This window comes from Phacochoerus africanus, chromosome X, assembly GCF_016906955.1.
Source record: "Phacochoerus africanus isolate WHEZ1 chromosome X, ROS_Pafr_v1, whole genome shotgun sequence".
NCBI classification, from domain to species: domain Eukaryota; kingdom Metazoa; phylum Chordata; class Mammalia; order Artiodactyla; family Suidae; genus Phacochoerus; species Phacochoerus africanus.
The window spans coordinates 592-72,680 of NC_062560.1; the positions used below are offsets into that span (position 1 = coordinate 592).

The following is a 72,089-nucleotide window of genomic DNA, read 5'->3' on the forward strand; positions in this document are numbered from 1 at the left end:
ACATCTTCTTAATCCACTCCTCTGTCAATGGACATTGAGGTTGTTTCCATGTCTTGGCTATGGGGAACAGTGCTGCAAGGAACAGAGGGGTGCATGGATCTTTTTCAAGGAAAGCTTTGTCTGGATAGATGCCCAGGAGCAGAATGGCTGGTTCCTATGGTAGTTTTATATTGAGTGTTCTGAAGAAGCTCCTGACTGGTTTCCATAGTGGTTGTACCAAAGACCATATGATATCCCTTACAGATGGAAGTGAAAATAGGACAGAAATGAACGCATCTACAGAACAGAAACAGACTCACAGACATAAAGAACAGACTTGTGGCTGCCAAGGCGGAGGGAGGAGGAAGTGGGATGGACGGGGAGTTCGGGGTTCGTAGAAGCAAATGATGACACTGAGAATGGATAAGCAATGAGGTCCTACTGTATAGCACAGGAAACAATTTTCTTGGGATAGAACATGATGAAAGATAGTATGAGAAAAAGAATGTATACATATGTATCACTCGAGCAACTTGCTGTATAGCAGAACATAGGCAAAACATTCTCGGACATCAACCTTACAAATGTTTTCTCAGGTCAGTCTCCCAAAGCAACAGAAATAAAAGCAAAAATAAAGCAATGGGACCTAAACAAACGGACAAGCTTTTGCACAGCAAAGGAAACCATAAAAAAAAAAAAAAACACAAAAAGACAACCTACAGAATGGGATAAAATAGTATCAAAGGATGCAACGGACAAGGCCTTCATCTCTAAAATATACAATCAACTTATACAACTTAACAGCAAAAAAGCAATGCAATTAAAAACTGGGCAAAAGACCTGATGAGACATTTCTCCAAAGAAGACATACAGACAGCCAACGGGCACATGAAAAAAGTGCTCAACATCACTGATTATTAGAGAAATGCAAGTCAAAACTACTGTGAGGTACCACCTCACACCAGTCAGAATGGCCATCATGAATAAGTCCACAAATACAAAACCAAACGCTGGAGAGGGTGTGGAGAAAAGGGAACCCTCCTGTACTATTGGTGGGAATGTAAATTGGTACAACCACCATGGAGAACAGCATGGAGGTTCCTCAGAAAACTAAATACAGAACTACCTTATGACCCAGCAATCCCACTCTTGGACATATATCTGGACAAAACTTTCATTGAAAAAGATACACGTACCTCTATGTTCATTGCAGCACTATTCACAAGAGCCAAGACATGGAAACAACCCACATATCCACTGACAGATGAGTGGATTAAGAAGATGTCGTATATATACACAAAGGAATACTACTCAGGCATAAAAAAGAACAGCATAATGCCCTTTGAAGCAACATGGATGGAACCAGAGACTCTCATACTAAGTGAAATAAGTCAGAAAGAGAAAAACAAATACCATATGACATCACTTATATTTGTAGTCTACTATATGGCACAAACGAACCTATCTACAGAAAAAGAAACTCATGGACTTGGAGAACAGACATGTGGTTGCCAAGGGGGAGGTAGTGGGATGGATGACGGGGAGTTTGAGGTTCACAGATGCAAACTATTGCCTTTGGAGTAGCTAAGCAATGAGATCCTGTTGTATAGGACGGGGAACTATATCTAGTCCCTTGTGATGAAATGTGATAGAGGAGAAAAAGAATATATATATGTCTAGGACTGGGTCACTTTGCTGCACAGTAGAAATTGACAGAACACTGTAAATAAGCTGTGATGGGAAAAAATAAAAGACAAAAATAAAGAAATTAGCACAATGGTGTAGATCAACTATAATTAAAATAAAATAAAAACATTAAGGGTCCTGAGATGGGGAGATGGCCCTGGATTATCTGGGTGAGCCCCGTAGAATTACAAGCTATTTAAAAGGAGGAGTCAAGGGTCAGAGTCAGAAGAGGAGATGCAACAACGGAGCAGAGAGAAGGGGATGACCTTTGGGATCCTGAGACGGGGATGTCACAAGGGGGAGACGGCAAGAAAATGGGTTCTCCCCTCGATCTTCCCGAGGGAGCCAGTGCCTCTTAACACTGATTTCTGCCCCAGACACCTGCCTTCCGGAACTGTATTTGGGAATGTGTCCTGTTCAAACCATCCATTTTGGGATCATCTGAGAGAGCAGCAGGAGGACAGGAAAACAGTGCCATAGGAGTGGACAGAGACGAAAATGCATTTTGACAGCTCCTTCCTTCAAGAAGATGGGCTGAGAAATATACAGCAGACTTAGGAGTGAGGTTTCAGGAGGGGGCCCTTCAGATGTGCATTTCCCAAGAGAGGGGCCTCAAGAAAGAAATCAGAAAGAAACCAATGGTCAACCTGCAGGGAGCTGAAAACATGTTTGAGAAAGTGTCTATGATCAGAGCCATGTATATGATCTAGGCCTTGAACAGCCACATCATTTTGAAATGTCTTTTCAAAGCAGTGTGGCCATGTTGATACAGAAGAAGAAAAAAAGAATTATTCCAATATATCCAGAAGATAGATCAACTCATCCATCTTCAGCTGTGCCAAACCAAGATGGCGCCACTCTGGACCAGGAGGTCCACTGCTCTCTGTCTGTTCTGAAAGGCAAGGTTGACTTTCTTCTTAGATCAGCTCCATTCTGGTCAGATATGGCCACTCATTCGGTGCTCCTTTCCTCCTTCCAAAAATAAATTTCTTTCAGCCGTACCTGCCACACAGGGACATGCTCAAGCCAGGGACGGAACCCAAGCCACCATGGCTGCAACCTACACCACAACACAGCTGCAGCAACACACAAGCCTTCACCCACTGTGTGGAGCCAGGGGTCAACCCCACCCCTCCCCAGTGACTCTCCCCACTTTAGAAAAAACACCACGTCCTTCACCTGTTGCACCCTAGCAGAAGCTCACCGCCCCCCCAAAATTTTTAAGTCATTCATGTTACGTCATTGCATAGATGGGGTCTAGGACTTAACCACCGACAGGGTAATGATGGGAAAATTCCACAAGAAGGCTAAGCAGCGGGAAACGGTGGGCACTACGGGCACTGCATTTTCAATGACACGCTTTGGCGACAGTCTCCAGGCATCCGCTGACAACGGAGGATTATTTTGTGCTCTGCTGCCAAGCCCCTCATTCATTGATTTTTGAGCAAGCACGCGGTTTAAATAATTTTTAAAAAATGCAACTTACGTAGCAAAAGAATTAAATTCGTCGAGGCTTTTAATTAAATATTGATTAGAAAAGACGCAATGCGAGTACCAAGAACAAAAGAATACCTGGCAGGAAATGTAAACTCTGCCACTGACGTGTTTCCCATTTTCAAGTTTACTTTCGTGATGAATCCGCAACGTTGGGGCGTGAGAAATTAATGAGGACATGCATCCAGGTCGGAGAGGGCTCTTCATTCATCTGACGCCACTGCCTTATTACCTTGCCAGATTTTATTTGTGAACGTTCTTCCCAGAACAGCATAATATGAACAAGCCCATCCATTACCATTAAAAGGACAATTGAAAGACTCAGGCTTCCCCCAGGAAAGCTTAAATTTTCTAAGCAATTGAGAAGAAAATACGGCAGCTAACATCCTAGTCCATTTAAAAGACTTAATTACAGATAAGTCAATGCTCAATAATTGGTATTCGTCCATGCATAGAGACCAAACCAGAACGAATACCAGGGGGAAGAAACATCTCTGCCATCTACGCTCCATTGCTTCCAAGCTGTACACCCACGTACAAAAAAATGTCACAAGAACCCTGTGTGTATTTTCGATTCACAAAACGCAAGGAATAAAATGATACCGATGCGTTCCTTGGCTGCAAAGACGACGCTCAGTTTCCTAAAACAGAGCTAACACGGGCCAACATGACTTTGTTCTCTCCATCTAATTTTTTTTTTTAATGCAGGAAATTCGAAGAGGTGTTTGGAAACCCAGTTTGCTGAAAACAGTTGCAAGAGGGATGTGCCCTTGAAAATCTTCTCGAAGCCAGAGAAGCTGCAGATGCTTTGTTACAGCATGAATGCAGGCACATCAGGTGCTGAGCGGTCACAAGATACTCTAAAGCCACGTGTGGTCTACATTCCAAAAAACGCTCAGAAGCTACGCACTCCAATGGGTGAGAAAGTAGGTAAGGACCCAGGACTCAATCTGTATCATCATAACCGTCTCAGCAGGGCTGGAATTGAGGGCTGAGCTGTGAAAAGTCTTAACCATGCCCGAGAAATACATGAAAGCACATTCTTTCTGCAATTTCAATATGGGGAAGAAGGTCCTGAGTTTGAATTGTAAAATAGCTTTTCTTTCTTTCTTTCTTTCTTTTTTTTTTTTTTTTTTTTTTGCAGCATATGGAGATTCCCAGGCTAGCGGTCAAATTAGAGCTGTAGCCACCGCCCTATACCACAGCCACAGCAACACCAGATAGGAGTCACATCTGCAACCTATACCACAGCTCACCCCACCGCCGGATCCTTAACCCACTGAGCGAGGCCAGAGATTGAATCCCACATCCTCATGGGTCCTAGTTGGGTTCGTTACCTGCTGAGCCATGAAGGAAATCCCTCTGTTTTGTTTTGTTTTTTTTTTTTTTCCTTTTTTAAAGCTGCCCCCATGCATGTGGAAGTTCCCAGGCCAGGGGTTGAATCGGAGCTGCAGCTGCCAGCCTACAGCACAGAAATAGCAACACCAGATCCAAACTGCATCTGCGACCTATGAAGCATCTTTCAGCAACGCCAGATCCTTTACCCCACTGAACGAGGCCAGGTATCGAATGCACATCTTCACGGATCCTATGTTGGGTTCTTTGCTCGCTGGGCCACAGCAAGAACTTCTTGAACTGTAACGTATCTTCATTAATACGCGCTCCCAACCAGAGAGCATCAACCTGTTCTCCTCATCCCCCCTTCTCTGGGTGAGGCTCTATTTCTGGCTTTCAAATAAACAGAAGAACCCCATGAGAGTTCCCTTGCGGTGCAGCGGGTTAAGGATCCAGCACGGTCCCTGCAGGGGCTCAGATTGCTGCTGTGGCGCAGGTGCGATCCCTGGCCTGGGAATTTCCACACGGCATGGTTGTGGCCAAAAAAGCAAAATAAGCGAGGAAAGGATCCTGTGGCCTCCGTGGACCCACAGCCTGCATGACAAGCCCCTCTAACATTTTGGAACCCCCTCTTCAGAGGCTAGACCAAAAAAGAGAAAATGAAACACTGAGGGCATTCAAAGGCCCCAGGAGTGGGAGGTCCAGTTTCAGCCCAGTGGAAATGAACCCAACTGGTATCCATGAGGATGCAAGTTTGAACCCTAGCCTTGCTCCCTGGGTGAAGGATATGGTGTTGCCATGGGCTGTGGTGTAGGTCACAGATGCGGCTCGGATCTGGCGTGGCTGTGGCTGTGGTGGAGGCCAGCAGCTGCAGCTCCAATGCGATCCCTAGCCTGGGAACCTCCATATGCGCCAGGGGTGGCCCTAAAAAAACAAAAAAAAAATTTTTTTATTTAAAAAATTAAAAAACAAAGGTCCCAGTAGCTCGAGAGGCTTACTATAGGAAAAAGTGGGCTTTCAGCAGCCGAAGGATGAGGGGACATTTCAGAAGATTTACACAAGGTGAATCAGAGGGCTGACTGTCCCATCTAATTAGCGAGATATACGTTGTCCTGTGGCTATTTGGAGAAACAAATAATTATGATGAAATCCTAAATTCACAATGTGTTCCAGGACATGCACTCCAAGGGAGGCTGAAATCACCATTTTGCACTTTTGCAAATTACAGATAGTTTAAAAAAAAAAAAAAGAAAGTAAAGAAAACTATTTTCACCAGCGAGGTAATCTGAGAGCCCTGCTAGGTTTGGACTCACCAGGCTGAAAATGTATCAACAAAATAAGCCAGCGGCGATCAATGATTATTTCTGACACTTACCATTATACTGTCCTTCTAAGACGATGCCTTTAAAAATGCCTCCATGGAAATCTCCGTAATTTCTTTTCCATCTCAGCACATGTTTCTCTGTTAAAACAGAAAGAGAGAAAACAATCCACTCAGTAAAAGAAGTAGTGCCCCTGTTTCAAAACCTATATTACATTCCTCTTAACCTTACTTTTTCTTTTCTTCTCTCTCTCTCTCTCTCTCTCTTTTTTTTTTTTTTTTATGGGCACACCTGTGGCATATGGAAGTTCCCAGGCTACGGGTTGAATCAGAGCTGCAGCTGCAGGCCTAGGCTATGGCCACAGCAGCACAAGATCTGAGCCATTATCTGTGACCTAAGCCACAGCTTCTGGCAACACCAGGTACATAACCCACGGAGCAAGGCCAGGGATCAAACCTGCATCCTCATGGGTACAAGTTGGGTTCTTAAACCCATGGAGCCACAGTGGGAACTCCTAAGCTTTCTTTTGGGTGGTTTTAAGGACTAGCTGGTAGTGAGTTGCATAGGGTAATTCTTAACTGATTCCCTAAGAATTCAAGCAACACACATCAAGAGAGGACACCTACATGGTGGTGGCAAAATGTGGATTTTCTTTTCAATGACATGATTCCACATGTGTTTTGAGAGTTCAGATTAAATTGAGGCAGTTGGAGATTACCAATAAATTTTCATTGAAGAGGAATAATCAATGTAGTCTATGTTTATGCTTGATCTAATTTATTTAAATTAAGATTTTTTTTTTGGTCTTTTTTAGGGCCTCACCCAAGGCATATGGAGGTTCCCAGGCTAGAACCACCAGCCTACACCAAAACTCATGGCAACACCGGATCATTAACCCACTGAGTGAGGCCAGGGATTGAACCTTTGCCCTCATGGATGCCAGTCAGGTTCGTTTCCACTGTGCCACAAGGGAACTTCTACTTAAATTGAGAATTTTATTTGATTTACGTAGATACATGTCTATTCTTTTTCCAATACTTTTCCCATATAGGTTATCTCAGAAGATTGGGTCGCGTTCCCTGTGCTCTACAGTAGGTCTCTGCTGACCAGCCCTAAGAATTTTAAACCCTTGAAGAATTTAATTTGTGACAGCCAATCAACATGGTAGCGGGCACTGGTTTGCAAGCACTGATTCTCAGGCTGTGGAGATCTTTTTTTTTTCCCTTAGAGAAGTGGGTCAGATGGAGAAGATCCAACACTGCCCACTCTCTCAGCTCTCCTGCGACAAAACTAGCCTCTATTTGATGAGTCGTCATCTCAGGACCATTCGGCACTTTTCTTGTCACATCACTATGGAATCTTCTCTTTAAAGGGTGACTCTGAAGGAACTCTGCTTCTTCCCGCTCATAAGGGAAGATCTCAAGAAAGCGAGTGACCCCTTTTGGGACACTGAACAGACTCCCATAGATGCTTCATGTTTTATGTCTCTAGGAAGGACAGTAAGCTGGGAAAGAGTATACATCAGTGAACACATTTCAACCCATGCGGAGTATCAGGATCAAGGACATAAGGTGTTCGGGTTTCATAGCTCACAATTCAGCCCAGAATTCAATTCTTGGAAGGTAGGAACATATTCTAATTATGTTTTTGATTACTCACAACACCTAGCACATTTAGTCATTATTTAATACATCTTTTTTTTTTTTTTTTGGTGTTTAGTGCCAAACCTATAGCATACAGAAGTTCCTGGGCTATGGGCAGAATTGGAACAATGGCTGCCAACTACATCACAGCCATGGCAATGCAGAATCTGAGTCACATCTGCAACCACCACACAGCTCATAGCAACCCCAGACCTTAACCCACCATGTGAGGCCAGATATGGAACCCACATCCTCAGGGATACTAGTCAGATTCATTTCCTCTGAGCCACAGCAGGAACTCCTATATATCGTTGATTAAAATAAATGTGTGGGAGTTCTCTGGTAGGCTCAGTGGGTCAAGGGTCCAGCGTTGTCTCTGCAGTGGTTCTCGTCACTGCTGTGGAGTAAGTTCCATCCCTCGGCCAGGAACTTGTGCGTGCTGCAGATGTGGACATATATATATATATATATATTTGAAAATGAATATAAAAGGACCAACAATCAGGGAGTTCCTGTTGTGGCTCGGTGAGTAATGAACCTGACTAGTATCCATGAAGATGGGGGTTCGATCCCTGGCCTCATTCAGTGGGTTAAGGATCTGGCATTGCTGCAAACTGTGGTGTAGCTCACAGATACTGCACAGATCTGGCATTGTTTGTGGCTGTGGTGTAGGCTGGAGGCTGTGTCTCCAGTTCAACCCCTAGCCTGGGAACTTCCAAATCCCTCAGGTGCAGCCCTAAAAAGCCGGAAATGGGGGATAGGGAGACCAACAATCCAAACTACATTCTTTATAGCTGACCCTACAGTCATGCAGACGAATTAATTACATTTTACATGACATTCCTATTTTTTGGGGGGGGGGGTGGCCACATTTGTGGCATGCCCATGTTTCTGGGCCTGGGATTGAACCTGTCCCAGAGCAATGACAATGCCGGTTCTTTAACTTGTTTTTCCACCAGGGAACTCTGTGTACGTGTGCTTTGTAGGTGCACAAGTTAGGTGGAAATATCAATCAGTATTTGCATGAGTCTCCTTTATTTGCAAATCTGATACTGACGGAACCATATATTGGCCTCTGATGGTATTTAGCAAACACATGTCAGGATTATTTCCACCTGCTCTGCTTGCCCATCTCACCATCTCCAGGTCTCTTCCTGGACCTGCATCACCATCACCATAGATTCTGTAGCCAAACAGGACCCTGTGGGGCGTCCAGGGGAGACACCCTCCCCATATTCTCGGCTGTAGCTTCTCTCTGGAGCCCTAAGATAACAGCATCTCATGCATATTACCTGAGTGGGTTTTTTTTTTTTTTTTTTTTTGGCAGGGGGGTTGTTTGTTTTGTTTGTTTGTTTTTAGGGCTGAACTCACAGCATATGGGAGGTTGCAGGCTAGGAGTCGAATCAGAGCTGTAGCTGCCAGTCTGCACCACAGCCACAGCTACACTGGATCCGAGCCGCATCTGCAACCTACGTCACAGCTCATGGCACCACCAGATCCTTAAGCCACTGAGCAGGGCCAGGGGTCGAACCCACATCCTCATGGATACTAGCCTGGTTCCGTACGGCTAAGGCTTGCGCCACAGCAGGAATTCCTCCTGAGTTTTTCAGATATGAAAAGCACCCCAAAGAGAAGAAATGAACCCCTTGATGACTCTGAGCTCTTAGACCTCAGAGCAACTGGCACCAAAAAATGTGAATCCCTGGGACCTCGCCCCTGTAGCTTATGATCAACCAATCAGAGGACTGCGCACGAGCTGATCTCATACCCTGGGACCCCCTCCCTCATCTGGCCTCTGGAAATGCTTTGCTGGAACCCTTTAGGGAGTCTGGAGTTAGGGGGGCACAAGCCACCTGTCTCTCCACATGGGCCTGCAATCAACCTCTCTCTGCTCCAAACACCAATGTTTGGTTTGTTTGACCTCATTCAGCGCCGGGTACAGGAACTTGTACTCAGTAGCAATTCTATTTCTCCTGCTATGCCCGGTGACATACATTCTAACTTTTTTTTTTTAATGTCTTCTCAAAGCATAGCCATCCACGTGTGACGTCACAACCCAACAGCTGGCTTTTTGTATTAGAAACCCCCAAACACCGGAGTTCCCCTCGTGGCTCAGCGGAAACAAATCTGACTAGTATCCATGAGGACGCAGGTTTGAACCCTGGCCTCGCTCAGTGGGTTAAGAATTTGGTGGTGCTGTGAGCTGTGGTGTAGGTCACAGACACAGCTCAGATGTGGTGTGGCTGTGGCTGTGGCTGTGGTGCAGGCCAGTGGCTACGGCTCTGATTTGACCCCTAGCCTGGGAACCTCCATATAATGCAGATGGGGCCCTAAAAAGACAAAAAAAGAAAAGAGAAAAGAAACTCCCAAGCACTAAAGAGGCACAGAAGGGCAGTGGCTTTTGATTACACTCATATGTGATGTCATTTTGCTGTTAATTATTGATATCAAGAGAGAATGCTAATCACCAATACGCCTATGCTCAAATAATCACATTTTCATTTTTCTCATTTGTTTGTTGCTGCATGGTTCAATGGGGGCCCTCAGGCTATTAATAAGCCTTACTTCATGCATCTGAACCTAGATGATACTTCTTGCAACTAATAAGATATTTCCATGGTAAAAGTCTATTTCTCTAGGAGTTTCCATTGTGGTGCAACAGAAACAAATTCGACTAGTATCCACGAAAATGCAAGACAGCCAGAGCAACCAGAGCAACACAGAATCCGAGCTGCCTCTGCGACCCACACCATGGCTCATGGCAATGCCAGATCCTTAACCCATGGAGCAAGGCCAGGAATCAAACCTGCAACCTCATGGTTCCTAGTCAGATTCGTTTCTGCTGTGCCATGACGGGAACGCCCCCCAAAATTTTTAAAATATATATACCGTACATTAAAAAAAGAAATTACAGTTTCTCATTTGTCTGCACGTAAAACAGTACCCTACTGTATACAGATCATTCGTAAAGACTTACACTCTACTTAATCATTTACTGATTCAACTGTAAAAGCATCTTCTAAAAATAGACATCACTCGTGATGACTGATATGAAATCGTCAAGGCAAACCCGTATTTATGTATTGCCCATATATTAGCAAAGGTTATCCTAAAATTCTGAGGTCATTCTGTTGGAATCTGAGCATCCAGAGACTACATGACTCAAAGCATACAGACCTGAGGAGGGATATCAGATGCGGTTGCTAAGAAGGATCTATTCCACGCTAAGACGATGCATGGGGGAAGCTTCTGCACAGGATTTCATCTTTACGGCACAAGACGTGGGGTGTGACACACACGTTCACAGCCATTCCAGATGCACCCTGGGTACTCGGTCAAGAAGATACCTGGAACATAAGATAAAAGGATTTCACTATTTTCATAAAAGACACCACTGATGGAGCATTGACTTTTTTTTCCCCTTTGTCACGGCCACACCCACGGCACATGGAAGTTCCCAGGCTAGGGGTAGCAAGGGAGCTGCAGCTGCCAGCCGACACCACGGCCACAGCCACACCAGATCTGAGCCACATCTGCGACCGACACCACAGCTCACAGCAACACCAGATCCTTGACCTCCTGAGCAAGGCCAAGGATTGAGCCAGCATCCTCACAAAGACCATGTCGGGTCCTTAACCCCCCAAGGCACAATGGGACCTCCTGACTTTGCAATTCAGTATGAATGTGATCTTATTCCCTGCTCTCCAAACAACTGAGTGTAAATAAACACGGTCTAGAAATTCTAAATTATTTCAGTTCATGCATAGAGGTGGAACCCAGGCTTTGAATGAGAGAGGAGGAGAGGAGAGAAATTCCAGGAGTTCCTTGGTGGTGCAGCACATTAAGGATCCAGCCTGGTCACTGCAGAGCTTGGGTTCCATCTCTGGCCTGAGAATTCCCATATGCCATGGTGCCGGAAGGAAGGAAGGAAGGAAGGAGGAAGAAAAGAAGGAAGGAAAAAAGGAGGAAGGGAGGGAGGGAAGGAGGAAAAAGAGTAATTCCAAAGACGAATGCAGCACAGTCTTTGCCTTCAAGGAGCCTATGGTTCCCCAGGAGGAAAGGGACAGACATCAAAGCCATTTAGATAAAACTGCAGGGTCAGGGATCAAGTCCTCTCTCATGGATCAAGGAGGAGAGGCAGGCGTTGCTCAGAAGAGGTGGAAGGTCAGGGAAACTCTCAGGAGGGGGCTTTGAAGATGGCACCGAGCGAAGGAGAGAAGGCCCCTTGTTGTCAAGGGCACCAAGAGGTGGAAGCTACAGCAGACCCTCCAGGATGCTCAGAATGTCTGTGCCAGGATTACAGCTGAGGGTTCCCAAGGGTTTTCATGTCACTCATGCTTAATGTCTGCAACCAGTCGTGGGCACAGACCTACACACAAACCCAGGAAAACATACACTTATTTTGAAACCTCAAGCTCTTTCCGAGGTATTGCAATTTTTTAAAAACGCTACTCTCGGCCATCATATTTATTGCATTTTCTTCTGAGTCGCTTCTGCTCAATTTCTCAAAGAAAAATGGGTTAAAGGCATTTAACTTTGAGAGAATTTCCATGAGGAGCTAAAAAGAAATAAAACAAAATGCATGCTCAGATAAGAAGAGTACTGATCTCTACGACCTTTATATAGGTCGTATATACATCTGGATATTTCTAGATGTATATACGAAGGTCCCGATTCATATAAATCACCTGACTTTGCACCCTCATTTATCTAATTCAGATTTTATCTCCTTTCTCTCCAACCGAACAATCTTCCAAACCACGTCCATTTTTGAAGAGATGCATATTTCATAAAACATCTTTTTCTGTCTTGGATTTGCTCCCCATTGTATGCAATGATCCGACTGTTTAATGTTCAGCATTAGGAAAATCCATGGAGAAAAAAAATTTCCTTAGAATGAAAAAAGAGTCCCTTAAAGTATGTGTAATCACTTTTACACAATTCTACTCCTCCTGAATCATTCCAGAATTCTAATGAACTCTCAAGAAATTCATTTCTGGTCCACGTGGCTAATTTTGACCCAAATCTCTGCAATAAAATTAAAAAGTGCTAGAATCAACATTCAAGGAGCAGTAGAAACAAACAGTACTGCAGACTTGATTTATGGCTTTTATGTAAGACTTTCAACAATTAAGGGCCAAAATCGTTAAACTTCCTAAAAAAATGCATCCCTCTAGTTTTCTAGGCATGGACTAAAATGGGAAATTTGACCAAGCTTTTCCATGCCACGGTCTTTAAAAAAAAAAATAAAAAATGGTAAAAATCCTAGGGAGGTGAACACAGGCAAAGACGATTTTACAAGATGAAGAAATAAATCACGTAAGTTTGCTGACTGAGCCACATATTTCAGATTGCAAACCTGATCCTGATGGAACGAGGCGTTCACATCCGATGGTGTTTAGCGCACTTGTCAGGAATGTCTACACCTACCCCCCTTGCCTACCTCTCTGTCTCTGGATCTCTTCCTGGTTCTCTTCCTAGGCCCTCGTCAAGATTTTCAACAGAGATTCTATAACCCAGCAGGAGCCTATGGGCCTCCTGGAAGCTTGAAGTGGGGGAGGGGGAGGAACATGCACTGAAGAAGCAAAAGTCTCAGAAAAGTTAACCTAAGGATAAAAAGATGGGAGCAGAAAGCCAGAAGGGAGAGTTTCGGAATTCAAGGAAGGCTAAAGCATTTTTTTTTCCTTATTAAGAGTCCCAGAGTCCTCTCAAGGCATAAATGGGGCAGGGGTTGCCCTTTTTTTTTTTTTTTTTTTCATTTGTGGCCACCCCATGGCATATGGAGTTCCCAGGCCAGGGATCAGATCCAAGCCATGGTCTTCACCTAAGCCATGGCTGTGGCAATGCCAGAGTCTTAAGCCACTGTGCCAGGCAGGGGATCGAACCTGACCCCACTGCATCCCAGTGGGAGCTCCCCCAAACAGGATTTTGCAGAGATGATTGAATGCCTGAGAAGGTCTTGATGATGAATATGTCAGACTGGTTTCAGAAAGAAATTCCCTATCAACAAGAGAGTACAGAAGGTTACAAGAATGCTCATCTTTTAAAGTCTATCCATTGCCTTATAATCACCAGAAAATAACACATTCCTGGGAGTGTCAGAGATATGACGACGTGGCATCTGATAATGGTGACCTACCGCCTCCATGTCTGATTATTCTTTCTTTGATAAAGTACCTAAGATATAACCCCAATGTCTTCTTTTGGCCACACCCAAGGCATGCAGAAGTGCCCAGGTCAGGGATCGAAACCATGCCACCGCAGTGACAATGCCAGGTCCTTAACCACTCAGCCACCAGGGAACTCCTACTGCCCCAACTTCTCACAGTTACTTCCTTGGCTTGCTCTCTTTCCAAAAGGATGCCAGGTCCCATCCAATATCGTATTCCCAGCGCCCCTCAAAGAGTGTCAAACCTTCTCCCTTTCCCCAGTCTCTATCACCACGGGATCTTAATTTACATTCTTAGCTTCACGCCTTCCCTGTCTTCCTCCACTGCAACCTGCCTCCATCACATTCATTACTGCAAAGCTGACATTCCAGGAGGGATCCCATTCTGTGAAAGCCTGGACGTGGCTCTCTGCAGCCTACACAGTAACATCTATTGGCCTGACCCAGCTTGGGTTCCACCACCCAGAATGCCCTGATTTCGATGTAAGTCTCTACACACAGCAACCCACACTTGAGACAGGTCTCAACCCATCCCTCCACACAACAGCAGGTGCACTCATCTTGACCCCCTGTCCCCATTGCGCTTCTAACAAAATCTTCTGCATCCTCTGCTGGAGCTCACAGGCTCCCTCCTTAGGCAAAGCTCTGGGGAGAGTCTTGTTTGCAAGATGCATTAACACCCTCCTTTAGTCCCCTTCCGCAACGCATCAAGAGCACGGAGCAAAAGTGAGGATCCTTCAAGATCGAGGTACCAAAGTCTGTGGTTTGCATCCAAGGATCCCTCTCATCCTCTCCATCTCTCACTTCCTCTCCTCTCTCCTGCTCCAGAAAGCCACCTGTGTGATCAGCCTCAAGAGAAGGTCCATGTGACAAGAAACGGAAGCTCTCTGCTGATGGCCACACGCGGGAAGCTCTCCGACGCCTGCATCAAACTGCATCCACCTGGGGTCAGCATCCTGAGAGGCCCACCCCAGAACCACCCAGCTGGTCAGCTCTTGAATTCCTGACATATAGGAAACGTGTGCGATAATAAATACGTCAGTCCAGGGTGATTCTTTAAGCAGCTGTAGACAACAACGGAAGTGTTGCAAGGGACACGAGGAGGAAAAAAGATTCCAGTAGGGGAAAAAAAAAAAAGAGAGAGTCTAGATTCCCAAAGTCTGTGTGTATCGCCTCCTCATGGAATGTGTGACATGGTAGCCTTGGAGAGTATGTATTTTTAGGGATTATTTTATCTTCTCTACCACGACTAGCAGCATGCTTGGAATCTAATCAATGCTGTTTTTTGGTTTTTGGTTTTTTTTATCTTTTTAGGGCAGCCTATGGATGTTCCCAGGCTAGGGATCGAACTGGAGCTGCAGCTTCCAGCCTACACCACAGCCACAGCAATGTGGAATCCGAGCCTCGTCTGCAACCTACACCACAGTGCACGGCAACGCTGGATCCTTAACCCACTGAGCGAGGCCAGGGATGGAACCCACATCCTCATGGATACTGGTTGGGTTCATAACTCACTGAGCCCCCATGGGAACTCTCAATGTTTCTACGTCCTGCAGCATCTGGCAGGGGGACCTTCTCAAAATAAGATGGGAACACATGGTTATCGAATGGATGAATGAATGCCTGTCCACTCCCAGCTTCTCAGTCTCTACAGGAGGAATACCGCCACTCAGCCTGGAACGCCCAGACCATCACTGAGGTTGAAAGTGTCCTTCAATGCCTGGAATGGGAAACAGTAGGCTGCCTTCAAGTTCCTCTAATGCTTTGAATTACAAGCTCAGCATGTGAGGCCATGGAGGAATAAATAACATTCAGCCTATCGATGCGGTTTTATGATGGTTATTATTCATCTTTACACCCCTCCCAGGCCATAGCACATGGGAGATGCCAAATAAATAGGCATGGGCTTGCATGGACCGGGAACCTGAAAACAGAAACCTAACCCATCCATCACGGGAGCAAGAAAAAACGCCAAAAGCAAATGACGGGACCCCAGAGGTTTTAAGGCCACCTTCTGAACCGGAAAGACCAAAACAGGAGGGGGCGCTCGAAAGGTCAGAGAGGACGTGCGTGGAAATGCAACCTGAAATGGCTGGAAAGGGGTCCCCCAGGTGGGACCCACAGATTAGCAGCCGCAAGTTCATGTGGGAACGTGTTGGGTACCATCTTGGATCTGCTGATTCAGAAACCAGGAAGGGTGGCTGTGTTTCGCAAGCCCCACCCCACTCCACAGGGGACAGGAATGCTCCATTTGAAGATTTAGGACTTAACGTCCCCTTCCAGGAATGGTCGTCCCAATAGTATGATTTGGAAAAGGGCAGAGGCAAAATGGATGGGAACTGACACTCCCCCCCCCCGCCCCCCCCGCCCACGCCATGGCCATAAAGACCAAGCACTGTGGCCACACCAGGAGACCCGAAGCCAGCTCTTTGATGCAGCTGTCACTTTGGGCTGCTCAGCACTGGCTCTGACCTGCACACTTTTGTGTCCCCCAGTGCCTCCTGGCCCCCACCATCCCTTCCAGCTGTTTCACCCCCTCCCCATGGGAAGGTCTAGCTTCCTCTGGAAAATCATCCTTGAACTGAACCTAAGGTAGGTCCCTCTTCAGAAGCCTCCCATTATTCCAGCCCTACAAACAGGGACCGAGCCACCTGTATTAAAGGAATGAGGTCCCACACCCTTACGTCATTCCCTGGAACCGCCTCCAGCCTCCAGCAGACCAGACCTCATCCTCCACGATGGAGATACTGTCTCTTCCTCATCACCCCCCCCATGGGAAGTCCACTGCTCCCCAGGCCACAAGCTCTCAGCACCCTGTGTATTCAACCCTACAATCATGCTTCTAAAGGTTCAGACGTTTGAGCCGACGGGGAGATTTTTATTATTTTACTTTATTTTATTTTTATTATTTTTTGTCTTTTTGCCTTTTCTAGGGCGACACCCACAGCATATGGAGGTTCCCAGGCTAGGGGTCCAATCGCAGCTGTAGCCACCGGCCTACACCAGAGACACAGCAACGCAGGATCTGAGCCGTGCCACGGCTCACAGCAACGCCGGATCCTTAACCCACTGAGCGAGGCCAGGGATCGAACCCGCAACCTCACGGTTCCTAGTCAGATTGGTTAACCACTGCGCCACGATGGGAACACCGACGGGGAAATTTTTAAAAGCTCCCATTCATCCACTTTGATAAAGGTCAAGAGATATACCCCCGTGGGGAAAAGACAGAGGAGCTGAGTGTAAGGGGACAGGGTGTGCCCTTGTCCACTCCAGCAGGGGAAAGACGAAAACATTTGCTCTTTTGCTTAACTGTTTGTGACCCATGAGCTAGAAGTGGAAGAGGAGCGAGGCCAAGACGGAAGGGGGGAAGCGGATGCTACCTCCCGCCACCTCTCCATTCAGCGCAATTTCGACTTTCTAACCTAAACGCTGCGCCCAGTGCTTTACGATCCAGACTGCCGCCGGGCTAGCTGTCCCTGGGGGAAGGGGGCAATCCCTCCAGATTTGTTTTCGGTGACACCGTTCCGTGTGGGAAACACCCCCTTCCCCATTTGTCCCCGACGTTCCTTCAGGTGACGGTGGTGTTTATTCAGAAAATCCACAGAGCACGGGGTAGGGCTAATCAGGGTTTAAAATGAGCGGTATTCACATCGAGAGTCTTAATTACAATGATCACGGTTCTTGAATCATGCAGCCTTTGAGTTTGGAAAGCGCCTGGAGGCTGGTCCAACCCGCTCATTTCACAGCGGAGGGGCAGGCATCTGTTACCCTTCCAAGGATTGTGATTAAAAAGGGGGACCCAGGGAGTTCCCGTCGTGGCTCAAGGGTTACAAACCCAACTAGTATCCATGAAGACATGGATTCCATCCCTGGCCTCACTCAGTGGGTCAGGGATCCGGTGTTGCTGTGAGCTGTGGTGCAGGTGGCAGGCACGGCTCGGATCTGGCATTGCTGTGGCTGTGGTATAGGCTGGCAGCTGTAACTTCAACTCAACCCCTAGCCTGGCAACCTCCATATGCTGCAGGTGCGGCCCTAAAAAGACAAAAAGGTGGGGGGAACCCCAGGAGTTCCCACTGTGGCTCAGGGGGTTAAGAACCCGACTAGTACCCATGAGGATGCAGATTCGATCCCTGGCCTCGCTCAGTGGGTTAAGGATCCAGCGTTGCCGTGAGCTGTGGTGTAGGTCACATATGTAGCTCAGATCTGATGTTTTGTGGCCGTGGTGTAGGCCGGCAGCTGCGGCTCTGATCCGACCCTTAGCCTGAGAACTTCCATATGCTGCGGATATAGCCATAAAAAGGAAAATTTTTTTAAAAAGCTGGGGAGACAGGGGGGTAGAATCCAGAGTTCCCTGGTGACACAATGGGTTAAGGATTCTGCTTTGTCACTGCAGGGGCTCAAGCTGATGTCGGTGGTGCAGGCTCAATCTCTGGCCAGAGAACTTCCATGTGCGAAGGGGGCAGCCAAAAAAAAGGGGGGGTATTCCACCCCGGAACATGTGATGCTGTGACAGGAGGCAGCGGCATCATTGACATCTGGATAAAAGAGAGGTGATCTCTGAAGCCAATCTCTTCCCCCAAGCCCCAACCCCACCCATGAAGGAATGTACGGGAGAAACAGGACAAGGCACAGGCATAAAGCTGGGTGAGGGGTCCACGCAGACCCCAGCACGACCCCAGGCTGGCCGCCGCACTGCAGATGAATCCTCTAGAGTGTGGCTTGGTGTTTGAGAACCCTTGGGCTGCCCTAAGGGACAACCATAAACATGAGGGTTTCAAACAATAGGAATTTGTTCTGGAGGCCACAGGTCCTAAATCAATATGTCCCAAGGCCTCCGTCCCTTCCAAGGCTCAGGGGCCGGTCCTTCCTGCCTCTTCACATTCAGGTGGCTGCTGGCCCTCCGGGGTATCCCTTTGTCCAACCGCTGCCTCTGCACTCAGGCCGATGCTTCCTCCTCTTCGCTGCCTTCCCTGTGTCTCCCACATGTCTGCCCACGTCTTCATGTGGCGTTTTCCCTCTAACAAGGCCACCCGACATCCCGGAGGAGAGCCCACTTGCACGACCTCCGCTCAACTGCACCTGCAGACACTCTACTTCCTATTAACATCAGAATCTGGAATCTTGGGGATCAGGACTGCCTCCTAAAGTTCAGAAAAACAATTTGTTTCACCCCCACTGGGTTGATCTGTCAAATGAGATGGCTGGACTCTAGGAATTGTTAGCATTAGCTTCTAGTGTTAAACCGGAAGAGAAATAGAATGAGAAAATTCTCTCATTCTCTCTCTCTCTCTCTCTCTCCTCTCTCTCTCTCTCTCTCTCTCACACACACACACACACACACATACACACACACACATGCTCATGTGGAATGTGGAATTGTGGAACTGGAACACTCTGAATACTGGCTGGATGTGCTCACTTTCAAGCAGGGATTTTATCATCATGCAAAGACCCCCTTCTCCAAGAGGGAGGCTAGCATGTGTACTGTCTGCAGAATTCTCCTGCACACAGGCACCCACCAGAAATGTCACAAAACCTGCCACCACCCTGTACGTGGGGGCAGTTTGCAGACAGGCATCCATTAAAACCTGTTTGCATTCATTGCCAAATAAATGGACTTTTCCTTGTTTCTTTCTATTTTGCTGCAGCCCAGCTTCTTCACCTCCTTCCTTGCAGATCACACTTCTTTTAAATCTGTTCCATTCATTCCTTTGAATATGTTAGCTGGGGCATCAACGTATGAAAACATAGCCAAGTCTTGGAGTTCCACTGTGGCACAGTGGGTGAAGAATCCGACTGCAGCAGCTTGGGTCACTACAGGGTTGCGAGTTCAATCCCTGGTCCCGCCCAGTGGGTTAAAGGATCCAGCCTTGCAGCAGCTGCAGGCTAAGTCACAGCTGTGGCTCAGATTCAATCCCTGACCAGGGACCTTCCATAGGCTGTGGATGCAGTCATAAAATTTAAAATATACATATGTATATAAATCCAAGTGTTAAAAATGCAGAAAAGGAAGAGTAAGACATTTATATTTATGAACTATGAAATGATACAATGAAATACTATTGTAGCCAAACATAAATACTGCAGAAATGTGTATAGAAGAAAGAATAGCTTCCATCTTCACCACCCAATTTTACAGAATCAAACTCTCTTTTTCTTTTTTGCCACACCCACCCCACACGAAAGTTCCAGGACCAGGGCTCAAACCCACACCACAGCGCTGACCAGAGCCACAGCAACAGCAACACCAGATCCTCAACCCACTGAGCCACCAGGAACCTCCCCAGAACCAAACTCGTAAGTATGAGCTACTTCGTTTCACCCAGACTTTTAGGAACAAGTAGGGAGGCGATAGCAGCAGTTTAAATGAAGCAACAGACTGCTGTTTGGGGACCATCTGAATAAAAATCACTATTTTTGCATAATCCCTTTATCATAAAAAAATGGAGAACGTGCCCACTTATCATAGAAATTGAAAACGCTAATCCCAAGCAATCTATTCTACAGCCATTTATGATAAATCTTAACACTGCCTTCTTTGGGGTGACTGATAGGAAAACTCAGCCTCTGAGGTTTACCATATACATCTCTCAAAAACACATCTTTCCCTGCAAACCAACCTGTATGCATTCATGGAATATTAAAGCTTCTTATTTTTCCTGCTGTGTAGCACTTGGAACTATATCTGGTCACTTATGATGGAGCAGGATCATGTGAGAAAATGCATGTGTGACTGGGTCACCCTGCTGTACAGTAGAAAATTGACAGAACACTGTAAACCAGCTATAACGGGAAAAAAAATCATTTAAAATAATAATAATAATAAAACTTCTTATTTTGTTGAAGAATCTAATGTTCATCATTCAATGCAACAGTTTAGAAAATATAACACCATTTTCAAGGAGTCTGAAATTCTCCACGTGGTGCAATCCTGCCGTTTGCTTCAATGCCAATAATTTCTCAATAACTGACAGGTCTCCCCAATTTGTGCTCATCTGTAGAGCTGTGAGTCATACTCAGAGCATCAAATGTTCAAATTCTGGCTCCCCATCTAGGGAGCTTTCAATTGCAATGCAATTTTGCTCAATTTTAGATAAGCTAGCTGCATTTCGCTCAGCACTTTGTTCTCAAAGATACTTATCGGGAGGATTTTTCTGTTCTGGCTTTCTCTTTTTATTTGCTCTAAAGCACTCCCCTATATAAATCAACTCCATCTTTCTTTTTGATAAAGTGCATGATAATGCTATCCCCCCAAATCACCCTCATTCTCATTACAACTGATACGATTCAAGAAGTCAACTCCTCGTATGAAAAAGAGCTTCCTAAATAATACAGTTACTACCTCTCACTGTTTGCCCAATTTCTCTGATCATGCCCAGCACACGTAATGGACTAACAGAATCCCAAAGACAATGAAATTTCCTGTGTAAAACCTCCTTTTTTTTTTTGTCTTTTCTTTTTAGAACTGTACCTATAGCAGGTGGAGGTTCCAGGGCTAGGGGTCAAATGGAAATTGTAGCCACTGGCCTACACCATGGCCATAGCAACACCAGATCCAAGCTGCATCTACAACCTACACCAAACTCACGGCAACACTGGATCCTTAATGCACTGAACCTGCATCCTCAAGGATACTAGTCAGATTTGTTTCTGCTGAGCCACGACAGGAAATCCTAAAACTTCCCATTTTGAAACAGAAGTCCTTTACCATATGACCCAGAAATCCCACTCCTTGGCATCTATCCAGATAAAACTCTAATTTGAAGTGCCCTTGCACCCCTACATTCATAGCAGCACTATTCACAGTAGCCAAGACATGGAAATAACCTAATGTGCATTGAGGGGTGAATGGATTAAGAAGATGTGGTACAAATACACAAAGGAATACTACTCAGCCATGAAAAAGAACAAACTAATGCCACTGGCAACAACATACATGGACCTAGAGATTCTCATACTACGTGAAGTCATTCAGACAGAAGACAAATACCACATGATATCACTTCTATGTGGAATCTAAAATATGGCACAAATGAACCTTTCTATACAACAGAGACAGATTCACAAAAATAGACAATAGACCTGTGGTTGCCAAGGGGGAGGGAGAGGGAGTGGGATGGATGGGGAGTTTGGGGGTGGTAGATGCAAACTATGACATTTTGAATGGATAAGCAATGAGGTCCTGCTGTCCAGCACAGGGAACTCTATCCAGTCTCTTGGGATAGAACATGATAGAAAATAATATGAGAAAAAGAAGGTATATATATGTATGACTGTGTCACTTTGCTGTACAGCAGAAATTGGCACAAGACTGAAAATCCACCAAACTTCAGTTAAAAAAAGAGAGAGAGAGAGATCCTCCACTGGGATGGATTTTTTTTCCCCCAGAGGCATCTAGAAGCTTGAGGAAAAGCACTAAGCATGGGACAATGCACAGGGCAACCACTTACAAAAAGGATTCACCAGCCTCAATATCCAGAGGGCCAAAGGGAATACATCACTGTATGTGAGAAAAAGGTGTATTCTCGCAACATTGCAACATCGCTGACTACAGGAAATCACTTTTTTTTTTTTGTCTTTTTGCTATTTCTTGGGCCGCTCCCGCGGCATATGGAGGTTCCCAGGCTAGGGGTCTAATCGGAGCTGTAGCCATCAGCCTACGCCAGAGCCACAGCAACGCTGGATCCGAGCCGCGTCTGTGACCTATACCTCAGCTCATGGCAACGCCAGATCCTTAACCCACTGAGCAAGGGCAGGGACCGAACCCGCCACCTCATGGTTCCTAGTCAGATTCGTTAACCACTGCGCCACGACGGGAACTCCAGAAAATCACATTTTAAATATTATACAGCACTGCCTAGATTGCAGAAGTCTCTAAAGCATCCTTCTGTGATAGACGCCAATGATCTTGTACCAATTATGCTTTCATATTCCTAATCTAGGTTACAACGGTTTGGGTTTATCAAGCAGGCTAGCATGTATAGGCACACACAAATATGTGGAGGGGAGATCTTTTTTAAATTTTATTGAAGTATAGTTGAGTGATACTGTGTTCATTTCTGCTGTGCAGCAAAGCGATTCAGATATATATATCTTGACTGGGGTGTTATCTTATGGGGGTGATGGTATTATAATATGTAAAAGTATCAACTGATGACACTGTCCCCCATATATTTACAATGTTACATGTCAGTTACATCTTAAGAGTATTGATATGTATACTTACTTTCTTTTTTATATTCTTTCTCATGATGGTTTATCCCAGGATCCTGAATAATATATTTTCCTGTGCTCTCCAGCAGGGCTTTGTTGTTGTTTATCCATTCTATATATAATCATTTGCATCTGCTCACATGTGGAGGGCACATCTTGCTGTTTCTAGCAAGACTTTTTTTTTTTTCTTTTTTGAAAGATTGGTATGTTATTCCTTTTATTTTGTGCAACAGGCTAAATATCTAATAGGTATCATTTTTCTCCAATATGCAGCCATTTAACCAAAGGGTCTATGCTATCAGGCTGAAGGATGAAATAAACCAGAGAGTCAAAGAATGGTTGCCAGGGGCTCTGAGTCGAGGGAATGGGAAGAGATTGGTTCAAGGGTAAAAATATCTAGTCAGAAGACGGTAAGTTCTGGATCTGAGGCACAGCATGGTGATCTAGTTAAAAATGATGTCTTTTACTCTTGAAAATGATGTCTTTTACACTTGAAAACTACTGAGAGCCGATCTTTCCTATTCTCCCCACCCGAAAGAAAAGGTCATTATGCAGCATGACGGGGGTGTTAGCGTATGGGGGTGATGCTATTACAAGAGGTAAAAGTATCAGCTGATGACATTGTCTACTGTATATTCACAATGTTACACGTCAGTTACATCTCAAGAAAATAAGGATGGGAAAGGAATGAAGCAAAGCAAGAATGATGAGAAACCATCTTGATTAACCAGCTGTCCCTACACTGTCTCTTTTTCTTTTTTTTTTCCAGGGCCACAGGTGTAGCATAGGAACGTTCCCAGGCTAGGGGTCGAACTGTAGGCTACGCCACAGCCATGGCAACTCAGGATCCAAGCCTCATCTGTACCCTACACCAAGAGTTCACAGCAATGCTGGATCCTTTAACACACTGAGCGAGGCCAGGGATGGCACCCTCATCCTCATGGATACTAGTCTGGTTCATAACCCGCTACGCCACAATGGGAACTTCTTAAACTGTCTTATTAATGTAGAGCACGACTTAAAAATGATGTGCAATGGTAATTGTGTAGATCAAGTGGCTAGTGTTCAGTCTTTATGTTTGGAATTTTTCAATAGTAAAATATTCCATAAGACTTCAAGCAAATACAAAAGTTATGGGTTTTTTTTGTTTGTTTGTTTGTTGTCTTTTTAGGGCCACACCCATGGCATATGTAGGTGCCCAGGCCAGGGGTCGAACTGGAGATACAGCCACCAGCCTACACCACAGCCACAGCAATGCCGGATCCTTCACCCACCGAGTGAGGCCAGGGATCGAACCTGCATCTTCATGGATACTAGTCAGATTCGTTTCCGCTGAGCCAAGACAGAAATTCCCAAACATGGTTTTTAAAATCATACAAAAGAAAAAATAGTTCACAAAGTAAAAGAGTATACAGAAAGCCACAAAACAAGTCATGTCGCTTTGATGAAGAATGTAGGCTTTACAAGAAAGGATTTGAAAAGAAGTCACAGGCGCAAAACACTGTAACACTCTACCTGGCAAACAATAAAGAAACTGTGTGTAAACCAATAAGGTTAGAATGCACCCTCACGCCATACACAAAAATAAACTCGAAATGGCTTAAACACTTAAATACAAGACGATACCATTACACTCCCAGAAGAGACCATGGGCAGAACATTCTCTCACGTAAATTGTACACATGTTTTCTTAGGTCAGTCTCCCAAAGCTAAAGAAATAAAAGCAAAAATAAACAAATGGGCCCTCATCAAACCTGTAAGCTTTTGCACAGCAAAGGAAACCACAAACCACATGAAAAGACAACCCATGGAAAAGCATAAAAGATTTACAAACGATGTGATTGACAAGGGCTTAATTTCCAAACTCAAGAAACAGCTCAAACGACTCAATAGCAAAGAAACAACCCAATCAAAAAATGGGCAAAAGACCAAGAAGGACACTTCTCCAAAGACATACAGATGGCCAAGAGACACAGGAAAATATGCTTAGTATCACTAATTAGTACAGAAATGCACATCAAAACTATAATGAGGTACCACCTCACACAAGTCAGAATGGCCATCATTAAAGAGTCTACAAATAACAAATGCTGGAGAGGGTGTGGAGAAAAGGGTGCTGTCTGGCACTGTTGGTGGGCATGCCAATTGGTGCAGCCACTAGAAAGAACAGTATGGAGGTTCCTCAAAAAACTACAAATAGGAGTTCCCTGGTGGCTCAGCAGGTTAAGGATCTAGCATTGTCACTGCTGTAGCTCTGGTTGCTGCTATGGTACAGGTTTGATCCCTGGCCCAGGAACTTCCATATGCTGCAGGTGTGGTCAAAAAAAAAAAATCTAAAAATAGAATTACTACCTATGATCCAACAATCCCACTTCTGGGCATATATCCAGAAAAGACAAAAACTCTAATTTGAAAAGATACATGCACGCCAGTGTTCATAGGGGAACTATTCATAATAGCCTCTTATTCATAATGGAAGTAACCTAGATGTCTACCAACAGATGAATGGATTAAGAAGATGCAGTACATACTTACAAGGGAATATTACTCAGCCATAACAAAGAATGAAATAACTCCACCTGCAGCACCATGGATGGACCTAGAGATTATTACACTAGATGAATTAATTCAGACAGAGAAAGACAAACATTATATAATATCACTTATATGTGGAATCAAAAAAAAAAACAGCACAAGTGAATTTATATGCAAAACAGACTCACAGACATAGGAAACAAACTTATGGTTACCAAAGACAATGGAGGGATAAATTAGGAATGTGGGATTAACAGATATACACTGTTATTTTATATATATATACTATGCATATAAAATAGGTAAACAACAAAGACTACTATGTAGCACAGGAAATTATATTCGATATCTTGTAATAGCCTACAATGGGAAAATGATTAAGTTAAGAATAGGAGTTCCCATCGTGGCTCAGTGATTAATGAATCTGACTAGCATCCATGAGGACGCAGGTTTGATCCCTGGCCTTGCTCAGTGGGTTAAGGATCTGGCGTTGCCATGAGTTTTGGTGTAGGTCTCAGACATGGCTTGGATCCTGCACTGCTGTGGCTGTGGTGTAGGCTGGCAGCAACAGCTCCGAATGGACCCCTAGCCTGGGAACCTCCATGTGCTGTGGGTGCAGCCCTAAAAGGAAAAAAAAAAAAAAGAATAACCTCCTGAAATAATTAATCATGAAAAATAATGTTTATGAAGATTTGCAATAATCATAAAGAGGCTTTTGCTACAATATTGTAGGAAATATTCAAAATGGCACAGATATAGATATATAATATATACATAAACAAAGATATGACTAGAGATAGAAATATAGATATGGATATAATTCAGATATAAATACAAGAAGGAACAATGTAATAAAGGTATAGTTATGGATATCATATGGTTTGATATAGATACTGATAGATATACAGATATAGATGGACTATGCATGCTGATATATATGTACACATATAGTTATACGCATATACACGGATAAGGCTAAAGATCACATATAAGATAGATAACTAGGAGTTCCTATCATGGCTCAGTGGTTAACGAATCCGACTAGGAACCATGAGGTTACAGGTTCAATCCCTGCCCTTGCTCAGTGGGTTAACGATCCGGCGTTGCCGTGAGCTGTGGTGGAGGTCACAGACGCAGCTGAGATCCTGCATTGCTGTGGCTCTGGCGTAGGCTGGCAGCTACAGCTCCGATTCGACCCCTAGCCTGGGAACCTCCATATGCCGCGGGAGCGGCCCAAAGAAATGGCAAAAAGACCAAAAAAAAAAAATTATACAGATCACACATGCTGGAGCATGTGTGGAGAAAAAGGCACCTTCTTACACTGTTGGTGGGAATGTAAACTGGTGCAGCCACTATGGAAAACAGTAGGCAAGTTCCTCAGAAAACTGAATATAGAACTACCATATGATTCAGCAATCCTACTCCTGGGCGTATATTCAGAGAAAACAAAAACACTAATTTTAAAAGATATTTGGACCCCAGTGGTCATAGCAGTGCTATCCACAGTAGCCTAGATATGGAAGCAACCTATACATCCGTCAACAAATGAATGAATAAAGACGTGGTACATATACACAATGGAATATTAGTCAGCCATAAAAAAGAATGAAACAATGCCGTTTGCAACCACATGGATGCAACTACCAATTATCATACTAACTGAAACAAGCCAGAGAAAGACAAACATCAGATGACATCGCTTCTATGTGGAATCTAAACTATGACACAAATGAATGTCCTTACAAAACAGAGACTCACAGACAGACAGGACAGCCTTGTGGTTGCCAGGGTAGAAGGAGGAGGGAGTGGGATGGACAAGGACTTTGGGATTAGCAGATGCAAGCTAGAGTATATAGGATGGATAAATGACAAGGATTTACTGTGTAGCACAGGGAACTATATTCAACATCCTGAGATAAACCATAATGGAAAAGAATATGAAAAACAATCTACGGGTACCACTGGGTCATTTTGCTGTTTAGCAGAAATTAACACCACATTGAAAATCATCTATCATTCAATAAAAAAAATTTTTTTAAATATTGCACCATCCAAGGCATGGAACCAAATGCCTCCCCCCACCTCCAGCTTGAGTTGCTTTCAATGACTAGATTCCAAGGAACAGACTCTGGAGAGGTGAGGGGGTGTATGACGTCGAGGTGGAAAAACCTGCTACCTCAGCAGGTGACCAGGTCACCATGTGCATGTTGACAGACTGTGCCCTTGACAGAATGAAAAAGGCATGTCCCCTGCTGGGAAAACATCAGACCAAATCCGACAGGGGTGGGGTGGGGGAGGGGGTGGCTTCTAATAATATCACAAAACTATGAACAGCAATGAAAAACAAGGTCACAGACCCGAGGAGATGAAGGAGACAGGGCAGCTAAATGCAGCGTGGTGTGCTGGATGGGATCCCGGGACAGACAGGGAGCATGAGGTAAAAACAGGTGAAACACAGAGGCTAGGGTTTCATTAATACCACTGTACCAGCACTGCCTCCTCACTTTTAATCAGATATCTCATGGTCATTTAAGACATTAAGAGGGTATGGGGTAAAAGAGCACTTTCTCAAACTATCTTTACAGGTGTTTTTTTTTTTTGTAAATCGAGTTTTTAGGTTGTTTTTTTTTTTTTTCCGGCCATGCTGGTGGCATATGAGAGTTCCGGGCCAGGGACAAAATCTGAGTTGAAGCTGCAACCCACGCCACAGCTGGGACAATGCCGGATCCTCAACCCACCACACCACAGCAGGAACTCCCTTAGAACTAGTTTTAATTAAGGTTTATTTTTAAAAAACACAAACAGTACCAGCATGCCTCAGCGATATGGCAGGTCTGGCGCCAGACGGGTCGTGGAAAGCAGGTCACATGAATTTTTTGGTCTTGGAGTGCATACAAAAGTGATGTTTAAACTAGGCTGTAGCCTATTAGGTGTGCCATAGCATTATGCCTTCGAAAGGTACAGACTTTCATTTTTAAATATTTTATTGCTAAAAAATGCTAGCTGTCATCTGAGCCCTCAGTGAAACATCAAAAATCACAGATCAGGGAGTTCCCATCATGGCTCAGCAGAAATGAATCTGACTAGTATCTATGAGGATGCAGGTTCGATCCCTAGCCTCGCTCAGAGGGTTAAGGATCCGGCATTGCCATCAGCTGTGGTGTAGGTCGCAGGTGCAGCTCAGATCTGGCATTGCTGTAGCTGTGGTATACGCCAGCGGCTGCAGTTCTAATTCAACCTCTAGTTTGGGAACCTCCATATGCTGCAGGTGCAGCCTTAAAATGACCCCCCCCCAAAAAAAATCTCAGATCCTATCTACCTTAACAAATAACATCTTACTGAAAAAGTTTGAAATATTGCAACAAAATGACCAAAACATGACCCAGACACAAGGTGAGCAAATGCTGTTGGAAAAATGGTGCCAACAGACTTGCTTTTTATAACAAGCACAGTATTTGGGAAGCACAAGGCAACGAGGTCTGCCTATACTGCAAAACTGTCCTCAAGAAACCAAGTCTGTCTTTTGTAAAATCAATCACCGTGGAAGAATCAGAGTCAGCCGGACAATCCCGGCGTGGCAGAACTACAGGCTTCCTACCTTGAAAGGTCCAGCCAATGCAATCATCAATTGGTTTTAATCCTGCAGAATCAAAACCCCATGTATAAAAGCAATAGCAACAAAGGTGAAATGTTTAAAAATGCATCTCCCTGGGAGTTTCCTTGTGGCACAGCCGGCGAAGGATCCAGCACTGTCATGGCAGTGGCTCAGGTTACTGCTGTGGTGCAGGTTTGATCCCTGGCCCGGGAACATACACAAGCCACAGGCACAGCCAAAAAAACAAACAAACAAAAAGCCTCTTCTGGATAGGAGAGAGGATTCATTTCACGTGTGTTTCCTTTAAGGCATCATGGAAAATCGGGGGTGAGTCTCACACACAGAAAGACCTTTACCTCTAGCTCCATGCTAAAGTTTTCAGGCAGGTAAGAGTAAAAAAATAAAATAAAATGAAAAATATAAAAGGGCTGTAACCAGAATTCCCTTCGTGGCTCAGCAGGAGCAAATCTGACTAGCATCCATGAGGACGCAGGCTCCATCCCTGGCCTTGCTCCGTGGGTTAAGGGTCCACCATTGCCATGAGCTGTGGTGTAGGTCGCAGACACGGCTCAGATCTGACATTGCTGTGGCTGTGGCTGTGGCTGTGATGTAGGCTGGCAGCTGCAGCTCCAATTCAACCCCTAGCCTGGGAACTTCCATATGCCGTGGGTAGAGCCCTAAAAAGACAAGAAAAGTGGGGGGGAGGGTGCGTACCCAGGCAGGATGGAGCATCCTGAGACAAACCAGGACACTATAACACTCCAGGCTTGTCAGATCCACAATAGGACAAACCATTATTCAAAAATATGGGGGTCACGTGTGGACTCTGTCAATGCACAAGACAGAGCATCATGCTCATGGTACTGTCAGCAAGCCGTAATCCCGACTCCTCTTCCCCTCTGGATCAGCCCTGGGACGCGGATGAATCATCATAAAGAGGCACATTTCATTGAGGCGCTTCCCTATTGGCCAGTCGACAGCTGTCATGGAAACCCCTCCAGGTGACTGGATGCTCAGGGACCAGCGCCTGCAAAGTGACAGACCCCTTGTTCACCGGCAAGAGAGGCTCCTTGGTGCTTTTGGTCTCCAGGAGCCTTCGAGAGTCCTGAAAATTGAGGGGCTGGTAATTGTTGCTTTCCTCTGGACTCTATTTCACAGGACTAGGAAGACATCAAGAGCAATCCAATCCACCCAAGTTTTCAGAGAGGAAAAACCCGAAACTTCCCATCCTGGGCAAAGCCCTCTGGGGAGCAAGGAGAGAGCAACACTGAAAAAGTTCGGTCCCTTCCTACAAACGCAGGAAGCGTAGCAATAAAGGAACGAGTGCAACAAATGAACGTTTCAAAAAAAAAATGAAGCCTTTCATTCTTACAAAGAATAATTAAGCATCCGAGGAAAAGGAAGATGAGAAGCAGCTATGTTGCTTTATAGAAAAAAGAAAAAAAAAGGTTTTGGAGGTTTTCTCCCCTCTGCTTCCTCTCCTAGTTGTTTTCGTGAAAATGATTTTATCGTTTTAAGTCTCTGCTGCACAAAATGAAGAAAAGAAATAGGTTTTGAACATGAATCATGTGCTTGTTGTATTAATCTGTTTGATGATGCCTCTGATTCCTCAAGCTTTCAAAAACTGGCAGAAATAGAGACAGCCAACCCTGAAATTTCAGGTATTTCCCCTTCCTTTCAAGAACAGCGTTTAAAAGTAGTGAGTAGCTATGCAGTCCAGGTGGAAAATCACAGGACCTCTGTGTGACTCAGTTTTCTTGTCTGGAAAGGAGGAAAATGAACATAATTTCCTTCCTTTCAAGTCCTCAAAAGCTGTGCTTCTAAATGATTTTCTGGTTTGATCACCAATCACCCCACCCACGATCCTTGGTATTTACTAGAAGGCTTACGCCCGTTTTCACATTCTTGGAATTGAGTGGATAGAAACGCACCCCTTCCTAGAATCCTTGCCTCCTCTCACCTCCATCCCATAAACAGCATCAAGCCCTCCCAAAGTGCAGAGTAGCTGGTGGAATACTGTTCTTAATTTGAAGACAGGATTTGTTTTTCCTGTCAAGTAGGTTTGAGAGGAGATGAGACCAGAGGAGGAGGAGAGGGAAGGAGGGGACACAGATGTGTTCCCTCCTGACCTGGTCAGGTGAGCATCCTGGGACCAGGGAGACCCAGAAAGGGCCACTTGATCGCCCATCACCCCTAGCTATGACATGTTGCAATTCCCTGAGAAGGGCCACCCGCTGGCATCCTCAGAAAAGCCAGAAGCGGCAGTGACCTTGGCTTTGGAATAGACAGACCGTTGTTTCAACACCAGCAAATCCATGGATCTGCCCCTCCCCTCTCCACAGGAGTGACGAACCCTCCCCTGAGCTCAGCTTCCCCCTGAAGGATGCCCAGAGACCCCAGTAGGTACCAGATTGAGAGGCTGGGCTATGATGTCTCTAAATTAACAGCAAACTGGGGGCTGGGGAGGGTGGGGAAGACAGAGATCACCATTCAATATAATATTGCAAACTCTTTCCACGGCTCTTCCTCTACCTCCAGTGACACGTAGAGAGAAAAAAATAAACACACGTGTGGGATGATTTAGTGATAGAACCACTAACAGTCAAGTTTTGTCAATACAAATAACACATCTGCTGATTCTGTTATGGCACCACCCCAGGCAGACCAAGGACTGTCTTTTTAAAATCTTCAGGAAGATATATTCCTGATAAAAAGTAAATTATTTATACATATATATGTATATGTGTGTGTTATATTAACACACACATGATATAAACACACATATATATGTATAAATAATTGAATTTACATACGTAGAAATACATATGTGTATGTGTTTATATAATTTATATGAGCAAATTATATATAGACATACATAATTTTATTTAATCGGCTGACATCTACATAAACAGGAAATCAGCTAGCTCCATGAATGCCCAACGTGTATCCTGACATTTTATACATCTATTTATGCAACTCAACAATTCATTAATTTGGATGTGATCCGACAAAACACCCCAAAACTTGTGAAATTAACACACACACTTATTGAGGTAATTCTCATGTAATTTTGATCCATTTTCAGATCCCTAGCTATTCATCAAAGGGAGAGTTTTCCATCAGTGTAATCGTCACATAAATTCATGGACATTATTTTAATCTGTGAAATCGTTTTAGCAGAATTACTGTTCAACACCTCTGCACAAATTTTCAGCGAAGCCATGTGTTAAGTACACGCTCACCCCCGGCACATGCTGCTGTTCGATTTCCACAGTGAACTTAAATTGTCGCGTGAGGAGTTCCCTGGTGGCTCAGTGGGTTAAGAATCCGGCATTGTCCCTGCAGCATCTCGGGTCACTGCTGTGGCACGGGTTCAACGCCTCACCTGGAAACTTCCACACGCCACAGGGGCAGTAAAAAAAATTGTCAGGAGACGTGTGCTGAGAGGGTACTTTTCACAGGATAGGAATTCCGAATGTCTTCCATGTTCCTATTTTTGTAACAGCTTTACGGAAATGTGTTGCACCGTCCACAACGCACCCGCTGGCCACCCTTGCCCTATGGTTGGTTGGTTGGTTGGTTGGTTTGATAGTCTAACAAATTCAGATTTCTCCGCCTTTTCAGTTTTGCCATCCTAGCACCTGTGCTTCACACGTCTTCTGTCCGCACCTACCTAACCTACCCTAACTTCGTGGAACTGTTTCCTTTTCTCCTGGGTCGGCCTGATGCTTGTGTTCAGGGACAAGTTTTTTTTTTTTTCTTCTTCTTCTTTTCAGGGCCACACCTGTGGCATGGGCAGATTCCCAGGCTAGGGATCAAATTGCAGTTGCAGCTGCCACCCTCTACTGCCTGCGGCGCACAGGCACTGCTCAGTCCATAAGTAAGGTTTTTGTCTTGTGTCTCATATATGTTTTTTGTTTCCAAAATGTCTTTTGCTTTTCCATGGTTCTGTTTCTCTAAGGGTACCCGTTCCCAATAATTCTCTCTACTGTGATCTAAACTATTCCAGCCTAAGCCTGGCTCCTGGGACAATGCATATACCATGTAAAAAGCAGAGCTGGCCTGCTGCCTTAGGGTTGGGACGCAGATGCCCCCGGGGAATCCACTAGCATAGATACCGTCTTTTCCTCCAGGCCGCTGGTTAACTCCCCGATCCTTTATTAAATCATCTCTTTGGTTATTAACCCCAGTCGCCCGCGCCGTTGAAGATGCTAAAATTTAACAGCAGGCATTCTCTCCATCTGAAAATTACACAATCCTCTACCTTCTCACACTTCAGTTATATGGCACTAATCATCTTGCCTCTATTTTTAGAAGGTTTATGAACCCTGAATTAAGTTGTTCTCTTCCTGAACATTGGAAAAAGGACATGAGACATCACACACACACACACACACACACACACACACACATACCAGAAGGGAGATTCTGATGATAAAACTTCTTTGTTCTTAATTTTGAGTCGGTTCCTGTTTGGTCATGCGCATTCACTCCCCCCACCCCCGCAAACACTATCGTTTTTGTGGCGGCCTTTGTCACATGGACGGTACGGTACAGAAAAGAAAAACAGCTTGATCTTCTTCTCCCCCATACTCAGCCCTCAATATATGCTGAATAAACAAATGAAATGACCAAAAAAAAAAAAAAAAAATCGTGTCCACTTCTCCAGATGACGTTGGCAATGTAAACGCACTCAAGTGCCCTTAGATCCTTTGTGTTCTGTGTCAATAAAATATTCACAGAGGGAGTTCCCGTCGTGGCGCAGTGGTTAACGAATCTGACTAGGAACCATGAGGTTGCGGGTTCGGTCCCTGCCCTTGCTCAGTGGGTTAACGATCCGGCGTTGCCGTGAGCTGTGGTGTAGGTTGCAGACGCGGCTCGGATCCCGCGTTGCTGTGGCTCTGGCGTAGGCCGGTGGCTACAGCTCCGATTCGACCCCTAGCCTGGGAACCTCCATATGCCGCGGGAGCGGCCCAAGAAATAGCAGCAACAACAACAACAACAACAACAACAACAAAAGACCAAAAAAAAAAAAAAAGAATTTACAGAGGCCTTCTAGGTGATTCGACTGTTGTGGCTTGGGGACCGCTCAGGACAAAGACTCTCACCTTATGCTACTGAATGCAGCACGGCAGGGCTTCTCAAGGCGTTGATGTGTCTGTATTCAGGGTAAAAATTCAAGACAGGGGTATGACAGGCGGGGTTCTCCCAAATGATTTGATCCAGGCACCTCTTTAAAAGAGAAAAATGCCTTCGAGAAGATGTGGTCCATGATAGAATTCTACTCCGCTCTCAGAAAGAAGGCTATCATTGCCATTTGCAGCAACACGGATGCAACTGGAGATTCTCATACGAAGTGAAGTGAGTCCGACAGGGAAAGACACAGACGCTGTGACATCCCTTCTATGTGGAAATCTAAAATAGGGCACACACATGAACTTCTTGACAAAACAGAAAGAGACTTCCAGACATAGAAAATACTCGTAGGGTTCCCAAAGGGACAGGGTGCTAGAAGGATGAGTTAGGAGTCTGGGATTAGCAGATACACACGATTACCTATAAAGAGAGAAACAACAAGGTCCTACTCCATCGTACCGAGAACTATATTCAATATCCTGTAATAAACCATAAGAGAAAAGCATTTGAAAAGAATGTATGTGCAGGTATAATTGAATCACTTTGCTATACAGCAGACACTAACACCACATGGTAAATCAACTATCCTTGCATAAAATACATTAAAAAAAGAAAGAAAGAAAGACAGAAACCCTGATTTGGGAGCTCTTATTAAAGACCTGAAATAGCTGAAAAGTAGCGTCTATGAGGGGTGGCAGAGTTTGAGACAAGCCTCTGTGATCTTTGAGATATCAGACATGGCTCCATCAGAACTCAAGGTACTGTTTATGCCTAAAAAAGGCCGAAATAGGGAGTTGTCATGGTGGCGCAGCAGAAACGAATCCGACTAGGATCCATGAGGATGCACGTTCAAACCCTGGCCTTGCTCCGTGGGTCATGGATCAGGTGTTGCGATGAGCTGTGGTGTAGGTTGTAGACGCAGCTCGGATCCCACACTGGTGTGGCTGCGGTGTGGGCCAGCAGCTGTAGCTCCGATTCGACCCCCTGGCCTGGGAACCTCCATATGCCGCAGGTGCAGCCCTTAAAAAAAGAAAGACAAATGGTGACATATTTAACTATGGCTTACGGATTCGTAGAAAGACTACAGGACACAGCCATTAATTCATGAGGCTTGATCCACTCCCTGCCTTTAAAAAAAACCCCAATCTTTCAGGGGTCCTCAATTCTTTGTGGAATCAAAGGCATCTGTTTTCCCTATGTCCTCACTCCCAGGATTTACGAAAATGAAAATCAAGGTTTTACCAATAGAGGGTTGGCCAGCTTTTAAAAACATAAGCAGCCGTACCCATGGGGCATGGGAGGAATTCTATTACGTTGTCATGGAAAATCTCCTTTGCCATTTCATTTTGCTCTTCCTTCCCGACTCATGGAAAGAATGATCTCGTTGCTGTCATTGTTCCTTTAATCCCTTAAGGACCTCTGGGTCCTCGTCACGCAGCCCAATGAAGAAAGCCAGAAAGCCGGCGGGGTGGGGGGCAGGGGGGTGGGGTGGGGGGGAGGATGAAAGAAAGAATACAGAGCACATAGCAGCAAATGGGGGGGGGTCACGTACACATGAACTATATTCCTTAACCATTTTTTTATGAACGTTCCCACACCAGCAAAGGTGTCTGAGGAGGTACATGCCTAAGGCATCTATTACCAGGACTAAGTTGACTTGCAAGCCTGCCACTTGGATGTGTGCAAGAAAAGTGATGAATACAAGAACGAGAGTCAGAAGCTGTTTTCCAGAAAAAAGGTCCATCTACATCCCTCACGGCATTTCTTTCTTGCCCATTCCTGAGGCTACCGTCTTGATCTGCCATTGTGGGCACATCCACACGAGAGACCCGGCCAACAGAATCTAGCCCACAAGGACACACGGATGTTTAGATGGATAGACACCACCTCTGCCCCTCACCATGCCCAGGGCGGAGCGCTGTAATCTGTTGGGGCTTCTGGGCACTGACATAGATTCAGGGTCTGCGTTCCGGGGGCAAAGGATGCTGCTCCGTCCATCCAAGAGCCACAGCTTGACCTCATCCGCATGTTCCCACTGACACGAGGTTTCCCACTCAGTATCAATAAATGATGTTCCAGGAAGGGCTGAAAGATGCTGGTGAGCACAGCAGCATGAATAGCCCCCCAACGTCTCTTGGATGCAAAGCGGTAGTTTCTGTGGACAATTAGTGTCAATTCTGGGGACCAGCCTGCAAAGGGACTTACCACCTATGACACAACTTCTTCTGGCAAATGCACATCAAATGGTCCATGCATCCATCTATAACTATATTTGCAGTCTATCTTTACAGCAATTTTCATATGTCTATATTAATGCATGATATAGGTTAAATACTTAAGTAATTATATAATACACAATCACACTCATTATATTTTCTCTTTTTTCTTTTTTGCTTTTTAGGGTCACACCCATGGCATATGGAGGTTCCCAGGCAAGGGGTCCAACTGGAGCTACAGCTGCCGGTCTACACCACAGCCACAGCCACATTAGATCCAAGCCGTGTCTTCGAGCTATACCCCAGCTCACAGCAATGCTAGATCCTTAACCCACTGAGTAAGGCCAGGGATCGAACCCGCAGCCTCATGGTTCCTAGTCAGATTCAGTTCTGCTGCACCATGATAGGAACTCCCTCTTTTTTTTTTTTTTTTTTTTGGCTGTGGCATGCAGCTGCTTGATGTGGGATCTCAGCTGGAGACCAGGGATTGAACCTAGGCTGCAGTGGTGAAAGCACCAAATCCTAACCACTAGACCACCAGGAAACTCCCTACCATTATACTTATGTAATCCATTATGTAGCTAAATCAATTTTATACATTATCTATAGAAAGGCTTTCCAATGAATCTTGAAATAACGTATGTGTTGATGATAGTCTTTCTTCATCAATTACATTGTATAAAAATTGTATACAAATTATATTGTATAAAAATTGTATACAAATTATATTGTGTAAAAAGTTGTATACAAATTTAATTATAGAAATGCATAGAGTGTACTATACATAAAGTGGATAATCAACAAGGACCTACTATATAGCACTGGGAACAGTACTCAATATTTTGTAGTAACTTGAAAAGAATCTGAAAAAGAATACACACAAGTATCACTGAATCCCTTTGCTGTAGACGTGAAACTAACACATCGTAAATCAACTGTACTCCAATATAAAAATGTACAGTGAATAAATATAACTATGTAAATACAATCATTAACAATAATTATAAACATATATTTAAATGAAAATTAGCTAGACAACGAAGCCTTTCTAGTTACGATTTGCCAATAAAACGATTTTGTGCAAGAAAAAGCTTCGTGACGTCATGCCTGTCACTGTCCCGAGAACACTTGGGTCCCACGTCAGCGCAGTGTCGGGTCAGGGACCTAAGTCTATTTACCATCTATGTGCAACCCTATTTCCAAAGCACCTGCGCCCAGTGGCAAAATGACCACATGGGACAGGAAATCCCATGGCTGCACCACTGCTGTGGCTGCCCCCACGGCTGGGGTCTATCCCCGCTTTTCGGCAAATGCAGGTGCGTGAGTGGTCCACGCTGAGTTAGGAGGCAACGGGGCTGCGGGGGGGAGGGGGGGGGGCGGACCTCAGACCACAAAGAGACAACGATGAGATTCTCCACTTTGGGGACGTAAGCTTCCCAGAGTTTACGGAAAGTGAACCGTGGGATTGTCTGTGGGGCTGAGACGCTATTCCTTTGCTGGACCAGAAGGTTTCACTTGCATCCACCTCTCAGCAGAGCTTTCACGTGCATCTCCTACCAGGCAGAGAAATGGGCTATTCTGTTGTGCCTTTTAAAAAAGGAGTGTCCAGTTTGATCCTTGCACCAACTGTCAATTGCTCCCTCCCAGTATGCAACCTGGACCAAGATGGATGGGCAGGAAAGGGCAGTATTTTATCACTCCTAAGATGTAGTTTATTCCCTCCTAATCACAGGTGATGAGACCTCATTAGAATATGTTACTCAAATTGGAAGAGAACGCTTCAAGGATCGTTGGAGAAAAACAGATGCTTGCCCCCCGACATGCACACTCACATTCTTTAAGTTTCCTCATAAACGAACACCTTCCCCTCCAATGAGGAGGCGTTGCAGATCCATCCTGGGCCATTTATGGAGTGCGTTTTTCAATATCACTTAGGCTTGGTGAACAATGGAGAGAAGAAAAGGAGAATGACCAAGGCACCAAGCACATGTTTCATCCTGATCTTGTGGGGTTTTTTTTGTTTGTTTGTTTGGATTGCATGCGTTGCCATGACGGAGAAAAACATCTGATGCAAGAAATCGCTCTTGGTTTGTGCTGGGGCATATGGTCATACCTACATGTGTGAACATACAGAGACACACACAGATACACTCCACTCGTCACCACATGCCTCTGGGAGGTGAGGGCAAATGTGAGTGATGGAGAAGAGCCATTAACAGGGACATACGTTATTTGTTTTAAAAAGGTGTTTACTCAGACACACAGATCTAGAGAACAAGCCGGTAACCAGGGCGAAGAGGGATGTGGGGAGAGGCGAGAGAGGGAATTAAGAGAAATAAATGACCTTCCTATAGGGTTGGTGGAAATGAACACTGGTGCAGCCACTATGGAGCACAGTGTGAAAGTCCCCTAAAAAACTACCAAAAAACCCTACTCTAAGATCCAGCAATCCCACTCCTGGGCGTCTATCCAGACGAAACTCTAATTCGCAAAGATACATGCACGCCTATGTTCACAGCAGCACGAGTCACAACAGCCAGGACGTGGACGCCATGGACAGAACTGGAGAAAGATGTGGTCCAGAGACACAATGGAATACTACTCAGCCATAAAGAAGAACGAAGCAGTGCCACGTGCAGCAACATGGATGCAACCAGAGAGTCTCACATGAAGTGAAGTGAGTCAGACACAGAAAGACAAATACCGTATGATATGGCTTCTATGTGGAATCTCAAACAGGACACAAATGAACTTATCTAGGAAACAGAAACATATTCACAGGCATGGAAAACAAACCTATGGTTACCAAAGCAGACTGAGGGGATAAATTAGCAGTTTGGGATTCATATACACACAATACTCTATATAAAAGAGAGAAGCAACAAGGTCCTACTGTTCAGCACAAGGAACCGTACTCAATATCTTGTAATAACTGATAATGGAAAAGAATCTGTGAAAGAATACATAGAGATAGATACATGTGAAAGGAACATATCGACAGATATATCTGAACAGCTTTGATGTACCTTAGAAACTCACACAACATGGTAAATCAACTATACTTCAATCCAAAAAAAAAAGAGGTACTACTATGTATAATATGGATAATCCAATATATAAGGATATATCATCCAATACAGGGAAATACAGCCATGATTTCGAAATAGCTTTTCACGGAGTGGAATCTAAAAATCTTGAATCACTATGCTGTCACCTAAAACTCATATAATAATGTAAATCAACTCTGCTTCAATCAAGTTTTTAAAAATGTGTTTATAGTTTCCCACCCAGTGTGTTCCTAGCACAATACTCAAGTAGGAAATGATGGGAAGCACGACAGGCAGACAACATCCATAGGCTCTGATCTCTGCACCTGCTCCCCCCACCCTCCGCCACCCAACACACACACACTCCTGTTCCCCTTGACTGTTTTTGAGACCAGTCTGATGCTGCAGGCTGAGCAGCCAAAGCTGGCAGACCATCCAGGTAACCTCATCCACATCCCTGCCACAGTTCTGACCCAAACACGGGGGAGGTTGATAGATGAAACATGAAAAATGATACCATGGGCAAATCCATCACTGCTGCAAGAATATAACCAGAGCCCTTTTCTGTGTGTCACAGAAATAAACACAGACTCCCAGGCACACCTCCCCTCATTGCCAATCACAGTGTCTTTCACCCTGATTCTTCTTCTTTTTTTTTTTTTTAAGGGATTCAAAAGCTTCACTACGTTTCTTTTCTTTTTAATGTAGACAAATCAGCACCTCAAAGAAGGGCACTTTGCAAAACCCTAGGTCTTTCTCCACCTAGCCCCTGGCCATAATAATAATAATAATAATAATAAGGCACAACCAGCCAAACAAAAGCAACTTTACAGTCACCAAAGGGGAAAAGGGGGAGGGATAAATTACCAGTGTGGGATTTGCAGATACAGGCTACTAAGTATAAAATAAACAACAAAGACCTGCTGGATAGCACGGGGGAACTACCCTCAATACCTTGTAATAACCTGGAATGGAAAAGAATCTGAAAAATATCTGTAACTGTATCACTTTGCTGTACACCTGAAACCACGACAACATTGTAAATGAACTCTACTCCAATTTCAAAAAAACGGCGCATGAGTCCAGAGGAGGGATGGATTCCTGCTGTCTTTTAAGAGTCAAACAGGGGGAAATGGTGAGTTATGAATCAATAGACATACAGTTTATGTTGAACAATGTATTCCATCTCTTGAGATACACATCATGATGGGAGATAATATGAAAACAAGAATATATACATATATATGTATGTACGTATGTATGACTGGGTCACTTTGCTGTACAGAGGAAATGGACACAGCACCGTACATCAACTCCAAAACGTTTTTTAAATGATTTTTATTTTTTCCATTATACTTGGTTTACCGTGTTCTGTTAATTTTTTACTGTACAGCAAAGTGACCCAGTCACACATACATATATATTCTTTTTCTCACATGACCCTCCATCAGGCTCCATCATAAGTGACTAGATAAGAGTTCCCAGTGCTATACAGCAGAGTCTCATTGCTTTTCCATTCCAGTGGCAATCGGCCTGTGCGTCTATGAACCCCCGATTCCCAGTCCACCCCACTCCTCGCCCCTGCTTGGCAACCCCAAGTCTGTTCTCCAAGTCCATGAGTAAATCCTTTTTCTAAAAAAGAAAAAAAATCCTAGAAGTACCATATGATCTGGCAATTCCACTTGGAGGTGTAAACCCAGAAGGTTTCCAAGCAGGGTCTCTAAGAGCTATTTGTACACTCATGGTCGCAGCAGCATTATTCATGATATCGAAAAGATGAAAACCACACACCTGTCCATTGACAGATGACTAGATAAATAAAATGAAGTATACACATACAATGGAATATTATTCTGACACAAATTCTGCATAAACCTTGGAGACATGATGCTAATAAATAACGCATCATTAAAAGACATTTAATGATTATCATTAAAAGACAAAAAAAAAAAACCCAGTTGAACATGATGAAGAAGTTCTAGAGTTATGGTACAATATTGCACCAACAGTCCACAGTACTTAAAACTGTGTGGCACTTAGATCTTGTGATATCTGTTTTTACCACGATGTAATAGGGTAAAGACCTATGCCTGGGATAGTACCCTTCCAGAGCCGATAATGCCTTCATCATCCAATCAGGTATTAGCCTTGTGAAACCAAAATGCTCACTAGTATCAAGACACCAAATCAGGAAGCTCCAATTCTGGTCCCCCAAAAGAGGGCTGGTACTGTGGCAAATCACTCTTTACAGCGCATACAGTCAATAAATACATAAAAGCACCCTCTGTACAGCACAGGGAAATGTGTGTGACTGGGTCACTGTGTGGTACAAGAGAACTGGACAAAACACTGTAAATCAACTACGCTTTCATGATAATAAAACATAGGAATTCCCGTTGTGGCACAGCGGAATCGAATCTGACTAGGAACCATACGGTGGAGGGTTCAATCCCTGGCCTCGCTCAGTGGGTTAAGGATCCGGCCTTGCCGTGAGCTGTAGGTCACAGATGCAGCTTGGATCCTGTGTTGCTGTGGCTGTGGGGTAGGCCAGCAGCTGTAGCTCCAACAAGCCCTAGTCTGGGAACCTCCATATGCCGTGGGTGCGGCCCTAAAAAAAATGATCGATCCATCAGTCCATCAATCAATACCAAAAAAATAAAAAAAAATAAAAGCACCCAAACAAAACTCAACGTTCTTTCCCCTCATTTCCAAAGAAGCTGTAAAAGCACAAGCCATCTCATTACATACCCTTCAGAAACAAAGATGCATTTCCTCGAGGTTCTGCACGGTTTTTTCCCAGTCACTTTTCTCTCTCTCTCTTTTTTTTTTTTTCTGTTTTTCATCAATTCAATACAAATTCACCTCACTCTATATTTTGGTCTGTATTTCTGTCAGGTACCACTTCGGGGGGCGGGGGGAGGGAGGCGGGTTGGACCAGAGAAGAGGCTCATTCTGGAAACTGATTTGCTGCAGCAGGTGGCACGCAGGGGTTCCGCACACACCTGGGACAGGTGAGCCCAACAGCGAAGGTCTGAAGTGAGGTGGCTTGGCTCTTCTCCCTCTGTGTGCGGATCGTATGAGCCTTTGACTGCGCTTTGGTGTCGCAGATTCGCCACAGGACAGAATTCTTCTAGCTATGCACTCAAAGCCTGGGAATGGCCAACTTCAAAATTCTAGGCGGTACCACGTCGCCCCCCCCCCCCCCCCGGGCCCTCCCTTAATCATCGGTGCCACTCTGCCTCTCCCCAAGAATAATGAGGAAGAGTTTCCCATCGTGCCATTCTTTAAGCAAAGAACAGAAGAGGCTTTGAAAGGCCCCATGTAGCTTGTTTAGAGAAAAATGACAAAACTGGAAAATATTCACGGAGTGAATGGCCCATGAATAGTAGCAGCCCATAACAGATGACCTAATTGCCTGAAACCACGTGGCCTCAAGTTTGTGCATCTCTCTGCCTCTCCTTAACTGAGCAAAAGCTGAATATGGGATGTGAACCCGGGGGCTGACAAGTTTAAGAAATCAGTTGTTGCTACACCGAAGAGTCTGCATTTTTTTTTAACCTAATTAAACGGAAGATGAAGTGTCTCTTCTGAAAAGATGCAATATCCAGAACTTTTTTTTTTTTTTTAAACTGGGCAACTCATGGAAGTGAAAGCCTGAACATAGCTTCCTCATCTGGGAATAAAACGTATGCTCATGAGCGTTGAGAACATAGAAAGAATACATTTCTGGTTTAGACATTAAAAAATATGTTCCTTGCGCTTGACTCTCACATATAAAAAAATCAGCTCTCACCGAGTTTGGAATTTAAATGTTTGAACCAGAGGAGCTTGTCTTCAGAGTGAGGGCTTTAAAGGACTTTAAATATTTTCATATGGTCGTTTCATTTGAACCACATAAATTTGGTCAAGAAGTTGCCCTGCTGACAACGCCCAGCCAGGTAATGAAGGTTTAAAATACAGGGCACCAATTAAAACCTAAGAACAGTAAACCCAGGCCAGATCCCATCCACTTGACTATTTACTTTTGTGAGAACCTTCTCTGGGTTTGTTTTGTTTTTTTTTCTCTTTTTTCTTTTTTTTGCTGGGGTTCAGGCATAAAAGCACCATATGACAAAGGTTCCTAAAGACATTCTTGGACATTTAGAAAGCAACTGAGTGTGTACAGAAACACTCTCATCTTTGTCCGGTGACCAGAAGCTTTCCACAAATTACTACAAAGACAAAAACGAAAAGGCCGAGTTCAGAAATAAAGAAAAAAAACCCCGTAGACTTATTGTCTATATTTCAGGCGAAAAAAAAAATGAACTTTTGAATTTATTCACTTGTAAATGTAAGAGCATGGACGGCTATACCTGCTTTATCCACATTCTGTGGTAACCAGTTCCTGACCAGGTATCTTATCTCTTCTTAGACTTGGGTAAAAATTAGCTGGATGGCCGGTTACAGAGCCAAATGTGTATCCAGCATGCTTTCATTTGGGAAAGAAAAAAAAAAAAAAGAATACAAAGGAAAGCAACAATTCTTCCACCCGAGAAAAATATGTCAAAACACCTCGAAAATGGCATCAAAGCACAGTCATTATTAATGAAAGTGCAATGATCATTAACTCCCTGCTCGAAATCATTGTGGTTTCCAAAAAATTCAACCTGTCATTTTCATCCAGTGATTTAAAACTGATGAAGTAATTTTCCACTTGCTCCATTCTGGCCCTGACAATTTTCTTACCTGTCAAGGAAAATAGTCTTTAAAATAGCCGTTATGGATACAAATCCTTGGGTAACAGAATACTATGTATTTAATCTGGAAAAAAATAAATATTTGCAGAGGCTTTCCGTGAGATTCTCATGTTCTTCATTTAGGGACACATTAAAAAAAAAATTCAGATGTTTTTATCTGGAAAGAAGGGGTGAATGCCACCATGTGCTATCAGCCCCCCCAACACACACACACAGAGTTCAACAGTCAGCTTCTGCTGCAGCTACACAGGGAAATAGACCCTGGCGACTGTCAGGGTCGCTGTTAACCTCTTCCCACGGCCAACTGAAGGCAGAAAATATAGTTCTCCACTCCCCTCATCTGACTCCACAAAAATACAGATCTCTGTGCCATGAGATCACTTCTCCAACCTCTGGCATCCTCTAGGAAAAACACGAAGCCTCTCCTTCAAACCGGGCAGCTCTCAGAGCAGCTGAGGTTGCTTTGTTCTGATAGAAAGTCAGGTCTCGACGCCCTGGTCATTTAATTTCTCGCTGAAGTAGCTACCTCCCAGACAAGGTCTCAGGGATGTACTTCCGTGTTGCCTGCAGAAGCCTACATACACAAACTGGAAATTCTTTCCATCAGGATAACTTAAGTCTCCCCAAACTTTCTTATTTTCTCTCTCTCCCCCCACCCCCTTTCTTTTTTCTCTGCGTCTCATCCCTCCAACCAGGCTAAGTGCCGACTCCCGAAAACGAAGCCAGCTTGCACCACCTCGCATTAGGAAACATGCAACGCGTTATGGGTACGGAAGCCGGACCAGCAGGTGGATCCCTTCAAATAGCATAGGATATGAACACAGAAAGCCGATTCCCCCAACTGACCAAACAGGGGGAAAAAAAGAAAGAAAGAAAGAAAGAAAGAAAAAAAAATCCAGTCAAATCAAAATGAAAGGAAGAATCCACACTACCACCTTGTGGACTCTGCTCGCAAGAACAGCACCTGCTCAGTTCCATAACCCCCATCCGACAACCCTCACCCCCAAATTCTTAAGTTGGGTCCAAACGACACATTGGGATCCGCGGTCCTGGTTACCCCAGACTCGCCCAGGCTCTGCGCTCAATTCGCCGCGCGCGCACCGACCGCGGGCGCGAGCGGCCACCGCGGCACGAGGCGGGAGCCACCCCACCGCCACCCCCGGGACCCCGATGCTGCCTCCCGCATCCCCCTCCCCCGCCAGCCCCGAAAGGACAGCCCAATGGCTTCAAAAATAAAAAAGAGGCCCACACCTGCGAGTCGGTTCAGAGGCTGGAGTCAGAGAAGAGGAAAGCCGCAGCCAAGGAAAAAAAAAAAAAAAAAAAAAAGCCCGCTGGGAAAGGGGCGGGGGGATGCAGAGGACGTCCTCCGGGCGCCCCTCGCCCTCCGAAAGGGACATCCGTTTCCAGGGTGGCCACGGGGATGCGGGGTGGGAGTGACCCCCCGCTCCCGCCCCCGCCGCTCCGGGAAGAAAGGGTGCTGTGTCTGGCGGCGTGCGGGCACCGGAACGGTGCGCCCGGGCCCAGGACTGCGCGGGGCCCCGGGCCCGGATCTGGGGGCGCAAAGCCCCGGGGACCGCCCCGGACACCCGCGCGGAGAACCGAGCCCACGGGTTCTCCGAGGGTCGAAAGAGCCCAGGCAGGTTGAGGGGCGGGGGGGGGGGGGAAAGAGGGGGCGTCTGGGAGACTGAAGGATGCCTGCGCGCCCTGAGGAGGCGGCGGGCGTCCTGGAGAGCCTGAGGGGGAGGGGACAGGCAGGGGGTGGGGGAGGTGGAGGCGGGGACCTCCGCCTCGTCTCCCGCCGCAAGTCCCCCCACCCCCCGCTTCAGCTGCAGCCGGGCGACACATCCCCCCCCCCTTCACCCCCCAGCCCGCAGGTCAGGCCACACGAGTGCGAGCGCAGGCCAGGGGCGCCTCCGCCGAGGCCTTGGGGAGGGGGCGGGACTCAAGTTCACTCGCTTTTCCAAGCTCTCAGAGACCCTTGCCCACCTTCAGTGCCCCCTGCCCCCGCCCCCAGGCTGCGGGCTCGCCGAATCTCCGCCACCAGTTCCGCCCGCTGGATTGGGAGCGGGTCAGGCCGAGCTGCGCGGGAAGATCTAGGGGCGGGGGTTGGGGGGGGGTCAGGATGAAATCGCCTGGGGAAGCGGGGACGGGGGGATAGGCGGGATTTGAAGCGCGGGACAGCGAAGAGCTTTGGAATGGGGGGGGCGGTTGTCTATTACGTCGCCCAAGGCTACTGGGGTGGTCCGCGTATTGGAACCGACTCCCCAGACCCCCGCCCCCACCTCGGGCAAGAGCACTGGCCCTCCGTGCACCCCGCGGATTGTGCTCCTGGGAACAGGGGCGATGGCTTCCGCAACCCCGAGACCCTGGCTGGGGTGCCCGGAGCCTGTCCCCGCAGCTACCAACTTTTGTGGTCCTCCAGAAGAGCAGGCAGCTCGGGGACGGCGCTCCGGCGGCAGCTGCGTGCCCCTCGCCGAGGTCCAGGCCAGATCCAAAGGCTCGAGAAGAAGCAGAACCACCAGCTGCCCCCCTCCCAGCCCCCCACCTTCCGCCGCCTGCCTTCCCCCAACCCACACGCACGCGAAAGGGGAGGGGGGGCGCAGGGAGCCCGCTCCCCAGCTTTGCAAGAAACAGCGCTAAGCTACCGTCGTTTCGTCTTCACCTGGGGTCTCTGGCGCGCCCGGGTCGCTCCCCAGCAAAGCCCAGCCAGGTCCTAATCAATCACGTGCGTTATTTCGTGCATCACACAAGCCGTCATCTTATCCAAGGCCAGCAGAGGCAGGAGGGAAAAAAAAAATCGCTTAACGCAAACCCGGCCAAGCCTGTTTTCCTTTTTTTTCCTCTGGTTAACCCCAAAAATGCACCCCGGGAGATGGTAGCTGACAGTTTCCTTAAAGAAGAAGGAGGAGAAAAAAGCCCGTTGTTGCTCACACTTTCCAGAAGTCCTTCAGCCTTCCTCTCCAGTCTCGCTTTGCAGAGAACTGGCGCTTTGCTCTTTCTCTCCCCGTACTGCAGATACATTTTTTTTTCCCCTCCTCTCCTCGCCACACTCTTCTGTTTATTTGTATGTAACACAGCGCTACTTTGTAAACACATCACACACGGCCCCAGAGCCGTTCAAACAGCTGATTGCAGCAAAATGCTTCCGAACCACCGTGGTCCCGAATCTTTTTTTAAGTCAAAAGAAAAAAAAAATGTAATGTTTCTGTGGAGACGGGCACGAAAGCTTGCACAGGACACGCCGTACATACATGTCCACACACTCCCACACCTAAGAAATGGGGCGACAGATGGAAGAAAGTCCATCTATCCAAATTTTCAAAATTTAAAAAAAAATTTTTTAACGTCGGATGAATTGAACCGCAAACGTTAGCAGTCAGGCTTATCATCTTCGGCGGGGGAGCACACACAAGTCAAAATGTTAAAAAAAAAAAAAAAGGCTTTATAAAAAAAATAACCCAGAGATACATCCTAAAACGGCACCTACCTTAGCCGTGGAAGAGCGGCTTCGACTGTTCAGTGTTGTTTTTATATATCCAGATTATTCTAGCGAACCCTGGCCGAAGGTATGATTCAGGAGGATGTATTGGGGCGCCTCGGCTTTCTCGAATCCCAACCGGATTTGAGCCCCCGAAGGCAGGTGAGGATCACTAACACGGCCGTTTGGAGGAAATTCGTTGTTTGTGTCGTAAATAGTCTTATGGGGAGGGAGAAACAGGAACACGGAGCACGAAGGGCAGCGTTAGGTCTGAATAAAAGCTCTGTGTGGAGAGACAGAGACCGGTCTGCAAGAAAAAGAGAGATTGAAGCGAGAGGTCCTGATGGCTCCCAGCTCCCCCTCTGCTATTGGACCAAACTGAATGAAATTTACAAAGCCAGCAGCCAATGGATCTCCGCAGTCGGCCCCATCACTACAGAAACCACATCCACAGCTACAAGCGAATGCAAAGAGCAGCTAATCCCCAGTGCAAACCAGCTGGCACCGAGCGATGCCCGGTGCTGGTGCCGGTGCCGGGTGCCGGGGTGGTGGAACAGGTGAGCGCGTCTCACGGGGCCGCCGTGCCAGAAGCGCACAAGGAAGCTTCCCTTCCCTGTTCGCTCCAGATAGCCTTCAGAGACACCAAACACGCTACCGTATTTGCAAACATCTTAACTCTTGCAGGCCATGCTGTCCCAGAGAGAGTGCCAGCAGTGTGAGCTATTCCCAGGAGTCAGGCTGAAAAATGTGTTACTGTTGCTGGATGGTATTGTGCCTGTATTGGAAGCAATGACATACATATATAATGTGGCATATAATATATATGAGATACCTATGTAGGCAGCAAAATTAGAATGAAGATCTGTAAAGGACAGAAGCTTCTTTATGTCGAGGTGATGGGTTAACGTCTTTGGGGGTTTGTTTCTTATTCGGTAATGATTTTTTCCCCCCGCTGGCCCCCTTGGCACGTGGAAGTTCCCTGGGCCAAGGTTCAAACCAGTCACAGCAGCTACCCCAGCCAGATCCTTAACCCACTGCGCCCCAAAGGAGCTTTCTATATAGTAATGATTTTGCAGAATTAAGTACTAGACATTGCTAGCATCTGCCAGTTATTTTGAAACAACCTCCCTTGGAGTTCCCATCGTGGCTCAACGGGTTAAGAACCTGATGCAGTCTCTGCCTCTTTGAGGATGTGGGTTCCATACCTGGCCTCACTCAGTGGGTTAAGGATCCAACATTTTTGCAAACTGCAGTGTAGGTTGCAGATGCAGCTCTGGTCTGGCGTTGCTGTGGCAGTGGCATAGTCCAGCTGCTGCAGCTCCAATTAGACCCCTAGACTGAGAACTTCCATATGTTTCAGGTGTGGCCCTAAAAAGAGAAAAAAACAAAAGAAAAAAGAAATACCTTCTCTTCAATTTGGGGAATCCAGAAAATCATCTTTCCCAGTCTGCTTCAAGTTGAGTGCTATGACCTGGTATTTTTCATTGGGTTTAGAGGGATCTGGCTCTCTGTTGTGCCATGTCTGAAGTTCCTTGCTCATAAATCAGGGAAGGTTATATAGTGTGGCAATCTGAACACTGATTCTCTTGTTCAAGTTGCCTCTGACCTTAGGTGTGTGTTTAAAGGCTTTGCCTGGGTTTCAGCCCCTGTAATATGAAGCAGATAAAAGGAATCACTCCCAATATCTTTGAGATCTCATATTTGATGCAGGACTAGACATGCAAGAAGCTCTAAATAAATATTTGCTTTTCTCCACATTATTTCACAGGCGTAGGAATTTCTTTATGGATGGAAAAAAGATAACATCTCTTATCCATTAGGCATCCTCAGAGTTGCTTCTGCACTTAGGCAGCAAAGGTACGCATCCAGCCTGCTGTAATTACTTGGGGTGAGAGCATAATTAGGGATTCCTCAGAAGTTTTGAGAGAGGGACTCTTGGGGACAGAGGGAATAGGGGGTGAGGGTGAACACCAATTTAGGGTACCTAGTTTCAGATCAAGGGTCTTATCCTTGCTTGCTTGAACCGGTAGGAAAAGTCTATTAGGTTTTGTGAAAGTTAGGGACTAGATATATTAAACAGTGATTAAAGTAGTTTTCTTTGGGGTTCCTTGGGATGATTAAATGGATAATATGCATGAAAACACCATTTATGATAGAACACTGTAAGCCAACTATAATGGAAAAAAATAAAAATCATTAAAAAAAGAAAACTTTACCAAAAAGATACATATGTGAGTGTGTGTGTGTGTGTATCATACGTATAGATATAAAGACCTATTTTAATCACTGTTATAGATACAATATACATACATAAAATTGATACATATCTAATAATAGAAGAAACATATATGTCATATAAATATTTATCTTTCTTCTATCATTGAATAGATATTTAAGATCCAGTAACATAACTGGAAGTTCCCTCACGGCTCAGCAGGTTAAGGATCTGGCATTGTCACTGTTGTGTCTCATGTCACTGCTGTGACACAGGTTTTGACCCCTGGCCCAGGAACTTCCACATGCATTTGGCACTGCCAAAAAAATAAAATAAGATCCAGTAACATAATAGCATGGCTAGTAAATACAGCTTTTCCCCCAAATTAGGGACACATAAAGTTACAGATACAAAGATATAGAAATAGAGACATAGATATAAACATATATTCTTCCCCAAGTAGAATTTAAAAGCAGAACCTCAAGTTGAACACAGTAATTCCTAGCATGCTGGAACATCGTAGGCTTGACCAAGAAAGTGCGAATTGATTTATAAATGTCTCAAGTATCTGTTGAGCACAAGCATAATCCTAAACACGGAAAAATGCATTTGTGAGTAATGCATATCCATTTATTTATTTATCTCTGGCCGCACCCATGGCATGCGCAAGTTCCCAGGTCAGGGATGGAACCTGTGCTACAGCAGCAACCCGAGCTGCTGCAGTGACAACACTAGATACTTAACTCGCTGCCTCACAAAAGAATTCCACCTCCATTTATTTCTGAAGAAGCATACAGTCTAGTGGAGAAGGGAGCCAAAAGCATCAGAAGGGGAAAAAAAAAAAAACGATGACCAGAAGGTATGAAAATACCAATGACTTATGACATCATAGGATTCCTGGAGGTAGGCCTGATGAAGAAAGGGTCTCCAGAGAAAGAGTGCTCTCAGCAGAGAAGGGAATAGAACAGAGAAGAATACACCTGGCTCCACATTGAATCCATGCCTTCAGCTCTAATCCCTGTGCTCTGCTGCTTGAGTTGAGTCATGGGGGCTCCACAGCTTTTGTTAAAAAAAAAAAAAAATGTTGCCTCCAGTCTGAAAGAGACACATGGTTGGTTCTCTGGGCTCTGCCTTTCAGCCTTGACCTTTAAAGGTAGAATAAAAAGTTGCATACACTTTGTCTTGTTGGAGGGTAATGGGAACATTGTGACCAGACATAGCTGGACAGCTGCAATAAAGGCACCAGGAAGTTTGCAACAACCAGCCACACTCTGTCCCCCTTTTTGTATGAAAGAAGCCTGGATTCTAATTCGGCTAAGACGGTTCTTGGGAACAATGCTCAGTCTGCTGTCTTTCCGAATAAAGTCGCTCTTCCTTGCCCTACCACCTCGGCTCTCGATTTATTGCCCTGCCACGTGGCGAGCAGTACAAGCTTGGTAACAGAATGATAAAGAACCCTGGATCAGGTGCAGAAGTTGAGAAAAAAAAAAAGCTATGGAAACAGTCTGAATAAAGGCATAGCAGCAACAACGTGTGTGGGGTGGAGTTTGGGATGTATAGGGTTTGATATTCATATCGAATGTGAAAAGAAGAGAGATAGGATAAGAGGGTGATAAATTCTTCCAGGATCTTGAATACCATACTGAATAGGTGGAATTTATTCCGTAGGCAGTGGGTTACCAATGGCGCAGCAGGTTAAGGATCTGGCATTGTCACGGCAGCGGCTGGGGTTATGGCTACGCCGCAGGTTCCATCCCTGGTCCAGGGAACTTCCACATCCTCCGGGTGCAGCCATAAAAGAAAATTCCATTCTTAATTTATATATACTCCAAAGTTCCTGAGAAACTCTGTCCTTTCAATGACACAAAGTAAACTTCAGACAAGTTCAACTGGGATTATCATGAATTCCAGACCTGTGTCTGTCCCTTAAATGAGGTTGTCTCATACTAGTTTAATGCATGCACCTTTTCATATTTGTAAATAGGGTTATAGACATTTAGGTGAGAAATGACAGCGATGATCCCCCTTGGTTACGTCAGTGAAGTGTTTTATAAGGTTAACAAACTTTTTGCCGTGGGTGCGCCCAAAATAAATCAAGAAAAAAAGTCTTAAAGACAGATGTTCACATTCAAATTCTCTAAGGAGAAGGGTGTGCACTCCCGCAGTCCAATTTTTACCTCTGAGAAATCAAAAAAAAAAAAAAAATCCTCTTGGGTGGGAGCCTGCTCTCGGTGGCTTTGTTCTCCTGTTATCTTAAACCCCCAAATGACCATCAATTTTGCAAGGGGTGTACCCTGTTGCAGAGATGCTCTGACTTTCCATCTGGTTTTTAAAAGTGCTTTTCCTAGTTATCATTTCATCTCTGGGCATGATTAGCCTAAGTGACTTTTAAATGGCCCTGAGTGTTAAACAGGACTCAGTCTCCTGAATTTCACGGAATTCATGGAGGCTGAGAACCCCTTTTGCTTGTGCTCGCGTATGAAAACTAAAGACACTGGATCCCAAATCTGTGGCCCCAGATACAGTTCTTTGCGGGGGGGGGGGGGGGGGCACACCCAAGGCATGCAGAAGTTCATGGGCCAGGGATCAAATCCGAGGCATAGCTGTAACCAGAGGACAGCAGTGACAACGCCCAAGCTTTAACCCGCGGAGCCACCAGGAAACTCTGAGTTCACTTTTCTATGACATTTTGCAGCAACTTTTCCCCGTAATTGCCTAAGACTTTATAAACTTCCTATCTCCGGGGTACTTGAAATTACACACACACACACACACACACACACACAGCTATACATACACATGCATATATATATACACATATATATGTGTGTGTGTGTGTATATATTCAGGCATACATACACACATATATACATATAATACATGAGGTATATGATAAATACAAATAGCGAGCGTTTACATATTTATATAAATGCAATATATAAATCTACACACACACATATTCAGGCATATAGACATATACACACACATATATAAAGTATATAATAAATACATATAGAGAAGGGGGTTATATATTATAATAGGTTATATAAAATATACATTTGTAGATAACATTTATAATTTATATATGGGATATAAATGCTATATGTAATATATATATATATATATATATATTATATATTATATAATCATCAGGCACATCTTGGAGATATTGAGCTAAATTCCAGATCCCCAAAATAAAGTGAGTCCCACACATGTTTTGGTTTCCCAGTCCATACAAAATTATGTGTTCTCAAGACTGTAGCCTATGTAGTGTGTGATAGCGTTATGTCTAGAAAAGCCAAGTACATACCTTAATTTAAAAATATTTTATGGCAAACAAAACCACTATCGAGCCTGCAGTGAGTAATAGCAGTCCCATCAAAGACCACTGATCACAGAAACCAACACAAATATAATGAAAAGGAGGAGTTCCCGTCGTGGCGCAGTGGTTAAGGAATCCGACTACGAACCATGAGGTTGCAGGTCCAATCCCTGCCCTTTGCTCAGTGGGTTAAGGATCCGGCATTGCCGTGAGCTGTGGTGTAGGTTGCAGATGCGGCTCGGATCCCACGTTGCTGTGGCTCTGGCGTAGGCCAGTGGCTACAGCTCCGATTTGACCCCTAGCCTGGGAACCTCCATATGCCGTCGGAAGCGGCCCTGGAAAAGGCAAAAAAAGAAAAGGAAAAGATTTAAAATATTCCAAGAATTACCAAAATATGACACAAGAGAGAGAACGTAAGCACATGGTGTGGGGAAAAAAAATGGCCCCAATAGGCTGGCTTGAAGCAGGGTTGACAAAAACCTTCGATTTGTGAAAAATGCAATATCCACAAAGGCCAATAAGGCAAAGTGTCATAAACTTAGGTATATCTGTACAGCATTATATATGACATCGATAGGGTTGTGTAAATGTTATATATAGTCTATTGTATGATATATAAATAAATACGCACACCTCATATATGTTATACATTATAAAAACATGTGTCTATTCCCTGAATGATTGACTGGTTGAACAGATTCCTGATTCTGACCCTTTATTCTCATCCTATGTATAACTACTACCTGTCTTCCTACTTTCATGCTTTATACTTCGGATGATCTGTATTTACAAGAAATAAGTTGAGTTCCTGCTGTGGCTCAGTGGGTTAAGACCCTGACATAGTGTCTGTGAGAAAACAGGTTCGATCCCTGGCCTCACTCAGTGGGTGAAGGATCCAGTGTTGCCAGGACCTGTGGCTTAGATCTCAGATGTGGCCAGATTCTGTGTGGCTGTGGCTGTGGCTGTGGCTGTGGCTAGGCTCCTATTCAACCCCTAGCCTGGGAACTTCCATATGCTGCAGGTATGGCCATAAAAAGAAAAAAAGAAAGAAAGAAGTTTAGTACTGGAGCATAACATAAGAACTGGCATAGATGTCCTTTGTTTATTGACACAGAGAGCCTTCTCTTGGGTTAATGACCTGTATCAGTCACTTACCTCAGGTGAATGCAACACGCTTCTAATTTCAGTTTATCTACATTGAGGTTGACCAAAAAATTCTTCCTACCATGGCTCTCTCTTATCCTCTGGAGCTCAAGTTTCATTGTGGAATCTTTATCTTTTCTTTATCTTTCCTTGACAAGAGAGGGAACATGGTGCAAATTGTGCTTTGTGAGTGACATGTACACATATGTGGCTTGTCATTCATGTGGCACCAGAGCAGACAGAAGATGTCTATTAATACTGATGGATTAGGGTTTCTTTGGCTGCACCTGCAGCACGTGGAAGTTCCCAGGCCAGGGACTGAACCCTCACCAGAGTTGCAGCCTACACCAAGCTGTGACAGGACCAGATCCTTAACCCACTGCATCACAAAGGAACTTCCTGGATGGATTTGTTTTGAACAGGGATCAACTTCTATTGTAAGGCACTGGTACATGAGTGATAAGGTAATAGTTTCTCGGAACAGTCATGACCAAAATTACATAGGAAACCACCAAATCTGTGTAATATCTATCAGGAAACTGATGGTCCCTTGTGGCCAATCGTCGGTGAAGAACTAAAGTTTTGGAGTTCCTGCTGTGGCTCAGCAGATTTAGGACCCAATGTTGTCCCTGTGAGGACACAGATTCAATCCCTGGCCTCGCTCAGTGGGTTAAGTATCAGTCATTGCCACGAGCTGCAGTGTAGGTTGCAGATGCAGCTCAGATCCAGTGTTGCCATGACTGTAGCACAGGACTCAACTGCAGCTCTGATTTGACGCCTAGCCCAGGAATTCTATGTGCCATGGGTGTAGCCTTAAAAAAAAAAAAAGAGAGAGAGAGAGAGAGAGAGAGAGAAGAAATCTTCATTCCAACAGCCTGTGAAAAACCGAACCCCAGCAACCACCACATGATTGTGGAAGTGTACTCTTCCCCATGTGAGTTTTCTGATGAGACTGCAGCCCCAACTGCTACATGGACTGCAGCCTATGAAAATCTTGTAGCAGAGGACTCTGCTAAGCTATGCTCGTGGTGTCGTCAATGTGTGCCCCAGCCTCCAAGTCAGGTAATTTGTTACAATGTGACAGATAACAAATAGTGCCTAAACACATATGTATGTGTGTGTGTGTGCAGGGATGGTTGTGGGTGTGGAAGGCTGTAACAAGCTGTAGCAAACTGGATCGTAAAAGACGATGGACCAACGTGAACCTGTATGCTAAATATTTGACAATTGGCAGCGTGGTTGGGACAGCTCCTCCAGAAACACCATAGATGAATGAACCAGAGAAAGAAGTACATCACCTGCTCATGAAGCCTGCCCAAAGCTATCAAATTAGGGAGAGGCGGAACTCGACAGCCACATCTGTGATTCCAGCATCTAGCAAGACACTTTCTGCACTCTGGCTGAGAATGGTTTACCTCTCATCCAGAGCCTTGAGGTTTTCTCAATTCGTCACATCAAGGCATGATTAGGGAACCCACCCTTGATCTGGTCAGCCCTGGGCAAACCAGGGTGGGAGAGTCTTGGTGATATTTTTCAACTTCAAAGGAGTTATAATTTCTTGACATAAACACTTACACCTCCACATCCACCTTTAGAAAAATTCATCATTCCATTTCCCCTGGTTTCAAGGCATGTTGACCCTGTGACAGCACTTAACCACTTACTTCCAGTGGAACATAATGTGTGTGTGTGTGTGTGTGTGTGTGTATGCTGTGTGTGTATGTGTGCAGCTTGTCCACTGGACTGTAGGCTACAGTTAGATGTCTATTTCTAATGCCTCACTTTAAAAATGTTTGTTATTTTTTTTTTAAGTTACCATATGATCCAGGAATCCCACTCCTGGGCATATATCTAGAAAATGCAAAACTCTAATTAGAAAGATGTATGCACCACGGTGTTCATGGCAGCACTATTCACAATCGCCAAGAGATGAAAGCAACCTAAGTGTCCATCAACAGAGGAATGGATAAAGATGATGTGATATATATATATATCATCATATATATATATATATATATATATATATATATATATATAATGGAATACTATTCAGCCATAAAAAAGAATGAAATACGTCATTTGCAGCAACACGGTTGGACCTAGAGATTATCACACTGAGTGAAGTAAGTCAGACCGAGAAAGACAAATATCATATGATATTACTTATCAGTGTTCTCTTAAATACAACACAAATGAACTTATTGACAAAACAGAAAGAGACTCACCGGTCATAGAAAACAAACTTATGGTTACCAAAGGGAAAGGAGGGGATGAATTAATTAGGAGTTTGGGATTAGCAAAAACAGACTACTATATATAAAACAGATAAACAATGAGGACCTACTGTATAGCACAGGTAACTATATTCAATATCCTGTAACAACCTAATGGAAAGGAATCTCTGTGTGTGTATACATATGATTATAATATTTAATATATACATCCATACACTGAATCACATTGCTGTCCACCAGAAACAAAGACAACATTGTCCATCAACTATATTCCAATTTTTAAGACACAGGTTAATTTGAACAGAACAGAAGTTGACCTGCATTTCATCTTTTTCAGTTCATGTTCCTTGCACACACTGAGCAGACTGCCCCATCAGGGGAAATTTACAAGGGAAAAATGTTACTGCATCATCCTACCTCTGGTTCCTCGGGGCTGAGAGGCTCACCTCGGGTGAACCACAGGGAAGTCCCGTGCCGATATGATCTAATCCCATCTTAGCGGCATGAGGCTTCTGGTAGAAAATCAAGTCGCAAGCTTTATTGATAATGTGAAAGGGTAGCAAATGCTGGAGAGGGTGTGGAGAAAGGGGAACCCTCTTACATTGTTGGTAGGAATGGAAATGGGGGCAGCCAGTCTGGAAAACAGTGTGGAGATTCCTCAGAAAACTGAATACAGAACTACCATACGATCCACCTATCCCACTCCTGGACATCTATCCAGACAAAACTATAATTCAAAAAAGATACAGGCACTGTATATTCACCGCAGCACTATTCACAACAGCCAAGACATGGAAGCAACCTTAGTGCCCATCGACAGATGATGGATTCAGAAGATGTGCTACATATACACAATAGAATACTACTCACCCATAAAAAAGAACAACACGATGCCATTTGCAGCAACATGAATGCTTTGTAGAGATTCTGATACAAAGTGAACTAAGAAAGAAAGACAAAAACCATATGATATCACTTCTATGTGGCATCTAAAATAGGGCACAAATGAACCTATCCACAGAACAGAAACACTCACAGATATAGAGAAATAGAGAATGGACTGGTGGTTGCCAAGGGAGATGGAGTGAGATGGACAAGGAGTCAATGCAAACCATGACATTGAGAATGGATAAGCAATGAGGTCCTACGGTATAGCACAGGGAACTCTATCCAACCTTTTGGGACAGACATTGATGAAAGATAATGTAATAAAGGGATATATATAAAAGTCATATATGTACATGTCATATATGACTAGGTCACTTTGTTGTACAGCAGAAATTGGCATAGCATTGTAAATCAAGTATACTTTAGTAAAAAAAAAAAAAAAGATTAAAAAAATGTGAAAGTGTTGAAGTCCCAGGTCCATGCAATCTCCAAGTCCATTTTCACATCACCCACAAACATAGTTATCATGATTAAGCTATCTGTCTATAGATCCTTTTCAGCGACTGAATCCAAGCCCTCTGCGAAAGCCATCCAGGATCTGAAGTCTTTAATTGGAGCACCGAGCACGCGGGTTGCACGACTGCAGAGGAATATATTTATTCCAAGATTAAAGACAATGGAAATTACTTACAGGTCATATTTTTAAATTCACATTGAAAGTGTGCGTCATAACAGTTCCTTTCCTCTCTCTCTCTCTCTCTCTCCATCCCTTGTCTGTCCTTGTCTCTCTCTCTCTCTCACACACACACACTTTTCCCTGCACAGGACTGGGCAGCGGAGTGAAGCAGGAATTTTATCAGCAAGTTTATCTGTTCCTTGCAGGAACCTCACGGGCCCTTCTGAGCTTCAGGTTGCAACTCCTTTTACTGTGAGAAACTCTGACACCCACCCATTTGTCTCTGGGCACCTGAAGCTGCCCCATCCAGGACAGGCACCCCTTGGCTGTCCTCCAAACCTATAAGGTGGTGGAGAGGATAAGAGTCAGGAGTTTGGGGGGTCAGGTACCCAGGGCCCCCCAACCTAAGATGCTTTCGGCCGTAAACAATCACTGGAGTGCTAGAAAGTGACCATTATTGCCATATATATAATCTCATGTGGAAAGATTCCATGATTTGTTTAACCTTTTTTCTTTATCTTCATTTGCTTTTAGTATATAGTAATATATTTTGGTATACATTCATTTGCTATAGCTGGAGCCTCAAAAAACGCACATGGGCTGAGCCTCTGATGCCCATTGGTCCTGCCCACCTGGCCCGTGCCCTCTGGGCTTCTGGGAGAACAGTTTTTAACATTGCAGAAAGCTTGCCCCAGAGGGATTTCCTTTTAATCTGTCTCTTCTGCATGAACAGAACAAAGGCTGCCCCCAAACTAGGCAGACGTGTGCAGCTCACAGGGTCTTGGGTGGCCCATGGGCTGGCACTTTAAATTGGAGGCATAGAAATTTGGTCTTCCGTCTTCACCAGGCTGGGGATGCTGGGCTTTTGCCTGGGTTTCATCAGCCTTTATCCCATCTGCTTGTCAGGGTAGCAGAACTCATCTCTGATGTCTTTCCTCTGATGGCTCACTCCTCAACCATCTGGCTTCTTTGAAGCCACTTTTTGCTTAATTAGTGACACAGGCTTTCTTGTCTCATTGAAGTCATACACCCACCACTGGCTGAGAAGCTACGCAACCCTGCTTACGAATGCCTGGAGAAACACGCTTTTCTCGGTGTGTTTCTTGGAGGTGCCAGCTGTCCACTGTGTTTTGGCCTTCAGGGTATTTCCAGCGGCAGGGGTTTTGTCGTCATGGGAGTCTAGGTATTTTAAATCCACTAACTAGTTGTGCGAAAGTCAAAAAGAAAAAAAAAAGGAAGAAAGGAAGAAAAGAGGAAGGATGGAAGGAAGGAGGGAGAGATGCTAGGGAGCGAGGGGCGGACGAAGGAAAAGAAGCAAGAGATAGAGAGAGAGCAAGGGAAAGAAAACGAGCAAAAGAGCAAGAGGAAGGAAGGAAGGAAGGAAGGAAGGAAGGAAGGAAGGAAGGAAGGAAGGAAGGGAGGGAGGGAGGGAGGGAGGGAGGGAGGAAGGAAAAAGAAAAGAAAGGCCAGGACCATAAGTGCATCATCGTCCCCCTCAAATTGTATTCCACAGCCAGGTCTACTTGGTCTGAAGCCTGTAGATAATGAACCCCTTAAATACCAAAGATGGACTCACTCTTACAGAGAATTCCTGAGGACATTTACATCAATAGCTTAAATTTTCCAGTGAAGATAATTTCTAACCACATCAATACAGCTGAGCCATAAAGACGGTAGTTTGTCTCCAAGACCTGACAATTTTGCACCTGGTTTCTGATGTCCTTCTGGGTCTGAAAAGAGGTCAGGATTCTTTTCTTTGAGAAAGACTCATGAATAAGAAAAGCCAAGACTCCCACCTGGTTTGGAAACACAGGAACCTGAATGATTCAAACTACGTCTTGTCTTTGCTTTGTTTCTCATCCTTCTGAATCTGGCTTCGTGCCTTTGTAGCGCTCAAAACGCCCATGAAGTCCCTGAAACTTCTACTTGGGGTGTAAACACTCGGTGCTAAAGCAGTGGCTGGAACTGGCAAAAGAAAAAGGAAGGAAGGAAGGAAGGGAGGGAGGGAGGAAGGGAGAAAATAAAACAGAGTTGGCAGGCGAGGCACTAAGAAGAACATGATTTGTTCTTTCATTCTTTGACCTTCTACTCAGGATACTCAGTCAAGATCTGAGACCACTGGTGGTTCTCACAAAGCAAAAGGGATGTGGATTTTTCTTGACTTCAATCTTCTGCTTTTCCAAATCCACAGAGCTCTGTGGTTTCATCTGAAACCTAAGCGTTCCTTGGGTGATGTATGATGGGACATGCTTACATGGGTCTCTCATGTCTTATGTGACTTGCTTTTTGTTTTAATTTTTTTTAGTATACGTGATTTACAATGTTCTGTCAATTTCTGCCATGCAGCAGAGTGACCCAGTTATACACACACACACACACACACACACACATATATATATATATATATACACACACATTCTTTTTCTCATATTATCTTCTCTCAGGTTCTATGACAAGTGATGGGCTATAGTTCCCCGAGCTGTACAGTAGGACCTCATTGACTTTTGACAGGGACACTGGCCCTTCATCCATCTGCACTACCTGTTCAAGAAATGTTTGCCTGGTCACCAGCCTTGAGAGACAGAACAGTGTCTCCTTATGCAGCAAGTGCAGGTTTTGGGGCTGCTGTTAGAAAATGTATGCCTTCTGTAAAGTCAGGATGCATGAGAAGCATCCTCCTTGGCCTCTGTGTGTCATCCTTTTGGCACATGGAAGGCCCAGGCCATCTCTGGCACCATGAAGATTACACTGCTTGCTGGGTGCGACTAGCAGGATGCGTAGCAGATAACGAATAGACCAGACACGGATATGCCTTATCTCTGACCCAGAGGTTTCATGTCTCCTGCCAGCATCGTCAAGCTGTGGCTGGCTACCTTGTTAGCTATGCTGTTGAGTCAAATCTCAGATGCTGCCTAGTTCCTCAAAACCAGGCCAAGAAGGAAAAGCCATCACTGAATCTGGCTCAGCAGGCAGAGATCACACCCATGACCGAATCAGGCAGGCCAATGGGTCCTCAAGGAGAGTGGATATCTTCTAAGTTGGCTCTCAAGTTCCAGGAAAAACACCGCACCCTAAGGCAAAGACTCTCTGCGTTTCGAGAATCATCTTCCATTTCTTTAAAAGCCTCATCAGCCTCACCCAGTCTTAGAACATAAAACATTCTAGCCTCTGGAAAAGGATATCCATTAGAAGGCAACTCCGGTAGTTGTTTTTGTTGGAAAGATGGGGTCGTGGGGGGAAGGCTTGTCTGAGAAAGGAATCAAGTTCGGCACACAACACATATCAATCGACTATTGTCAACAAGTGGGAGATGACCGTTTTTAACGTGTCTGTAACACAGATGAGGAGAGGAAGCCTTAGTGAGTGTGGACGAAGCATGCTTTCGATTTATGTAGCTACAAAAGCTGTGGGCAGGGCTTCAAAGCACTTTTTCTTTTTTTTTCCCCTACACAGAAGCAGATGCAACAAAAGACATCAGTAAAATAGTAAAGAAGAATCTCCTGTACTATGGCTTAACCATCAGGGACTGGGAAATAGCAGTGACAAATATTAAGGGACGGTACAAGATCTGCCTTCTCAACAGGTGTGATATCACTTCCAAGGGGCTGAAAAATTGGTTCCTGAGGGCCAAAAAAATCCTACTCTCCCAGTATATCTATCTACCTATCTATCTATCCATCCACCCATACATTGTCTATCTACCTATTATGAATCTATCTATTTATCTATCATCTATGAGCAAATGTAGAGTATATCTGTCATATTAGAATAACATGGGGATGGGAAATTAGGAAAACATGTTTGAAAATTCTCCCTGGGGGTCGGGGGAGGTGTGGACAATGAGCAGGAAGGTGTTGATAGATACTGCTACAAGGCAGCGAATGTAGGCGTGAAGCATATATTATAAACGACTCTTTCTTTAAGTAACACCAAGAGCCACTCACCACAAGCAAATAAGAACTTATTCATGGGTACCGACTCCATAGAGTGCAGGACCCTTGGATGAGTTCGCAAAAGGGTATGAAGGCATGGTCCTCAAGAAAAAGGAATTTAGCCACATGGAAAATAAATCTGGGACTCGTGATGACACAATGAAAAATATTTAGCCATCTTGTCTCTGGGACAAGGGGACCCCTGACGTGTAGCCTTTGATGGTGAAATACTTGGATCCTGGCCAGGTTCCTATAGCAAGGTGAAGTCCCAGAGCTTGGAAAGTGGAAGATGTTCAGAGCATTTGACACTGGAGGATTTGCACCATGACCCTACAGTAGACTTAATAACCTCAAGAGCAGGGAGAACAGCAAAATGCATCAGTGATGCGTTTTAAGCATTTATCACCTTTTGTGTGTGTGTGTCTGTGTGTGTATTATTTTTTATCTTTTGACAGCCACGCTTGTGGCATATGGACATTCCCAGGCTAGGTGTTGAAGTGAAGCTGCAGCTTCAGGCCTACACCACAGCCACGGTTCCATAATGTACTTAGGATGTCCCCCCTCTGCGGTGCCCTGGGTAAAGGATCTGGTGTTCTCCCTGCTGTGGCTCAGGTCACGCCTGGGGCAGAGGTTTGATCCCTGGCTCGGGAACTTTCACCTGCTGCAGGCGTAGCCCCCAAGAAAAAAAAATATATATATATATTTAAAGTAAAAATTACACAATTAAATTTCTAGTAGATGGCTATGTTGAACAATCTGTTTGAGAATTCCTAAAAAGCGAGGCCTCAGGGATCCCAAGCCGGCATGAACGGTGCCCAGAAGACAACAGCCTCAGCTGGACAGAATCAGGAGCTGGTGTGTGACTGAGTCCTTCATGAAGCAGGGCCCCCTTCAGGAACTGAAACGGTAACGAACGGATGCCTCCACCGTCAAAATAGCACGAGAGTTTCACAGAGTCTATCATCAGTTTCCTTTGGTCCTGCTTGTAACTACCCGTTCGTCGACGTTAACGTTTCCATTTCCGAGGGTCTTTGGGTTTGGACCGTTTTCAATAAACCCACCTTGTTCCTGGTAGTCTGATTATGGTTCTACGTAAAATATTCATGTTATTGGGACTAGTCTCATGTTGACCTTTTTTATCTGGTCTCCGTGCGTTGTCACGATAGATCCAGAACTTTTTAAAAAATTTTAAAAGGATGTTTTATTTATTGATGTATTTTTAGGGCCACTCCTGCGGTATATGGAGATATCCAGGCGAGGGGTCTCATCAGGGCTACAGCTGCCGGCCTACACCACAGCCACAGCAACGCCAGATGTGAGCCGTGTCTGCAACCTACACACAGCTCATGGCAATGTGGGATCCTTAACCCACAGAGTAAGGCCGGGGATCGAACCTACAACACTTTCATCCATTCTCAGATCCACCTCCTAGAGTAATGACGATAAAAACAAAAATAAACAAATGGGACATAATTAAACTTAGACGTTTTTGCACAGCAAAGGAAATCCTAAACAAAATGAAAAGACAACCCACAGAATGGGAGAAAGTCTTTGAAAATGAAGCGACTGACAGGGGATTAATATCCAAAATATATAAACACCTCCTGCAGCTCAATTAAAAAAAAAAACATCAAAAAATGGGCAGAGGAGTTCCCATCGTGGCACAGTGGTTAACGAATCCGACTAGGAACCATGAGATTGCGGGTTCGGTCCCTGCCCTTGCTCAGTGGGTTAAGGATCCGGCGTTGCCGTGAAGCTGTGGTGTAGGTTGCAGATGCAGCTCAGATCCCGCATTGCTGTGGCTCTGGCGTAGGCTGGTGGCTACAGCTCCGATTCGACCCCTAGCCTGGGAACCTCCATATGCTGCGGGAGCGGCCCAAGAAATAGCAAAAAGACAAAAAACAAAAACAAACAAAAAAAAATGGGCAGAAGATCTAAATAGACATTTTTCCAAAGAAGACATATAGATAGCCAAAAAAAGATGCTCAGCATCACTAATTATTAGAGAAATGACAATCCGTAGTACCATGAGGCACCACCTTACACTAGACAGGATGCCATCATCAAAGTCTACAAACAAGAGTTCCCACTGTGGCACAGCAGAAACAAATCCAACTAGTACCCAAGAGGACTCTGGTTTGTCTCTGGCCTTGCTCAGTGGGTTGAGGATCTGGCATTGCTTTGAGCTGTGGTGGAGGGCTGCAGATGAGGCTGGGATCCCATGTTGCTGTGGCTGTGGTGTTAGCCGGCAGCTGTAGCTCCAATTTGACCCCTAGCTTGGGAACGTCCATGTGCCATGGGTGTGGCCCTAAAAAGGAAAAAAAAAGTCTACAAACAGTAAATGCTGGAGAGGGGGTGGAGCAACGGGAACCCTCATACACTGTTGGTGGGAATGTAAATTGATGCAACCACTATGGAAAAGAGTTATGGATATTCTGCAAAAAATTAAAACTAGAACCACCATATGATCCGGCAATCCCATTCCTGAGCCTCTACCTGGATAAAACCATGACTTAAAAATATGCATATACTCTATAAGGTCAGGGCAGCACTTTATTCAATAGCTAAGACACGGAAATAACCTAAATGTCCATTGACAGAGGAGTAGATAAAGAAGATATGGTCCATGTATACAGTAGAATATTACTCAGCCTTAAAAAAGAAGAAATAATGCCATTTGTGGCAACATGGATAGACCTAGAAATTATCATACTAAGTGAAGTTAGGCAGTGAGACACAAACATCATATGCTATTACTTTTATGTGGAATTTTAAAAAAAGGATACAAATGAACTTATTTGCAGAACAGAAACAGACTCACAGACTTCGAAAAACTTATGGTTACCAAAGGGCACATGTTTCGGGGAAGGATGAACTGGGGGTTTGGATGGAAATGTCCTAAAATTAGGTTGTGATGACGGCTGTACAACTATAAATATAATAAAATTCATTGAATTAAAAAAAAGCCCTACATCAAACCTACCATGAAACATGGACATTTAGATTTAAATAAAATTGCGAATTTGATTCTAATGCAATTGGTGACTGGTTACTGTCCTCCCAAGATCCCCTTCTCTGAAGGACAAGGGGTCAAATTCTTACTTACGGGGGATGGGAGGGATGATAGGATCGGTGAGAGAGAAACTGAGGCATGAGATTTTATTGAGAGATTGAAGAGACAGGTATTAAAGTTGGTTTCCTTGATACTTCCGTGTGTTACATAAAATCTTCCTCGTAAAGATTTTATTTGTTCTTTTTTTCAACCAATCACATGTGATGATTTTAGAAAAGCCAGCTTCAAGAATTTTATATTTCAGCAAAAGGGACAGTGCACGAAACGCAAGTGGTAACTGTTCCAGGCGCACAGAAGCTCCCTGCAAGCTGACGATTCCAGCCACAGCCCTTTATCCCAGTGAGCCAGCAGCAGAACCAGAGAAAGTGGACCTGTCTCTCTTCCAGTGGGGCGGAATCTGGCACAGTTACAGAAGGTATTCAAACCCAGCTGTCATCAGCAAGGGAAGAGTCTGCATCTGCCCATCGCACTCAAGGTTTGGTCAACTTCTCCATTTTAATCATGAGCCAATGATATTAAACGATACTTCAGGAACACAGAAATGCAAAGCAATTTTTATTCTGTGCAGTCATAGAGGTTTGTCTTAAGGGCGGAGAGGCATTAAAACCTTTTAAAGGGATTCGTAACGGTGACAGAAAATTTCAGCTGATTTGAGTAAAACGTTTTATAAGATTGAGTTCTTTTTTCTTCTGTACTGGCCACATGAGTAACATGTTTAAGTTCCCAGACCAGGGATCAAACACGCAGCGTAGCAGAGACCCGAGCCACAACAGAGACTCAGTCACAGTGACAAGTCCAGATCCTCAACCCGCCGAGCCACCAGGGAGCTCCAATAAAATTTAGTTCTTACGGAGTTCCCATCTTGTCTCAGCAGTTATGAACCCGACGAGTATCCCTGAGAACGGAGGTTTGATTCCTGACCCTGGTCAGTGCATTAAGGATCTGGCATGGCCGTGAGCTGGGGTAGAGTTCACAGACTCATTTCAGAGCCCACGTTGCTGGCAGCTGCAGCTCCAGTTGGACCCCCCAGCCTGGGAACTTCCGTATGCTGCAGGTGCAGCCCTAAAAAGCAAAAAACAAACAAGCAAGATTTAGTTCTAATATCTCCTGCTTTCTCCTATTGAAGGAGACATTTCAATAAAATTCATATCGTGATGGAATCTGCCATAGATGAATATTTCATTGTATGCGGGGGGAGAAAAAAGGCCGACAGGAAACCATTTGTGAACTTTAGAAGAATGGGCTAAATTTGATTTCTTCCATTCTGTGCTGGGGAGGTTAAAAAGCAGGAGGCTTTCACAGAGACTATCAAGGCTGTTTTGCAGAGTGAAACGCATCCGCAAGGTCATTCATATTTACTTTCACAGAGTGGCAGTCAAAATGTTTTACTGGACAAGTTTAATGTTTTAAAAACACTTATGAAAATGATGTTACATTTTTTTTTTAAAGTCAGGCAAAGCCCTTGGTTTTACAACTGCGGCTATTTCTGCTAAGGCAAATCACTGCTATCAAAACTCTTTCTGCTGGTTTCAGCAGCAAGCTTATGATTTCTTTAAATGTGCTCTTCTCGACCTGGGATTCACGAGGGTGGGCTAACAATTTTCCCGGGGAATGAAACTCAGAGATACGATGTGTTGAATCAGAGATAGTATGTGTTCAGACCCCATGGGTTTAAAAAAATGTGCTCAAGATATTCTGTATTTTCACAACGCTGTAGCACCACCATGAATATGTTTGTATTGTGATCAAGTCAATGAGTTTCCGCTGGCATATTGTGTGGGTTAAGAACAGGCGAGTGATGGGAGGTCTGTGTTTATCAGGGTGTGGTCATCTTTAGGGAAGGGCTTTTTTCTACCCAAAGTGTCAGTCACAGCCCATTTCCACGGCTTCCCAAATGCTGGAGGCTTTAACCATTTTGAAATAAAGAGCTCCTTGGAATTCCCATTTTGCCTCGGGGATAACAAACCCAAACTCGACAAGTATCCATGAGGATGAGGGTTTGATCCCTGGCCTCGCTCCGTGGGTGAAGGATCTGGCATTGCCGTGAGCTGTGGTGCGGGCTGCTGACTCCATTCAGATGTGGCGTGGCTGTGGCTGTGGTATAGGCTGGCAGCTACAGCTCAAATTCGACCCCTACCTGGGAACTCCCATATGCTGCAGGTGCAGCCCTAAAAAGAAAAAAAAAGAGCTCCTTACTGTTGTAAAAGGAGCTTCCGACTTGCAAGACTGCATTTGCAGTAGACTTCGCCCTCCGATGTTCGTGGGTAAGCTCCGGTTGTGAATCACGAGATTTTCCCAGTCTATACTGTTACCATTTGCTGGAGTGGGCCTGAGTCTGCCCTGAAAATCTCTCGGAGTCCTACCTATTTTTAGGGCCAGCAAATACAAAGACTCAGAGAGAATTTAGCCAAGAAAAGTTTTGTGAAATCTGCATATGCATGAGGAACCTAGCTTCATGTCTGTTTTTTTTTCCTTTTAGGACTGCACCCTCGGCATATGGAAGTTCCCAGGCTAGGGGTCAAATTGGAGCTGCCGCTGCCGGCCTACACCACAGCCATGGCAACATGGGATCCAAGCTGAGTCTGCAACCTACACCAAAGCTCATGGTGATGCTGGATCCTTAACCCACTGAGTGAGGCCAGGGATCGAACCAGCATCCTCAGGGAAACTAGTCAGGTTCATTACCACTGAGCCGTGACAGGAACCCCCAGCTTCATGTTAATATCTGCAAAACGGACTGGGGTCGGCCACATTGCTGTGGGAATTTTTGTGGGACATTTTCCTTTGAAAATCAATAAATATATAACTGATGATAACCATTTGGAAGCGTGACTTCTCTTGGGATTATTTTTTCATCTGGACAGTAAGAAGGAGGGGACAAAGGATTTCTTATGATCCCATCTCAAAGAATCTTCTAGCTAAAAACTGTGAGTTGAAATACTCTCATATTTATCCGCAAAGAAATCCATATACAGCCCAAAGAAACGTTGCCATGAAAGACAGAAAATTTGAATTTGTCTAAGAACACCTGAAATCAAAGACAGTTGATGTAGCTTCTGGGTAAGTCAGAGCCTACACAAAGCTGAAATTAAGGGTTTTTTTTTAAAGCAGTGGATTGCCTGTCCTAATAGGTCTGCAGTAACCTGAATGGAACACACACTCAATTTGTTTTGGTAGACCTCGAAATTGAACAACCAATTTGGTCTGGCCATTAAGTCAGTTTTGATTTGGTCTGGGCATTAAGAAAAGCTTCAACCCGTTTGAATGATTAAAAAACAAAACAAAACAAAACAACACACCCTTCCCCCAACACACAACTTTTAAACTCCAGGTTGTCCATCATTGCGAAAAAGTTTGGCTTTTAAGACTGTAGAAAAAAAAATAACACATGTTACAGCTTTTCCACCAGCAAACGAAATATGAAAAACAATGTGCAGAATTCAATTTGAGAATGTGTCTCTCCACTTTGATGCAATGGGCTTTATCCCCCCCTTCCACCTTTCAGCTGTTCTTCCTCCGATTTCATTCTTAAAAAAATCGAGAGACAAAGAAAATAGAAGACATCTTTCCCATCCTTACAGGGGGTCTTAAAGCCCTGAAGACATTTATTTAAATGAGGATTATCTTTGCTAAGTGTGATAAGACTATTGTATGTGGACCATGGCTCCATTCTGCAGAGGAATCTTTTGTCAAGAGGAATTAAACACCCTCTACCTCTCTACATTCTCCATGGAGCAGGGCATTTAACATAATTAACATGCATTTCCTGGAAGAACAGGTTTACTCACTGCCATAAATTCCAACAGAAAGGGTCAGGACCACTGTCATTCCTCGCAGCAGTGGAGTCCACGGCGTCTGTGCCTAAAATATCCGGGAAATTTGGCAGTGGGATTGGGTAGTTGTTTTTTTTTGTTTGTTTTTTTTAGCCCAAAGATGAAAAAACTTAATAAAAGCATAAAATAATTAAAACAACACATAGAGACTGGGCATCACGCATGTTCCAACTCATGGATTTATGTCCCAACGGTGTGTCTGTTGACCATCGGAGAGAGGATGCTTGCAGCCTGGAACGGTTTCCAAAGCCAAGGATGGAGCAAGCAGGAGACATTTCTAAGGCAAATCTGGTTCCTTCAGGCAGTCCCTTATCAATTGACATCAACCTCTGCCTTGACGATTTAGTGCTGAGCCGAGCAGAGCAGAATGATTTTCACCTTGGCGGCCATCCCAAGCTGGCAATTAAGTTGTGGATAAGACGGTAGAACTATTCATTAATTATGAAAAAGGCAGAGGGAAAAAAGGGCCATTTCAGGGGTGTTAGTTGCAATGATTGCAAGTAAGACAATTCCTTGTTTGAGCATCGAGGAAATTCCACCCAAGCCATGTCAGCTCCCTCTTGAAGGATGTGCATTCGCAGGAAAAGGTACTTAGCAAAAGATGGTCTCTTTTTACCGCCCTTTGTGTTTTCTGCTGGAAAGTCCAGGAAATTGGGCACGAGAGGAATTCCTGTTATCATGGTATGTTACACAGGAGTTGTTTCTTGAAGGTGCACAATAAATTGGTGTGAATTAGGTGTCAAATCCTGTTTTTCTGATTGTAATGCTGTTCCTCTTGATTGGAAAAAAAAATTTCTGTTTTGGCCTCACCTGCAGGATGTGGACATTCCCAGGCCAGGGACTGAACCTGCCCACCCAAGTAGCAGCAATGACAAGGCCAGATCATCAACCTGCTGTGCCTCAGGAGAACTCCGGGGCTGTAAAATTGTTTTAAATGTTATTAAAAAAAAAATCAGCCAGCAATGATCTCTACCTACTAAGGTCAAGAATTAGAGGAAAGGAGAATCTTTTTTTTTTTTTTTTTTTTAGGGTTGCACCTGCAGCATATAGATTCTCAGGCTAGGGTTCAAATAGGAACTGTAGCTGCCTGTCTACACCACAGCCACAGCAACACCAGATCTGAGCCATGTCTGTGACCTACACCACGGCTCATGGGGACACCAGATCCTTAATCCACTGAATGAGGCCAGGGATGGAACCCGAATCCTCATGGGTACCAGTCAGGTCCTTAACCTGCTGAGCCATGATGGGAACTCCAGCAAAGGAGAGTCTTATCCTTAATATTTGGATTTTAACAAGGTTTGGGAAACAGTGGTTTCTGGGCCAAGTCCAGCCTCTAGCTGTGTCTGTGTGGCTGCAAGACTGGAGAGGAAACAAAAGCATCTTGACAGACACATGAAAATCATATGAAAATTAAATTCCAGTGTCTACGAAGGAAGTGTTATGGACACACAGCCACGCCTGTCCCTGGGTCTCTGTCCTAAGTGGATGTATCAGTGCTTCACGCCGCCTTGGAAACTGAGGAGTTGCAAGAGACCCTTGGGGTGGAAAAGCCTCAAGGAGTTGCCCTTCCTGCCTTGACCATCCAGGTTTAGGGGGACGCCTCGAAACACCGCCTTGGGTGTGAAGGTTGGTATCTTGGGACCTGACCTGGAAAGAGAAAGATGAAAGAAAGGAAACATCCAGTGTTCAGCATCCCTGAAAGGGTCTCAGGGTTCTGAGGATGGGTGAGAGGATGAGCATTGGGAAAAGAGAGATCAGGGATGAGAGTGGGGTAGGGCTAGCTTGGGAAGATGCCAGAATAGAAAGGAGACCCCCCCCCCATGCAGAAGGGGGACACCATAGACATTCACGGTCAGCAGGAAATTCTGTGTCACCAGGAGCAACCAAGAATTGTTAAGATCAGGACATCTAGGCATTTCCAGGTGGGTTAAGGAACTGGCCTTGTCACTGCTGCTGCTCGGGCTGCTGCTGTGGCACAGGTTCGACCCCTGGCCCAGGAACCTCTGCATGCTGCAGGTGTGGCCAAAAAAAAAAAAAAAAATCACTAAATAACTTCGAACATTTATTTTATAGGGATTGCTTCTGATGTCTCCTCTGTAATCCCGCCTCAATGTCCTAAGACTTTCCATGGTCTCCCAAGACACTTTCCACTGGAAGGTTCTGTCGACTGGAAAAAAAAAAAAAAAAAGGCACAACCTAAAAAGATGGAATTATGCTTTATTCTGCTTTGCACTTTCTGAGGACCCAGGCCTGGGAGCCAAGATGGATAGAAAATTTTCGCAACAAAGACCAGGTAGTGGGAACATCAAAAGTTGACTGTTAATTAAAGAAAACCAGCAGTTCCCATTGTGGCACAGCGGAAGGATCTGACTAGGAACCATGACGTTGCAGGGTTCGATCCCTGGCCTTGCTCAGTGGGTTAAGGATCTGGCGTTGCTGTGAGCTGTGGTGAAGGTTGCAGAGGGAGGTCAGATCTGATGTTGCTGTGGTTGTGGTGTAGGCCAGCAGCTGTAGCTCCGACTGGACCTCTAACCTGGGAACCCCCATGTGCTGTGGATGCAGCCCTTAAAAGCAAGAAGTAAAGCAAAGCAAAGCAAAGCAGAGCAAAGAAAAGAAAAGGAGGGAGGGAGGGAGGGAGGGAGGGAGGAAGAAAGAAAGAAAGAGAGAGAAAGAAAGAAAGAAAGAAGGAAGAAGGAAGGAAGGAAGGAAGGAAGGAAGGAAGGAAGGAAGGAAGGAAGGAAGGAAAGAAAGAAAGAAAGAAAGAAAGAAAGAAAGAAAGAAAGAAAGAAAGAAAGAAAGAAAGAAAGAAAGAAAGAAAGAAAGAAGGAAGGAAGGAAGGAAAGAAAGAAAGAAAGAAAGAAAGAAAGAAAGAAAACCAGACATCGCTAGGTAAGAAGTTTAGCACTTTTCTAACTATGGGAAGATGCAAGAATCTGGGCTCACTGAAATCATTTCTTTGATGTACACTTTAGCTCCCGGCTTTTCCTCATCCTGAATCCCTCCAAGGCACACGGTCCAGAGAGGCTCCAGTGCTGTGCGCTTGATGGCTGCAACATCTGATATGGCAGGTGACAATTTCTGTCCACAGTCTGAAAAAGCCATGAAGGAGGGGGTTGGTGGATGAAATCTGGAAGGGGCTGCAGTAGGATGAAGCCACGTAAAGGGGGCAGCCCCAGCCCCAGAGGC

At 44.8% G+C, this 72,089-nt stretch overlaps 2 long non-coding RNA genes across 2 annotated transcripts in view; both read right to left on the minus strand.

The window, feature by feature from the left end:
* Positions 1–5,868: 5,868 nt before the first annotated feature.
* On the minus strand, positions 5,869–47,884 carry LOC125118803 (uncharacterized). The gene is made up of 3 exons (XR_007132895.1): positions 47,594–47,884; positions 10,637–10,806; positions 5,869–5,956 (listed from the first exon to the last, which is right to left on the minus strand). It is a non-coding gene; the product is annotated as an uncharacterized LOC125118803 (long non-coding RNA).
* Positions 47,885–71,784: 23,900 nt separating this feature from the next.
* LOC125118938 (uncharacterized) overlaps positions 71,785–72,089 on the minus strand; it is a 16,596-nt gene continuing 16,291 nt past the window's right edge. Inside the window, exon 3 of the long non-coding RNA XR_007132920.1 lies at positions 71,785–71,992. This is a non-coding gene — a long non-coding RNA (uncharacterized LOC125118938). The remainder of the gene's footprint in view (positions 71,993–72,089) is intronic.